A 72,089-nucleotide genomic window follows, 5' to 3' on the forward strand; every position below is an offset into this window, starting at 1 on the left:
TGCTCCTGTTTAACAGGGGCGAGCAATTAAAATGTTTGATGCAATACTTTGCAGCGGGCTCAGGGGCGTACCTAGAGCATTTGGCACCCGGGGCGGATCCTACATCTGGCACCCCCCCCCCCCAACGTTTACCTGGAAAAACACCCACAATTTTTTTCCATGTTTTCAAGAACATTTATTGCACGAATTTGTAAACTTTACAAAACTTAAAAAAAAAAAAAAACATTGGAAAATAAAGTTATTAACTTACTTAAACCTATTTCAAGTATTTACTGAACAGATAATACTGCTTTTTTTTAAACAAAACCATAGCATAGCAAACGCCTGGATTCTGCACACTGTAAATCGCACGTGTCTACATTCTGCACACTGTAAATCGCATATTCCTACATTCTGCAACCCTCCAAATCAGGTCAGCTACAGTGTTACACTATACACATGGCAGGGGGTGGCGGACACAGTAATCACCCCCCCCAAATCAGGGCCGTCTTAATAGCATCATGGGCCCCTGGGCAAAGCAATGCTCTGGGGCCCCTACAATGATGACAGTGCAGGTAAACAGACATCAAGTAGGTAGGAGGTAGGGGATATCTAGGGTGTAGAGGGATCAGAGTGCTGGAGGGATATCTGGGATGTAGAGGGGCAGCCCGGGGCCCAAGGAACAGCTGCTTTGGGGAAAGAGCAGGGGCCCCCATGCAACTGGGGCCCCTGTGTGCCCTCTCATTAAGACAGCCCTGGGGCAGCTACATACAGTGCTAGTACACATGGCAGGGGGTGGCGGACACAGAAATCACCCCCCCCAAATCAGGTCAGCTACATACAGTGCTAGTACACATGGCAGGGGGTGGCAGACACAGTAATCACCCCCCCCCCAATCAGGTCAGCTACATACAGTGTTAGTTGTGCACATGGCAGGGGGTGGCGGACACAGCAATCACCCCCCCCCAAATCAGGTCAGCTACATACAGTGCTAGTACACATGGCAGGGGGTGGCAGACACAGTAATCACCCCCCCCCCCCAATCAGGTCAGCTACATACAGTGTTAGTTGTGCACATGGCAGGGGGTGGCGGACACAGCAATCACCCCCCCCCCCCCCCAAATCAAGTCAGCTACATACAGTGCTAGTTGTGCACATGGCAGGGGGTGGTGGGCACATCACCCCCCCCCCCCCAATCAAGTCAGCTACATACAGTGCTAGTTGTACACATGGCAGGGGGTGGTGGGCACATCACCCCCCTCCCCCCCAAATCAAGTCAGCTACATACAGTGCTAGTTGTGCACATGGCAGGGGGTGGTGGACACATCAATCAACCCCCCCCTAAATCAAGTCAGCTACATACAGTGTTAGTTGTGCACATGGCAGGGGGTGGTGGACACATCACCCCCCCCCCTAAATCAAGTCAGCTACATACAGTGTTAGTTGTGCACATGGCAGGGGGGTCCCCCCCCCAAATCAGGTCAGCACACACAGGGTGGCAGAGCAGGCAGATACACTCCTCCAAGGCAGCTCTTCTTCATACAACACCCCCTCCCCTCACCACTGTTGTCCAGCCTCAGGCTCTCAGACTCATCCTCTGCTAGGGAGTAACTTGGGAGGTCCAGATGGATTCGATTCCTGATCCTGCCTCACTGCCTGTGTCTGTATGTGAAAGCAGCAGCCGAGCCGCCCCAGCGGAGAGACATGACAGACACAGGCTGAGGCCGCAGTGGTGGGTGGAGGCGGAGCTAGCAGGAGGGAATTCAGTCAATAAAACGAGTGGACGATCTGGACTAGTCCATTGCGGCCGCGGCGATAGGGGTGTTCTAAAAAACACCTAAAGGGAAATGGAGCAGCCAGACCCAGCAGGGATGCCTTGGGATGATTAGACAGTGCACCCCACATAGTGAAGTCACTCGGCCACTGACACCCCTTCAATGTGTGGTACCTGGGGCGGACCGCCCCCGCCGCCACCCTATTGGTACGCCCCTGAGCGGGCTCATTCCTGCGCTCCAACTAGAATATCTGTGAGGGGTTGCAGTGTTGTGGCACCAGCACCACCACCACCAACAAAGGCCCAATTTGTCTGCCCCTGTTCAACAGGGGCATGTAATTACAATTCTTGATCTAATATTTCACAGCGGGGCCCATTCCTGTGCCCACCAAGAGTAACTGTGAGGGCTTACAGAGTTGTGGCACCAGCACCACAACCACCACCAACAAAGGCCCAATTCTTCTGCCCCTGTTCAACAGGGGCATGTAATTACAATTCTTGATCTAATATTTCACAGCAGGGCCCATTCCTGTGCCCACCAAGAGTAACTGTGAGGGCTTACAGAGTTGTGGCACCAGCGCCAGCACCAAAGGCCCAATTTTTCTACCACTGTTCAACAATGGCATGTAATTACAATTCTTGATATAATAGTTCACACAGCAGGGCATTTCAGCGCCCACCAAGACTAACTGTGAGGGCTTACAGTGTTGTGGCAACACCAACACCTAGGGCCCAAATTTCTGCAGAGTATATACGGCAGGCCCCTACTTTCAAACATCCAACTTACAAACGACTCCTACTTGCAAACGAAAGGAGACAACAGGAAGTGAGAGGAAATCTACCACCTAGGAAGGGAAATTATCTTCTGTAAGAAGTGTCTCCTGTCCACTAATGCTTTATCACCAATCCTTGTTTCACTAAAAACACAACATTTTCAAAACATCATTTGTCATTGGGACAGAAAGTGAATTGCAATCTTCTGAACAGATGCACACAGACAGCAAAACAAATGTTTACAGGGGTGATAACCCTTCTCTATGTTTTCAGAAAAGCTTAAAAATTGATTTTATGGCTGGAGCTACACTTTAAAAAAAGTACCAGTTCAAAATTACAAACAGATTCAACTTAACAACAAACCTACAGTGCCTGTCTTGTTTGTACCACCTGTATAATGCTGTTCAAAGTATATAGGGCCAAAGGGGCTGTAATGACCTGGGGGCGGGGAAACCCATGCTATTTTTCTCAATGATTTTCATCCATATTGCAGGGACCAGACATTACATTAAAGCCGCAAGCAGTTTTAAATTACTTTTTTTCTTATAGTAATCTCATTTTGTGCAGGGACAGTTCTAAACACGTGCCACCTCACAGGCATACTATAGACACCCAGCAAGTACAATATTTAAAGGAATTTTTCTTTTTTTTTTTTTTTTTTACTTTAACCACTTCCCGACGGCCGTACGACTTTATACAGCCGCAGGGTGGTTGTGAATCTCTAACTCGCCGTGTTTTTACGGCCTCAGCTCCTCCTGGCCACTGGGGGGCGCATGAGCGCGCGTCCCCGCTGCATCACTGAGATGCCGATGCGCGTACCTGGCGGCCGCGATGTCCGCCAGGCTCCCGCGATCGGCGGTTACAGTGACAAGGACGTGGATCTGTGTGTGTAAACACACAGATCCACGTCCTGTCAGGGAGAGAGGAGACCAATCTGTGTCTCTTGTACATAGGGACACAGATCGGTCACCTCCCCCAGTCGGTCCCCTTCCCCCACAGTTAGTAACACTCACTAAGGTACACATTTAACCCCTCCCTCACCCCCTAGTGTTAACCCCTTCAATGCCAGTCACATTTATACAGTAATTAGTGCATATTTATAGCACTGATCGCAGTATAAATGTGAATGGTGCCAAAAATTTGTCAAAAGTGTCCCATGTGTCCGCCATAATGTCGCAGTCCCAATAAAAATCGCAGATCGCCACCATTACTAGTAAAAAAATAAATAATAAAAAATAATAAATCTGTCCCCTATTTTGTAGGCGCTATAATTTTTGCGCAAACCATCGCTTATTGCGATTTATTTTTATTTTTTTTACCAAAAATATGTAGAATACGTATCAGCCTAGACTGAGAAAAAAAATTGAGCTATTTATTATAGCAACAAGTAAAAAATTGTATTTATTTTTTCAAAATTGTCGCTCTATTTTTGTTTATAGCGCAAAAATTTTAAAACGCAGAGGTGATCAAATACCACCAAAAGAAAGCTCTATTTGTGGGAAAAAAAGGACGTCAATTTTGTTTGGGAGCCACGTCGCACGACCGCGCAATTGTCAGTTAAAGCGACGCAGTGCCGAATCGCAAAAATTCCTCTGGTCAGGAAGGGGGTATATGTGACCAGTAAGCGAGTGGTTAAGCATCATTAAAATCACTGCTCCAGAAAAAAACGACCGTTTTTAAAACTTTTTTTTTCATCGATACATGTTCCCTGGGGCAAGACCCGAGTTCTCAAACCCGTTTTCCGACAATAACTTGCATATTAGGCTTTAAAATGAGCACTTTTGAATTCGAACGTTTGAGTCCCATTGACGTCAATGGGGTTCTAAATGTTCGCGTGAACGTTCGGTCCGTTCGAAGGTTCTGGTGCGAACCGAATGGGGTGGGGGGGGTCGGTGTTCAGCTCATCCCTAGAACATAGTACAATACAGCTTACCACCTCGCCAGGGTGAGACTCAGATCATGCACGTCACTACGCTCCAATCTTTCCCTACATGCATATCGCCAAGTGATAGGCTTCCTCGGTAGGCCTATTTTTTATGATAATTTGTTTATTTGTTGTTATATACATACTAAATTTGATCATTTTTGTGAAACAAAAAAAAAGAAGTGCATACCCCTATTCATTTACAAAAAAAAAGTGAATAGTAAATAAAAACACACAATTGTGACCAATTCTTTAATTAAAAAATGAAAAGAAACAGATCCATGGGAATCCCCATGTTGTCATTGGCCAAACGTGGTCATGTCCAAATTTGGTCAATGACATCACCCAGAAGATCCCACCTCTTTGTCATCCTCCTGAGCTGTCATTTACGGCAAGCAGTTGTCAGGATTGGAATGTGTTGGTGATCGGTGAATAATTTTTTGGGTGGATCGATTGACATATGGTGATATGATTGACATAGTTTTGCTTCACTGGATGTGATTGATGATGGATGTACATTAAGGGACTTTTTTTTTTTTAATCTTAATGACTGGTGAAAAACGGTGTGCTTTTTTAACTGTCTACTTTTACGTATGATCTTGGACGAGTCATCCGGCCACTCAGGATTGTCACAAGAGGAGTAGAGAGCATTGCAGAGGTTCTGTAAGACTGAAAGGTTTTTAACAGGCTGACCCTACTCATAATTCTGGTGAGTGCATAGTGGTGGTAGAACCTGCACACTGTGAATGCACTTTCAGTTGCCTTTATGCACCAGGAAGCACTTTTTTAGTCGATGTCATTATGTGAACATTGCTGTGGACACTTGGAGAATTAATTGTATTAATATTTATTTTTTGGTCTGAGACTGTTTTCTGGATGTTTTTCAATTTTATTTTTTTCAAATTTTTGAACTATATTAATAATTTATCACTTTCAGATTGATTTGTATACGTTTTTTATATATATTTTTACACAGTGTCGCACAATTTTTAGTCGAGTGCTGCACTATTTGGTACTTTGTAGATACTTGGATAACAGTCTGAGATGGATTTCATGGGGGGAGCACACACCATTTTTTTGTGTGAGGTCCCAAGTTATGGTTTCATGCACCCTAGGCATTTAGCATAGTTTAGGAGAATGTCAGACTTGCACATACCTGACCAATGAGCCCAATGGAGCAGAGGAAAGGTCTCCCTTATGTGTCCGACTCGCGGCCCCTGGTAGTATAGACAGGAGGCACGGGAGTGTGGAGTGGTATGAGAGCCTGGCAAGTAGTTGCAGAAGGAGCGGCTCTGGAGTTGGATGCAGAGGGGATGAGGACCTACTTGGACAGCAGACAGGCAGACAGGTACACAGGTGGATGATTCTGAGCAGGAGCAGAGCAGATTGGTCGGGTCACAGGCAGGGTTGGCAACAGGCAGGCAATGAGGTACAGAGGAGCAGACAGGTTCAAGGTCAATGCAAGCCGCGGTCAGGTGCAGGCGGAAGACTAAGGGAAATCCAAGTAACAATCCGGGTAATCAGGAAGTCAAAGTTCAGAGCAGATAACGGGAGCGAGGGTCACAGGGAGCTGCAGATCAGACTGCACCGATCCAGAGTGCACTGGCAGTTTAAATAGACTGATTGGCGCCAAGCGCCGCGCGCATGTGCACACCATCGTGCACAGGCGCGCACCAAGGTGGCCAATACCGTGTCCAACACAGGAATTTCCCTGATAGAGAAACTGAAAACTGCTGCAGTTAAACATTCTACGGTACTAAGCTGGCCAAAAGGCTTAGTTGCAGGCGGGAGTGTCCCTGCAGGTCGGGAGGACTCGATGTCCTCCAGCGGCCCACGATTGACATGTACACAGGCAGAACAGGGAAATGTAAACAAGGCATTTCCTCGTTCTGACAAGGTGACATGACAGGAATCTACTGTTCCCAGTGGTCGGGAACAGTGATCTCTGTCATGTCCCAGTAAGTCTACGCCCCCCACCGCTAGAAACACTCATAGGGAACACAGTTAACCCCTTGATCGCCCCCTAGTGTTAACCCTTCTCTGCCAATGGCATTTATACAGTAATCAGTGGCTATTTTTTGCTCTGATCGCTGTATAAATGACACTGGTCCCAAACAAAATGTCAAAAGTGTCCGATCTGTCCGCCGTAATGTCGCAATTCCAATAAAAATCGTTGATCACCGCCATTACTAGTAAAAAAATAATAATAATAAAAAATGCCATAAATGTATTCCCTATTTTGTAGACGCTATAATTTTAGCGCAAACCGATCAATATACGCTTATTGTGATTTATTTTACCAAAAATATGTAGAAAAATATACATTGGCCTAAATTGATGAAGAAATTTGTTTTTTAAAAAATAAATGTGGGATATTTACTATAGCAAAAAGAAAAAATATAGGTTTTTTTTTTATAAAATTGTCACTCTTTTTTGTTTATAGCGCAAAAAATAAAAACCACAGAAGTGATCAAATACAACCAAAAGAAAGCTCTATTTCTGGGGAAATAAAAGATGTAAATTTTGTTTGGGTAAAATGTCACACGACCGCGCATTTTTAAGTTAAAGCAGCCCAGTGCCGAATCACAAACAAAATGCTCTGGTCATTAAGGGGGTAAAACCTTCAGGGGCTGAAGTGGTTAAGGAGTTTATTCCACATTTTCACACAGCTCTTATTGTGAAGAAGCCTTTCCGTATGTGAAGTTAAATCCCTTTTCCTCCAGACATTTACGAGTCCTTCCCTCTGTAATGACCTGAAAGCGAATACCTTTACACTGCTTTGCACTTTCTCCAGTTCCCCAATATTTTTTTTGTGAACTGGAGCCCAAAATTGAACATGCATGAGTGCAGAACAGTACCCAAACTGTCAAACTTACAGGTCTGTACATGAGGTTGTGGGACCCAATTTAAGAATGGTAAGACCAGCCTCATCAACCGGATCGGAGTTTAGCACATTGCTCTCACTTTCTTCTTCATCTAATAATGGCAATTGCTTCCCCATGTGGCTTTCTGACGCCAACACAAGTAAATCTCCATCGGTAAAGCTAATATAGTCTCCCTCAACCTGGTTCAAAATTGGACCAGTACTCACAGTTTCAACAGCATCTATTCTCCTAGGTGGTGATAAACCTCAAATAAAACCTCTGAAAAAGACAAGGTGCAAAGAAATCAGATGCGGGGATCTAAGACCTCTCCTCAGGACCAAAACCTTTCCAGTGCTGAAGACTGCCTTTACAGAACCGGGAATCCAGAATTTGACTTACCGCGTACTTCTGATTATCCTCAGAAACTGGAACCGAAGCAGGAAGAGGACGGGAGAACTTATTGAGGACTAAAGGCTTCAGGAGGTAAACGTGAAAAGAGTTTGAGATCTTGAGGCTCTTAGGGATTTGAAGTTTAAGGGCCCTTTCACACGTACGGGCCGTATGTCCGCATTTTCATCAGTCCGTTGCGGATGAAAACGGGACATACATGGGTCCCTATGTGATTACGGGTGGTAGCGGATGACATCCGCTGACACCCGTAATTGTCCGCCTCCGCAATGATCCGCATTTGCGGACGGAAGAAAATCCTATTTTTCTTCCGTCTGGCGGATCGGATCGGATGAACATGGACCGTGTTCATCCGATCCCCCATAGGGGAGAGCGGAGGAAAGACAGGGCGGTCCCTGCACAGTGTGCGGGGACCGCCCTGTCAGCTGCCAGCTCAGCAGGGATTTTACGGAGGATCCCTGCTGAGCTTTTGCGGACACACGGAGGCGGATCATTACAGATCCGCCCGTGTGAAGGGGCCCTAAAACAAAATCTAACTTAGAAATTTTAGGGTAACAAACGCTTTAAGTGGTTTGCTTCATCCATGTAAATTGATACATTCTGTTGGAGAGCTTGTGCTTTTGAAAATAGACTTGCTGGCGAATCACCAGATAAAAATAGAAGAAAGAAAGCCTAAAAAAGGAAACTAATGCAACCATCACATCTAACAAATGGTAAGCTGCAACATCATAAATGTTTGCTTTTTCTTTCAGCTTTGACCAAGTTGTTTTCTCTAACTCAGGGGTGTCCAAACTTTTTTCAAAGAGGGCCAGATTTGATGAAGTGAACATGCGTAAGGGCCGACCATTTTGCCTGACATTTTTTGAACCATTAAGATTCGGTCTAAGTGTGTTCGTTCGAGCACTAATACACGGCCCAACAAGAATTCTCTTGCCTTTGTCGCTGTGTGTGGTGAAGAGATGAGCTTGGGCGTGTTATTTGGATATACAGTATTTAGGAGGGAAGTTTCAGGGGAAATAAAAAACTGAAGCAAAATAAGGGTCATTGCCCATCAATACAGCCTAATCAGTGCCCATCTGCAGCCTTGCCATTGCCTTGAATGCAGCCTCTCCATTGCCATGAATGCAGCCTGACCGATGTCCATCTGCAGCCTCGGAGGGAGGGGGGGGAGGGTCAGGGATGAGCACCAACAGATTACATACAGGAGAATTTACACAGCAGCCTTTTTAATACAATTTCTCCAGCCTCCTATGATAGAGGAGTCGTCCAATGGCAGCCCAGGAGACGGGACTTCCTATTACAGATGTCGCTGAGTAAACAGGAGATTCTCCTGTATGTAATTTTACAGCACTCGTTCCCCCTCTCCCTGTCCCCTCTGAGGCAGCGCCAATAAATACAGTATGTATCCAAATTACCAGGGGGGCCACATTAAACTGGAACGGGGGCCGCAATTGGCCCCCGGGCCGGACTTTGGACATGCCTGCTCTAACTGAACTGATGTTTATAAAATAGCTTATAATGTCTACCAGGGATGTGGATCAGAAAACCAGATGAACAGAGCTACAAATCTTTTAAAAGTAAACACTGGTCACATGTAATTAGAAATGGCCTGGCTCGTTCGCTGTCCGCCGAACAGGCGGACATCTGCCCATATTCGCGGCGGTCCGCCATTTTACATTGAGAACAACTTTGACCCATGACACATCCATCAGGTGGTGCAGGACAGCCAATTAAAACATTTCAGCACATGGACATACCCCCCCACCTTATAAATAGACCTGATGTGGTGGCAGGGGCGGACTGACCTTACGGGTTTTCGGGCACTGCCCGAGGGCCCCATGCCACTAGGGGGCCCCATCAGGGTTGCCAGTCTCAGTAAAATCAGGGAGAGTATGTAAAAATCTGTGTTTTTTTTTAAATCCCAAGATTATAGCTGCCCCGCCTCTCCAGTACCTTTTCAGTGTGTGTATATATACTGTGTGTGTGTGTGTGTGTGTGTGTAAATATTCTGTGCCTGTGTGTGTATACTGTGTGGCCCCATAATCTATTGCCTTGGAGTCCCATAATCTCCTATTGCCGGGGGGCCCCATAATCAACTATTGCCTGGGGGGCCCCATAATCTCCTATTGCCCGGGGGCCCCATAATCTCCTATTGCCTGGGGGGGCCCATAATCTCCTATTGCCCAGGGGCCCCATGAGTTGTCGGTCCGCCCCTGTGTGGTGGCCATTTTACATTCTGCTTTTTGTCAGTGTAGGGAGAGGTTGCTGTTTGGAGCAGGGACAGGCTGTATTGAATCAAATAGCTATCTAAAAGGTCCACAAACGTCCTTTTAAGGACTGGTATAGGTGTACTACTTGCTGTGCAGTATATAGGGGTGTAATACACTCATATACTTTTTGTCAGTGTAGGGACAGGTTGCTTTGTGAAGAGCAGGGACAGACTGTAGTGACACAAATCGTTACCTAACAGGTCCACAAAAGTCCTTTCAAGGACTGGTATAGGTGTACTATTGTTTGGTGTGCACTGCAGTATATAGGGGTGTAATACACTTATAATATACTTTCGAATATAGAAAGACATTTCTGATGCGCAGCCATTCTTGGCATTTGATCAGGAAGAAGAGTGATGACAGTACCCAGATCAGCCCAAGGAGGTTGGTGCCCGCTGTTGCTGCCTACTCCGAGATCTCTATTGTTAGTGATGGGGAAGGTGACGTCGATGAAGATGTGTCTACAGACGTCAGGTGGGTGCCCACAAGAGAGGAAGAGGAGGGGAGTTCAGAGGGAGAGATGGACCAGCAGATAGGGAGGAGAAGCAGGCAGAACTTGCATTGCACAGGAGGGATAAACCAGACTCCTAATGTATCAGCAGTGAGCCATCAACCATGTACGGTCACATCTGGCGCTCCCAGGACGCCGGCCCATGACTCTGCAGTGTGGGCTTTTTTTTAACGTGTCCGCTGCAGACAATAGTGTTGCCATCTGCAGCCTTTGCAGTCAACGCATAAGTCGCGGTAAGCCCAATACTCACCTAGGGACGACCTAAGAAGGCACCTGGCCTCCCATCACCCAGCCCAGTGGGAGCAACGCCATCAGAACCCACAAAGCCACACTCCAGACTCTCACTGTCCAGCCTCTTCTCCTTCTCCTCTATGCTCACAATTGTCCTCCACTCCACCTTCCATCATGCCGTCCTCATGTTTTTCTACAAAAAGACAGGCTTCTGTGGCCCAAATGTTCGATCGTAAAAAAACGATGACGCCGGAAAACCCTCTTGCCCAATGGTTGACCGCTGGCTTGTCGGAACTGATAACCCACCAACTACTGCCATATAAACTGGTGGAGTCGGAGGCCTTTTGAAAATGTGTGGCCATTGGAACACCACAATGGAAGGTCCCAGGAAGGAATTTTTTTCCACAGAAGGGCATCCCAGAGCAATATGGCCATGTTCAGCGGCAAGTGAATGTATCTCTGGCACACAGTGTCGGTGCCAAGATACATCTGACCACAGACACGTGGTCTAGCAAACACTGGCAGGGAAGGTATATAACTTTTACTGCCCACTGGGTGAACCTTCTGACGGCCGTCAAGCATGTAACCCGTGGCACCCATGTAGATTTGGTTTTACCGCCACGGATTGCATGCAGCCCTGCCTCTTCTTCTCCTCCTCCTACTCCATCCTCCCTCTCCTCCTCGGCTGACTCCTCATTTTCCGATGCTACCGTCTCTTCCGCTGCCAGGTGAGACGTTGCCATGCTGTGCTGCGTCTGTTGTGCCTGGAAGACAAGAGCCACACTAGTCCTGCACTCCTTTCAGCTTTGCGTTCACAGGCAGATCAGTGGCTAACACCGCTCAATTTGACAGTTGGTAAAGTGGTGTGCGACAACGGTGCCAATCTGCTGAGCGCGCTGAAACAGGGCAAAATTACACAGGTGCCATGCATGGCACACGTCTTGAACTTGGTCGTGCAGCGATTCGTTGCCAAATACCCTGGGCTCCAGGACGTCTTGCGGCAGGCCAGGAAAATCTCGGCCCATTTCAGAAGATCTTACACAGCCATGGCTCGCCTTGCTGACATTCAGCGGTGACACAACCTGAATGTCAGACGTCTTATTTGTGACAGCCCGACGCGATGGAACTCAACCTTGTATGTGCTTGATAGGCTGCTCCAGCAGAAATGTGCAGTTAACGACTACCTGTACGAACTCTACGGCAGGACAGGTTCTGGGAGCTTGTTTTTTTTTTTCACCTTGCCAATGGCTGCTCATGCGCTACTCATGCAGACTTCTGTGGCCATTTGATGAGATCACCAAACTGTTCAGTCGCAGCCAGGGCGCCATCAGTGACATCGTACCTTACGCCTTCTTTCTGGAGCGTGCATTGCGTTGTGTCATTGATCAAGCCGTCGAGGAGCAGGAGCAGGAAGATGAGGAAGTTGCAATGCTGGATGAATTCCCAGGGGGGCTACTCCACCTGAGACAAGTCAACAACGGGAGTCTGAAGAGGAGTCAGAGGAGGATGGTGCCGGGGTGGAGGAGGAGGAGCAAGAAGAGCATGCTTTAAACCTTTCTGGGATCCCTGGTGTTGTTCGTGGATAGGGGGAGGAGAACGAGGATGACATTATCCTGGATGATGAGCAGGACAGTACAGCACTTCCAGTTTAATGAAAATGGGGGCCTTCATGCTCCAGTGTTTTAAGAGGGACCCCCGTATAAAAAGCATAAAGGGCAAGGACCTGTACTGGGTGGCAACGTACTTAGACCCCCAGTACAGACAAAACATGGCAGAAATGTTGCCACCATCACAGAGGGCTATCAGAATGCAGCACTTCCAGGCCTTGCTTCGAGAAATGCTGCATTCTGCTTTTGCGTGCGTTGGCAGAGGAATTCCCACTCACAGAGAAACAGTTTCGGGTACTAATCCAACAGCGCCTGCAAGAAGAGGGCGGTTTGAAGATGTCTTGGTCACTAATGATATGAGATCATTCTTTCAACCGACCCATCGACAGCTGTCCTCCGGATCCAGCATCAGGGAACGTCTAGACCGACAGGGGTCCGACTACATCCTGTTAACGGCCGATGTGGACGCACTGAAAAGTGATGAACCCCTGGACTACTGGGTGGGCAGGCTTGACCTCTGGCCAGAGCTTGCACAATTTGCAATGGAACTGTTGGCTTGCCCCTCGTCCAGTGTCCTGTCCGAAAGGACGTTCAGCAGGGGGGGTCGTGACCGATAAGGGCACTCGCCTAGCTCACAACAGTCTTGACTACCTCACATTTATAAAAATGAATCAGGCATGGATCTCGGAGGAATTCAACACATGTGACCAGTAGACCATGTTTGATTCAAATTCAGGTGAACGCCTGTGGGCTAATTTGTTGGGCCTGTACTGGCCGGCACTTACTTCCGTATCCGGTGAATGCCTAATGTACCACCAGCCACAGAATACAAAGTTGTTTGCTGTCAGGTGAACGCCTGTGGCCGTGGGCTAATTTTTGGGGCCTGTAATGGCCGACACTTACTTCCGTATCCGGTGAATGCCTAATGTACCACCATTTACAGAATACAAAGTTGTTTGCTGTCAGGTGAACGCCTGTGGCCGTGGGCTAATTTTTGGGGCCTGTAATGGCCGACACTTACTTCTGTATCCGGTGAATGCCTAATGTACCACCAGCCACAGAATACAAAGTTGTTTGCTGTCAGGTGAACGCCTGTGGGCTAATTTCTGGGGCCTGTACTGGCCGACACTTACTTCTGTATCTGGTGAATAGCTTAATGTACCTCCATCCACAGAATACAAAGTTGTTTGCTGTTAGGTGAACGCCTGTCGGCTAATTGTTGGGGCCTGTAATGGCCGGCACTTACTTATGTATCCGGTTTTTCACTTAATAGTTCTGGTAGGTGAGTGTCCATGTTGTGGGACTATTTGTGCACAGCTAGTAAGTATTTTGTGGCTGCAAATTTGACCTGCAGGTTTTTAATATTCGCCTGCCATTAATGTCAATAGGGCCAGCCGCGAACTTGCGGTTCGCGGACATTTGCGAAAGTTCGGGTTTAGCGTTCGCGAACCGTCCCGTCAGATGTTCGTCCTTCACTACATGTAAGTATTCAGTTGTGTATTGCCTAGAACAGAGCCTTAAAAGGTTTGTTAACCCACGTGTCTTACTTTATATAATCTGCTCAGTCTTCTAAGGATATGTCCCAAAAAAATGTTCTGCCGAAAAAATAATAATTTAAGTCAGCAGCTACAAATACTGCAGCTGCTGACTTTTAATATATGGACACTTACCTGTCTAGGGTGCCTGCGATGTCGGCACCCCGAAGCCTATCTTTTCCTGGCTCTCGGGTGGAGGCACGACCATCTTCGGTAAGGGAATCAGGAAGTGAAGCCTTGCGACTTCACTTTCTGGTTCCCTACTGCGCGTGTGTGATCCCACTGGCCCCTGCTGTCTTCTGGGACAAAAGCGGAAGTTAAATTTTTGCTTTAAGTCTTTGTTGTAAATAAGACCTCATCTAGTACTCACTAATTCAAAAGTCTAGTTGTCAACAAACATGATTTGAAATAATGGTTTGTTTGCCTAAGCAAAGAATAACCCTAGAAGATGCTAATCAGAATCTGGAAGACTCTTTTAAGATTAATGGGGGACCCAGATACCACCCCCATCCAACATGACCAAAGTAAAGGGTACATAGTATCCCTAATTCATCAAAATATATAAAGTAAATAAATATACCTTTGACAGGAGCTTTATTAAAAAAAAAAGTTCTACAATGTAAATTCGTCTTCAATTACATCATACAGCAATGTAGATCCATGTCAATCACTATGATTGATGCCTGCGGACCCGCCAACATATCTGCTCTCAGCCAAAACTTGTCGTGAAATTTCTAGCTGACAGATGAATGTACCGGAACTAGGTTTTACCCCTTTAATGAGAGCATTTTTTTGCGATCCGGCACAATTGCACGGTCATGCGACACAGTACCCAAACAAAATTTATGTATTTTTTTCCCCCACAAATAGAGGTTTATTTTGGTGGTATTTGATCACCTCTGTGGTTTCATTCTTGTTTGCGCTATAAACAAAAAAAAAGCGACAATGTTTTTTTTACTTTCTGCTATAATACATATCCAAAAAAAATAAATAAAAAAAACGAATGTATTCATCAGTTTAGGCCGATATATATTCTTCTACATATTTGTGGTAAAAAAAAATCGCAATAGGCGTATATTGATTGGTTTGTGCAAAAGTTATCGCGTCTACAAACGACGGGATCGATTTAGGAACTTTTGTTTTTTTTACTGGTAATCTGCAATTTTTTGCGGAACTGCAACATTGCAGCGGACAAATCTGACCCCAATTTACACTTTTTGGGGACCAGTGACATTATTACATTGATTAGTGCTATAAAAATGCACTGATAAATGTAAAAATTACACTGGCAGGGAAGGGGTTAACACTAGGGGGCAATCAAAGGGTTAAGTGTGTTCCCTTAGCATGTTCTAACTGTAGAGGGGATGGGCTACCACTAACATGACAGAGATCACTGCTCCCAATCACTGGGAACAAAAGATCCCTCTCATGTCACTGGGCAGAATGGGGAAATGCCTCGTTTACATAGGCAGTTCCCTGTTCTGCCTCTCCTTGCCACGATCGTGGGCCGCTGGCAGACATGAGCCAGTCGGCAAGTGGTTAAAGCGGAGGTTCACCCTAAAAACATTTTTCTAACATTACATTGTGCATACTTCCAACATTTACAGTATGCTGATTTTTTTTTTTTTGCTGTACATGCCATCTTATAGCTATTTTCCAGCCGGCTTTGGGGTTCATACTCCCGCGGGAGTAGGCGTTCCTATGAAGAGGCGTAGAGTCATGTGGGACTTCGCCCAGATGATTGACGTCTTGACAAAAACTTCCCCCCGGCGGATAAGGCGCGTCACGAGTTTTTGAAAGAAGCCGAACTGCGAGTCGGCTCTATACGGCGCCTGCGCAGTCAGCTCTACACGGCTCCTAGTCGGTGCGCAGGCGCCGTATAGCGAATATAGCTATAGCATATAGTGAGTGTGCTGCCTACCTACAAGAGATGGTGCCCTTTGCACCTCCTCAGTAAGGTTGGCTACTATGGGGCAAAGTGCACCATGTTGTGTCAGACAGAGCACTCAGTGATTTTTTTTACTTTTAGGGCACTTTCACACTGAGGCGGTGGGGGCAGTAGCAGTAAAGCGCTGCTGGTTTTAGCAGCGATTTACTGCTGTTTAAGCAGCGCTTTGTCACTGCTAGCGGTTCGCTTTTAACCCCCCCGAAGGGGTTAAAAAGGGGTTTGGCAGTGCTGCCCATGCATTCCAATGGGCAGGGACGGTGGAGAAAAAGGTGTATATAGAGCTTCTAACCCGCCCCAAAGATGCTGCTTGTAGGACTTTTTTTAACATCCCACAAGCGCACTACTCCAGTGTGCAAGCACTGGGGCTTTCACACTGGAGTGACAGGAGAGATGCTTTACAGGCGCTATTTTTGGAGCTAAAACGCCTGTAAAGCACCTCAGTGTGAAAGTAGCCTTACAGATAAAAAAAAGGGGGGGGGGTGCACTTCCTACCACAGGATGGTGCACTGTAATAGCCAACCTTACTGGGCAGGTACACTCACTGGGCCGGATTCAGATACGAGATACGACGGCGTATCTCCAGATACGCCGTCCAAATCTCTGAGTGCGGGCTGTCGTATCTATGCGCCTGATTCAGAGAATCAGTTACGCATAGATTTCCCTAAGATCCGACCGGCGTAAGTGTCTTACACCGTCGTATCTTAGGCTGCATATTTACGCTGGCCGCTAGGTGGCGATTCCGTATAGTTATGCGAGGAATATGCTAATTAGATATTTACGGCGATTCAGAAACGTACGTCCGGCCGGCGCATTTTTTTACGTCGTTTTACGGCTATTTCCAGCGTAAAGTTACCCCTGCTATATGAGGCGTAGCTAATGTTAAGTATGGACGTCGTTCCCGCGCCGAGTTTTGAAAATTTTACGTTGTTTGCGTAAGTCGTTTGCGAATAGGGCTTTGCGTAAGTTACATTCACATCGAAACCAATGAGGCTTTGCGCCGTAATTTCGAGCATGCGCACTGGGATTTTTTCACGAACGGCGCATGCGCCGTTCACAAAAACCGTAAAATACGTGGGGTCATGTGAAATTTAAATAAAACACGCCCACAACATCCCCATTTGAATTAGGCGGGCTTACGCCGCCACACATACGTTACGCCGCCGTAACTAAGGGTGCAAGTTCTTTCTGCATACGGAACTTGCGCCCAAATTTACGGTGGCGTAACGTATCTGAGATATGTTACGCCCGCAGAAAGATGCGCTCATCTTTCTGAATCTGGGCCACTGTGTTCACATGTGCTTAATTTTCAATTAATCACAGAATAAAAAATAAAAAAATAAAATAAAATATCAACTGAAAAATTACCAGACACTGACTTCTTTTTAGGCTAGGTTCACATCTGAGCAGGTGCGAGAAGGTGTGTAATTGCAAACCTTCCTGCGCTGGCAGAGGAAAAACACACTGCTGCTTAGGAGATATGCAGAGGTACACTAGAATGCGGGAAACCCTCAATCCATGCACATTTCATGCACCTCATTCAAATCGCACCCCCCTTGCAATCTGCAGTGGGTGTCAGTGCTATCTTAATGACACCCCAAAACAAAGGTTGCAAAACACAGTGGGCCAGTTTCATGTACAATGGTGCAGATTTGCACCGGCGTGGTGCATCATTTTTAGACTACACCGGTCCAGCGCGGAGCGGCAGTTAGGTGATTCAAGAAACTTTTTTTGTCTACGATGCCCCAGCGGGGCGGATTTTAGACGGCGTAAGGCGGGGTAAGGCCAAATGGGAGTCACCCTATGCTAATGAAGTGCCGACCGTGGTGCAGGGGTCACGCCGGGGCGCATCTTAGACCGCACATGCTCAGTGACATCCAGGGGTAAATGCCCCAATCTGCACATGCTCAGAACTGCGCCCTGGCGTGACCCCTGAGCTACGCCGGCCCACTACCAACGCCCAGTCCATAAATCAGCCCAGACTTCCGCCCTGCAGGTGCAAATGTACTGAAGCTTTTTTTTTCCAAGCTAGGTCGTTTGCATTGTGGTGGGGCAGTTATGGCTGATGAGGAATCCTCAGGTGGGCGGATGACCAATTTCAGCCCAGAGGAGAGGGCTGTAATTATTGAGGGCCTCTCCCAACATGGGGACCGCCTCTATGGGCCACAGAGTGGCTGCCCCTGGCATGTTGGCACACAGATGTGTTGTCCAGCAAGTGTTGTTGCTCAGTTCGTTTGTAACACTGCTGCTTTAGCTGCTCTCCAGCTGACCTCTGCAAGTTTGGTGCAAAGTTACCCCTGCTTTTATGAGGTGTAACTTGGCGCCGTAAATTTCAGCTCCGCGCACCACGAGTAGCCTGCGCCGGTCAAGCTTAAGTTGATGAATCGGCCCAAAAACCTCATTTGCATATTTAAAACACAAAAACCATGGCCGCGCCAGATCCGACCAGGGTAAATCTGCGCCAACGCCGCGCCGGCGTGGAAAGGTTACACCGAGGCGATGAAGTCTATTTGGAGGCGTAATCTGGTTCTCTGGGTACAGTGCAGCGATCAGCCGGCGCAAATCTGCACTTACGCCGCGCATCTACCAAAAAAACGGTGTAAGTGCTTCATGAATCTGGCCCAGTGTGTTTGCCTGCACCGGATTGCATTCACAAAACGATCATGTGAACTGGTTGCAGTGCGGTTTCTAAATTGGTGCATGCATGACTTTGGTGCGATTTTAGCCCATTCAAAATGAATGGGCCTTGATTGCACCGCAATCAACACAGTAACCCTGGTTTCACACTATAGTTTGCATGTGAATCGCACAGGAACTGCACCGCACACGCAATTCACATGCGATTCTGTGTGGTGTGATTTGAGCCCATTCATTTTGAATGGGCTGAATTAAACCAAAGTAGTGCAGGCACCTTTTTTTGACCAACCATGCAATCTGGTTCAGAAAAACACTGCACTTGCTACCTCCTTTTGGGAGTTAACTTTGATTTGACACCTGCAGCAGATCAAAACACAGTTTGCAATGCGTGTCCTGCACCACATATGTATGAACCAGGAGTAAAACAGGGCCAAGGCATGCCACTGAGGGCAACAGAATGTCCAGCCTGGCTCTGGCATTGGCACACATGTTGTGATGCCAACTGCTGAATCAGTAAGCTGGTGAGCACCACAACAAGCTTGCCAGTGCCAGGCTGGACTGTGAGTAAAAAAAGCAATAGAAAACTCATGACTAGTGTAGTCCAGATGTATCCCAATAACCTTGACCGTTGAGACCCCATATACTCCAACCCCTTACTTATCCCAATACTTAGCTCTAGAGTAACAAGACCACACCTTTGTTTTGGAGTAAAATTTGGCCACAACAGCCTATTTTATTTAAACATTATAAGATAAAACTCCAACTTAAATAAACGCACATATCCAACATATAAGTAACATACATTAACCCAACGCTGTTGGTCTTTTCTGGCAGCCCCCCAGTCTCCACCACTTATGAATATAACCAATATAAACAATACACTGCGAGCAAACATTAACCTTAGGCCTCCAGTCCGTGTAGTACGCTCGGAGACAACCCCCGCCCGCAGTGCAACCATTACAGTATTCCAACTAACCTTCCGCTGGAATACACCGAAGGGGCCCATAATACTGATGAGCCCCCCACCCCCATTTTCACACGTTTTTCTACTGCCACCATAAAAGACCAACAGAAATTACCGCCACAGCCCGCAAGGATGACACCTCCACCTTAAGGGCCCCCACACACCCTCAAAGCTCTCTGTATCCCCTCCTGGAGCCCCAATGACCAAAGAGCAATCCCAACGTCGGTCAAGTGCACCCCATCCTTCCTCAGGTACATGCCCACGTTGGACTCCAGCTCCTGGTGCCGAACCACCAAACCCCCAAGGCGAGCTACGAACTTGCCCACCACCCGATTAACCCGAATCCTGGCCCTGTTGATCCTGGTCACGGACCGTGCCCTGCGCCACTGTGTTCGGGCAACAATGTCCAACCACACAAGCACCGTCGAAGGAAAGGCCGATCGCAGCCGTTCCATGTCCGCTTTGATGTTTGTAATCAGAGCCCTGATTTTTCGGACACCAAAATCGTTGCCCCCCGCATGTATCACAAGAACATCGGGGGGCCTATCCAGTCAAGCGTACCTCTCAACTTCAGGGAGCACCCTGCCCCACATCATCCCCGGTATCCCCAGCCACCTAAATACCGCCTCCCTCCTGGAAATACCCAACTGCCTGCCGTCAGGCTTCCCATCCGCCCTCCTGGCCCCCCAGCAGACATATGAATGGCCGAAAATCCAGACGAGGCGTGTAGTCACTCCATCTGAAACGAAACAAATAGGCCACAAAGCTCACCAATGAACGAACAACACCAGCTGATCCAAACGAAAAACTCCACCTGTTCTATCCCCCCCCCCACGCCTCTAATTGACCACTAACTGCGGCCGCACATACAAACGGAACCTCCGAGATTCCCACCTCCCGATCTTCCGAACTGCCGCCTCGTTCATCCCGCACCTGGCAGCTTCAGTAGCCGCCCCGATACGAAAGGAGTGAGACGAAAACGCGGAACTGTCCAACCCCACTCTCTGCAAGCACCTGCGAAAAACCGCAATAAATTGGTACTTGGACAAGAAAGACCCATCCACATGTCTGAACAACGGCCCGCCCCCAGCCGGCCTGACCCCCAAAAATTCCCTGACACCGGACAAACCCTGGCCCCTGGTAAGGAAAAAAGAACCACGTCTAACCCTCTGCCCCGCTGGTCGGTTTTAGACTTACGCAACCGAATACAAACCTTGTCCTCAGATACCCGAACATCCTCCCCCATCAGGGAAACGCCCCATAGAACGCTAACGAAAAGGCCGCCGTGAACAGCAGGCATTCGTAACGCCCATCACACACCCCCTCTAAGACCTCACAGATATCCACTAAATTGGCAAAAGAGACCGGCCTCCTGGCATCCTGCACCTTGCGCCCCTTCTTGTAGCCCTTCACCGCCTGTTTTACCCAAAAATCCTTGGTCCAATCCACACCACCCACCAATTTGAAAAAGAATGCCAAACCCGCCAACTTCTTCTCAATGGCAGACACCGACACCCCATTTTCCATGTTCCTGGCTACAAAATAAATTACCTGTAAGCGATCATCGGGCCCCCCGCTAGCGACCCCCGCCTCGGCACCCAGCTCCAACCATTTCTTCCATACCTTGGCGTAGGCCGACCACGTGGCCTTGCTAACGGATTGCTTTATCCACGAGGCGGCTATTCCAACGCCAGCTCCCAAATCCAGCCCGGGCAAGGAACCCCGACTGCCGCCGCAGCCGGGGCCAGCTCTCTGAAGTGAACTTGTCCCACTGAAAACGAGACAAGGAGTCAGCCAGCGTGTTATCGATGCCCGGGATATGCACGGCATAAACGAAAATGTTTAGCTGCAAACACCTCAACACCAAATGCTGCAGAAGCCTAATGACCGGTTGTGAAGACGCGGACATGCGGTTCACCACTTGAACCACTCCCATGTTGTCACAATTCAGCCGAAGTTTCAGGTTGCGGCAAGCCTCCCCCAAAGCTCAATGGCCAACACCACTGGAAAAAGCTCCAGCAGCACCAAGTTCCGGAGAAAGCCTGCCTCCACCCAAGACCGCGGCCAAGGCTCTGCGCTCCACTGCCCCCGGAAAAAAGCCCCATAGCCCGTGGACCCAGCCGCATCCGTCACCAGGTCCACGTCGAAATTACTCACCGGACCGGACATCCACATTGATCTGCCGTTGTAGGACGCCAGAAACTCATACCATACCTTCAAGTCCTCCCGATGGTCTTTCGACAAGCGAATGAAATGAGTGGGGGCCTTGACCCCCGCCGTAGCCGCCGACAGCCGTCGGCAAAAAATTTTGCCCATGGGGATAATCCTACAGGCAAAATTTTACTTACCCAGCAACGACTGCAAGGTCCTCAGCTGCACCTTCCGCAAGCCCTGGAACTCCCTAACTTCCGTTTGCATAGCCTCCAGCTTGTCCCTGGGCAGACGACACTCCATCGCCTCCGAGTCGATCACTATCCCCAGGAAACTAATCTCCGTCGTGGGGCCTTCCGTCTTGTCGGCCGCCAATGGCACGCCAAAACGTCCCGTAATGTGTTGCAACGTTGACAGGAGAGTCGCACACACACCAGAGGAAGGCGGCCCCACGCAGAGGTAGTCATCCAGATAATGAATGATCGAGTCCAGGCCAGACACATCCCTGACCACCCATTCCAAAAAGGAGCTGAAGGTCTCAAACATTGCGCAGGAAATGGAGCAGCCCATGGGCAGGCACTGATCGACGTAAAATTGGCCCTGCCAGCAACATCCCAACAGCCTAAAACTGTCGGGATGCACTGGCAACAACCTAAAGGCAGATTCAATGTCCGCCTTAGCCATGAGAGCCCCACGTCCATACCGCCGAACCCACCTAACCGCCGCATCAAACGAAGTGTAAGACACCGTGCACGCGTCCGGGTCTATGAAATCATTGACCGAACCCCCTTTTGGGAAGGATAGGTGGTGAATAAGATGGAATTTGTTCGGCTCCTTCTTAGGCACCACCCCCAACGGAGACACCACCAGATCCAGCAAGGGCGGGACCGCAAATGGCCCGCCCATCTGGCCCAGTGCCACTTCCTTGTCCAACTTCTCACATACCACTCCCGGATGCAGAAGGGCCGATTTCAAGTTCCGTGCCACCGGCGGTACCACCGCCAGCGAACACGGTATCTTAAAACCGTCCCTGAACCCCGAGGCCAGCAGCTCGGCTGCCGCCCTCTCCGGATACCTACTTAGGAAAGGCCGCATCCTTTCCCCCATCACCGGAGTCGTCCCTCTTCTGAGCAGTGTCGCCGGAACGCTTTCCTTTCTTGAAACACTTAGACAAGGGGTGGGAGCCCCCACACCCTGAACACTCGTGTTTAAACTTGCACGACCCTCCTAATTTGCAGGCGTTCTCATTGAACTGCCAGCAAACCCCCCACTTCTTTCCGGCCGACGGTACTGAGGAGTTCGCACCCCCGACCCCACCTTGAAAAGACTGTGCTGGGGCCCTAGCCGCCGCCATGAGCCGCATCCAGAGGCTGATATCCTTCTGATCCCAGCGAAGAGAAGGCCTAACCGCCCGCCGCTGCTGGAACTATTCATCGTACCGCAGCCAAGCCGACCCCCCATAAACACGGTGAGCCTCCCCAATGGAATCCATGTAACCGAACAACGCCGAACAATGTTCGGGGTTCTTCTCACCTATGACACTAGCCATAATGGCAAACGCCTGAAGCCAGTTAACAAAAGTGCGCGGAATAAGCCTATACCGCCTCTTCTCCTCATCTTCCTTTTTAAAGTCGTCCGGCTTCACCCTATCGAGGTTGAATTTCTCCAACGGCAATAGTGAGAAGATCTCTACATATTCACTCTTGTAAATTTTTTCCCTGACCTCCTGTTTCAAATGAGCCCCTAGCGGACACTCGAAGCAGATATACACCTCGCCCCTCGCCGCATCCGCAATACGTACCAGATCGGAACGAGCCGCCACCTCCGGTGTCCCCCTGCCTTCGCCTTCTCAGCCCCCGCCTGCCCCACCACCGGAGCCTCCGGGGGAAGTTGGGGCGTCCCAGCCCCCCCGGCAGCCAGTACTCCCCCCCCCCAGATGCCCCGGCAGCCACCGGTGCCCACGGGGCCACCTGCGGCGAAGGACCCTGCCCCGCTGTCACCCGGCCCAACAGATCCCTGAGGCCCCCCACCAAGTCACATAACAAAGCGTCGGACCCAGAGGCGGCGGGCACACCACCCGCCCCCCCGGGGCAGACACCGCAACCGGCGGCGGGGGTCCTGACACCCCCCCCTCCCAACCCCCAACAAATCACACAATGCATCAGTCAAAGAAGATACTTGAAAAGTAGCGGACTTACCAGGCCTACCAGGAGACACCCCCGCAGCCGTCGACTGGACCTCCACCGCTGGCTCCCGCCCGGGCTCTTCTTCTCCCTCCTCATCCTCCGAAGCTCACCCTCCGACCTGTCCTCCCCGACTGGGATCGGTGTGGCCGACAGCCCCCCAGGAGAAACTGACCTGGAGGCTGTGGAGACATCCCTCCGCTCCTTCCGGCCCGTCTCTGCTCCTCTGCCCCGCATTGTTGCAGCAGGCAGACCACCCGACGTCTTCTCCGCTCCGACCACCCTCAAACCGCCGCCATCCTCATGTCCCGAGCTCCGCTGCGCCAGGCCACGCCCACCTGCGGAACCGCCGACCCCACGTGAAGAGGGCCCTGCGGCCTTGCCAGGTGGACCCTAGGCCTTCCTTGTCCCCCGCGCGGCACCCGATCCCGCAGTGGGGGGAGAAGCTGTCCCCCCCCGCTGCTAGAAGCCGAGGAAGCGGCGCCAAAACGGCCCGTGGCCCCGCCCACCGACGGAGGTCGGCGGCGTGTACTCTGCTCGGTCCCCTCCGCCTCGCTCCTTGTCACCCTCTTCGGCGGGGGGGGCGACCGCCCCCCCGGCGGGCTCCGCGCCCCCCTGACAGTCCTGGATGAGGGCCCCGGAGAGTAGCGGGCCAGAGGCCGCGACCTCCGCCCGCGTGGGGTCACCTCACCGCATTCGCCCGATCCTCCCGCCTGGTCCGCGATCCATTCGGCCGCGCGCCGCTCCAACCAGTCCGGTCCCCGATTCGCCGCCTCCGCCCGCAAACGGGCCAGCACGAGGTCCACCGACGCCATGGTGTTTGAGAGGAGCAGGAGGAAAAACTGTTTCCTCCGTGCTCACCTAGCTGCAACTGTGCCCCTTAGGCCCCGCCCAACCCTTTTAAATGGCCACTCCCCTACCCCTCACCGCTCATCCTGCTCCTCCTAAACCCCCACCCCTTCTTCTTAACTCTTTGGTGTCCCTAGACACACTGTCATGCCGGCCCTCCTCTATTATCTCTGTCTTATTGCTCCGGGCCTCCCTGGTTAGCCTCAGTCAACTGTCAGTAACACAAGCAATGCAAAATTGAACCCAGCCAGCCTCAATCACATACTTTGCCAGTTGCCACACAGAATCACAGACAGTCTCTCACTGACTCCCGATTACCTAGTATGAACAGAAGAATGCCAGCAGCAGCACAGCAGTCTGAGCAGGGGTAAGTCTGAGGACACTATCTGAGACTCTCTGATATTAGGCCAGAAGAGAAAGAGGAAAATACCTGGACAGGACAGCAGCATCAATGTGGGGGGCTGGCAGCTACACAGCATTGTACAAGCACTCTGTGCTCCAGGGCCCATGCAAAGCTCCTCTCCCAAGCCCAAAGTGGGAGCGGCACTGCAAGCCAACGGAATACAGGGTGTAGAGAGCAGTGGGCCCACTGTGCTCAGTGTGCTGCCTGGTGATAGATCTGTCAGCCTTCAGCCTGAGCCCGATAGACCGGCCTGACAGTGTACCACAACATGCGTTTGGGTATGCCTAATGATCTACTATTACACTTGCTGCAGCAGCATTATTACACTCTGTGTGCCACTGACTGCAGTGCTGCCTGTCGCTGGTGCTATGTGCGACTGCAGAGCAGGGACACCATGCATTTCATTTTGGCCCTGGGGGGGTTTGAACACCCCTGACCCCCTCCTTATCTACGCCCCTGGATCAATTCACAATCCTATGCAGGTGAAAAACACAAGGTGCAAGTAGGAGGGTTTAACCCCTTAACGCCAGCTCCCCCAGTCCTTTAAGTGGTTTCCGATTCCAGGAGGTCACATGATCACAAGTAGCGATCGGGAGCTTTCCGCTAGGCGTTGTTAACTGTACACTCTCTGTACAGGTTTGTTTACACTTTGGTACGCAAATATGCGGCCTCTCAGCATCAAGGCCCACCCACCAAAAGGCTGCATATTTGCATATTGTTGGCACTAAGAGGTTATATGGTTAAATGCCATTAAAGTTAAATTCCAGATTTGTATAAGAGGTCTATATACATACCACATACTGTATGATGTATGATTTTTATTCTAGAAAAAAAAAACGTTATTTTCAGATTGAAGAATCTGTAGAAAGGATGAGATTAATTTAGACTATTGTCAAATATTTAGACCAGGGCTCAAAATTTCAAGTCCTGAGCTACTAGCCAGGCCTCAAGGCGTACTCGCCACCAGTTGTCCCGCCCAACCCCTACCATGTCCGGCCCCCTAATCCCGCCCCTAGACACGCCCTCATAAATTATCTCATGAAATGACACTTAAATGTTTTATGCAGAATTAAGTTATAAAAATAAATATTAACAACAACTTTATCCGTGCCCAAAAATGCAGCCTGCCCATGTCTACCAATGCAGCATGTGTCCCCAGTGCAGCCACGTGTCCCCAATGCAGCAAAATGGCCCCATATTGCAGCAAAATGGCCCCATATTGCAGCCAGATGTCCCCAAATTGCAGCCAGATGTCCCCACATTGCAGCCAAATGTCCCCATATCGCAGCCTACCTGTGCTGGGCAAGAGAGAGGAGCCAGAGCCGCCGCCTGGTTGTTTAAAGTGGGAAGCAGCTTCCAAATCAATAGCTGTGTTCCCCACCGCGACCGTCATATACAGCCCCTCCCCCTTGTCCAGGGAAACTTTGATAGACAGATCACCCGTCCAATCCTGGGATGGGTGATCTGTCTATCAAAGTGCCCGGACAAGGGGGAGGGGCTGTATATGATGCTCGCGGCGGGGAACACAGCTATTGAACTGAAAGCTGTAATGTTCCCCACGCTTTGAACAACCAGGCGGCAACGAAATCAGCGGCGACGCGACTCTCCTCTCCTTGCTCGCCCCCCCTGCTCCCAGGCAGCCCACACTCGCCAGCCCTCAAAATTTACTCGCAAAATGCGAGCAGGCGAGTGTAAATTTTGAGGGCTGATTTAGACTATTGTCAACTACTGTCACAACACCAATCACACTTTTGTTTCGTTCAGTGACAACTTATTTATTTAGCAAATGTATGAGGATGACACAGATTCCAATGTAGTATGCAATGAATCAGTATCTTTTTTCCTAGATGGTTGTGTTACCATTAAAAAAAAAAAAAAACTCTGCAGTGCACTATTACTTTCAGTGTTTCTGTATTACCAGAACATGTTATTGGTAAATGTTCAATTTTTTCATATGTGATATTCTGGTCAAACATTAAAGTGAAAATAAAATCGATAAAAGTAGTTCATACTTTCATAAATGTCACAAACCACAACATAATCTTAGGACAACTTGCTCTATGCCCTTTCTCCCCAGAACACGTATGCTCAGACAATGCGTAAATAGTGATGATGTAAGAGCACCGGTGTACAGCACAGCTGTGGCCCCCTTGTGGTAAATTGGCAACATGCATTGCAACTGAAATGCCATTTGAAAATTTCCTTCAAGATCTGGTGTGCTGACAATGCGTTACCCGGGGTCAATTTGTTCACGCTACACATGAAGAGGCGTCACCAGGTGAACTGTTTTTCTCAAGTTCTATAAAAGTGAGCTGGCCAGTATAAGCAACAGTCTTTATGGATCTATCACAAAGGTGATTGCAGAGGACATTTTTAACACGTGGACTGGAAAGTTTACTTGATCTAGGTAAGAATTTGAGTAATGTTCCGATTGATGCATCTCTGTTTTTTTTTGTTTTTTTTTATAGTGTATATCAAAAAAGCATAACAGCATATTCATAGATAGGCACATATTTACTTTATATTAGTAAATCAAACAGTTAATTAAAAATTATAATTATAATTAATTAACCAGATTTACCAAAAATGAGAGGTCACTCCACCCCAAAGGGCTTCTGGACTGTACTACAAAAGGAAAATAAAATGTTTTTACTAGTGATCAAACACATTTCAATATTCGTTTCATGTTTAGTTTGATAGATACCAATATGAAAAAAGGAAATGGGGCATATTTATACAAGTAGTATAAAGCTACTATATAAAATAGCTGTAACCTATAGCAACCAATCGGGGCTAATCTTTCAATGGGTTGACTGCTGTAACCTGAATTCTTAAAGTGATTGTAAACCCTAATTTTTTATTTATTTTTTAAATAACAAACATATCATACTTACCACCACTGTACAGCTCGTTTTGCCCAGAGCGGCCCCGATCACTGTCTTCTGGGGTCCCTCAGCGGCGCTCGTGGCTCCTCCTCGTATCAGTAAACGCCCTGGTAGAAACGCTCTCCCGAGGGGGTGACTTTGCGTGCGCGCTCCCGAGTCCAGCATGTGCATTCATAGACACGAATGCCGGACTTGGCCCCACCCCCCCCTGGCGCCCGCATCATTGAATTTGTTTGACAGCAGCGGGAGCCAATGACTGAGCTGCTATCAATCTATCCAATTGGGACTCCGTGGAGAGAGGTAGAGTGGGTCTTTGCCGACTGAAATAAATATATTGAAAAAAAATACATATGTATACATGAAAAATTCCATTATCAATTATAAAAATGCATTCAACAGGCTATTCAGAACAATGCAATTAAAAATTAAAAACTTACATATTAATAACATTTTAAAAATATATTATCTAATTTTCATACTTCATACACCTGTTATCAATAAAACAATTAATATCAATGTCTACATTGAGACCTAGGAGTGGGGATGTTTTCATGCTGTAGACTCAGCGAGTCTCCATTTTTAGATCTTCCTAGTCCAATTACACCCCCTCCAATGTGGCTTTAGCTTGTCAATGGCCATGAACTTTGTTTCCGTTGGATCCCTATTATGATACTTTCTGAAATGTGCAGACAGATTATGGCTATGCAGGCTTTTTCATATATCATACACATGTTCCCCCAGCCCGTCCCTAAGCACCCTAGTGCAGGGCTGGACTGGGACAAAAATTTGGCCCTGGACTTCATCCAGACTGGCCCACTTAGACAGGTCTCTCCCATGGCAGACAGACAACTCCGGCCCCCCCAAGCCCCCTCTCCCCCTTCACTAGCCACTACTTTATTAGACCCTATCTTCATCGACACCACCAAAAATATCATCGGTACTCTGCGAGACAGCGCAGCGCCTAATGATATCATCCCCACTAAACTGTTGAAAGAATGTGACGATATTGTGGCACCGGCTATTCAATATCTATCTCCGCCCTCTCCTCGAAATCATCAGTAACCAGAAGTTACTATACCACTCCTACGCGGATGACACCCAGCTCTACTTTCGCATCAGCAACAAAAAGGATCATTATCTCGGACTAGAGAAATGCCTTTCTTTGATAGAAAATTGGATGACGGAGAGTTACCTTAAACTCAATGGCTCAAAAACAGAACTTCTTCTGTTGCACGCCAACCGAAAGAGACTTCCCACTACAACATGGGCACCCCCGTCCATTCTGGAACAAACCATTGTCCCAAGCACCAAAGTCAAAAGTCTTGGAGTCACTTTTGACTCCAACATGAAAATGGATGCACAAATAAGTTCAGTAGTCAGCGGATCCCACCATCTGCTACGTAGACTCATTCCCTTTATCCCGAAAGCAGACACTGCAGTCGTGGTGGGAACAATAATCAACTCCAGACTCGACTATGCAAACACCCTTTACATCGTACTCCCCAAGTACCAAATCGCTTGTCTACAAGTCGTTCAAAATACGGCGGCATGACTTGTGACTGGAAAAAAAACCCGGGAATCAATCTCGCCCTCCCTGAGATCCCTTCACTGGTTACCAGTAAAAGACAGAATTACGTTTAAGACACTTTGTCTGACACATAAATGTGTTCAAGGAAGTGCCCCCCAATATCTATGTGAAAAATTAAAATGCTACAACCCCAATCACATTCTCCGCTCCACAAACCAAAAACTACTCCTGATACCAGTGGCGGAACTACCGCCATAGCGACCCACGCGGGCGCTATGGGGCCCGCAGCCGAGAGGGGCCCGGTGAGGATCTGTGTTGCTAACCGTCCGTTTTTTTTTTTTTGTTAATTTTTTTTTTTTTTTTTCTACGAACAGTCCGGTACAGGGGCGGACTGATCAGTCAGGCATAAACCGATGAGCTGCTCAGTCTGCCCCTGGATGTGCCCACAGTTTATCATGCAAAATTATGAACGTTTGTGCACCGCAGAGGTAGTGAGTGATGTCATCCCTGCCTGCAGATGATGAGGCTGTATGAGAGGACTAGGTGCTGGCCAGGATTACAGAGCGATCATGGAGCCATGAGGATTATTGCAATGACAGGCGCTCTGGCCACCTATCCTCCTAGGGAATTCAGCAGAGGGGCGGGGCCACAGTATACATCCATGCCGCGGGGGAAAGCCAGTGAGAGAGCTGGAGGCTGGAGAGGGAAGACACAGTGGAGTCTTGTTGTGTGTGGCAGCAGGTCAGTGTCTGTGATCATCAGCCAGGCTAAGTGTTCCTTCTTCCCCAGTGCCCATCTACCAGGAGCTATTCCCTGACACACGGATATCTGTACACTGAGTGTCGAAGTGTACAGATATATCAGTGTTGTATACAAGGAATAGCTCTCAATATACAGATATCAGTGTCAGGGAAAACACTCAGTGTATAGATGTCAGTGTAACACATAAGGAATAGCACCAAGTGCTATTCCCTATGTATAACTGACATCTATACACTGAGTGTTTTCCCTGACACTGATATCTGTATATTGAGAGCTATTCCTTGTATACAACACTGATATATCTGTACACTTCGACAAAAAGAACCATCAGTGGGAAGAATGTCCCTTACATTAGTGGTCAGCAGAAAGAATGTTCCCTACATTGGCGGTCCCCAGAAAGAATGTTTCTTACATTGGTGGTCTGTGCGAATAATGTTCCCTACATTGGTGGTCCCCAGAAAGAATGTTCCCTACATTGGTGGTCCCCAGAAAAAATTGTCCCTTGCATTGGTGGTCTGTGCGAATAATGTTCCCTACATTGGTGGTCCCCAGAAAGAATGTTCCTTGCATTGGTGGTCACCAGAAAAAATTGTCCCTTGCATTGGTGGTCTATGCGAATAATGTTCCTTACATTGGTGGTCAGCAGAAAGAATGCTCCTTACATTGGTGGTCTGTGCGAATAATGTTCCTTACGTTGGTGGTCCCCAGAAATAATGTTCCTTGCATTGGTGGTCACCAGAAAAATTTGTCCCTTGCATTGGTGGTCTGTGCGAATAATGTTCCTTACATTGGTGGTCAGCAGAAAGAATGCTCCTTACATTGGTGGTCTGTGCGAATAATGTTCCTTACGTTGGTGGTCACCAGAAAGAATGTTCCTTGCATTGGTGGTCACCAGAAAGAATATTCCTTGCATTGGTGGTCTGTGCGAATAATGTTCCTTGCATTGGTGGTCACCAGAAGAATGTTCCTGCAGACCCTGATGTAAGTGGGAACTTTGATGTAAAGGGAATGCAGTGGACTCTGATATAAGGTGGATTCTGGTCACCAGCGCCCCTCCCCCCACATCAGAGTTCCCCCTTAGATCATGATCTGCAGCGTTCCCCTTTACATAAGAGTTCCCTTTTACTGTAAGGGGGAATCCTGCAGACTCTGATGTAAGGGGGGAACCCAGTGCTGGTAGAGTTATAGTGACCTGACCTTCATGTAAATGGAGAAATATGTTTTTTGACTTTTGTTTAAGTTAAACACATTGCTAATAGTACTAGCTACATGTTTATAGTTCAACAATTTTACTTGCACTGTTTAGCACTGAAAACAGTAATTTTAGGTAGTTTTTTGCAGTGCCAGTAAAAAATTGGTGTCGTTCGTAAATTTTGGCATCCTTGCCAGTAAATTTCACTTCAGGGGGTTGGCAACACTGGTGAGGATGAAGAATGTAAGCCGGCTATCAGCCCCGCGAACCCGGCCGTGTTCCCCGAGCAGAGGCGTCGTTAGGCCTGGGGGGCTGGAGCCCCGAATGTGCCCCCGAAAAGCCCCGAGTCTCAAAAAGGGCACCATACACTATTTAGCCCCGAACGCCGGCGACCAGGAAGCGATCTGATCTGCCGAGTCACAGGTCCCGCCTTCTGGAGCCTGCAGAACATATGATGTCCATCATACGCGTCGCCGGCTCCAGAAGGCGGGAGTTTCCAATCCCGCAGCCGCCGCCACATCACAACACTGAGATCCCCGCTCGGCGCTGAAGCGGGACTCAGGAGAGTTCAGATCAGGGCAGCGGAGGAGCGATCAGGCAAGTCTGAAATCTGCCACTGACTGCACCAATGAAGAGGAGGGGGATGGGGATGACCGGAGGAGCCCGCTGCACTGGGGTGAGTGTTGATTACCTGACCTGAGCTGTTGTTCAATGGCATTAGTTCATTTTTTTTGGAGGGGGGGCCCCATACAACATTTTGCTATGGGGCCCTGTGATTTCTAGTTACGCCCCTGCCTGATACCCAAGAACAGATACAAGTGCAAAGGAGAACGAAGATTTGCAGTCCAAGGACCTAGACTGTGGAACGCTCTACCAACCAGCATCCGAACGGAAGTAAATCACCAGGCCTTCAGGAGAAAACTCAAAACCCATCTATTCTGAAGGCTAAATACAGTAGGGAATAGATACCAAGTGCCCTGAGGCAATTCAGTTTGCATGTGTTGCGTTATATAAGTTTTTCACTCACTCACTCACTCAGGACGGCTGGTACTGGTACTCTTATAGGCAGTACCAGTGGGGAAGCTAGACATTATTTCACCCGGGGCAAAGAATCAGTTCGGTGGCCCCCCCCCATGGGACAAGATTAGACAGAAGTGAGAAACTCCCAGGCCATAGCTGTTGAGTCAGCTGTCTGTCCCCTCCCCCTTGCTCCTTCTGGTCCCCCCCCATGCTCCTCTGTTGTTGTCCCTGCTCCTCTGGTCCTCCCCCTGCTTCTCTGTTCCCCCCCAGGTGAGCGCTGCGGGGAGGGAGAGGAGGTGAGTGCTGCGGGGAGGAAGAGACAGAGGAGCGGAGGGGGGCAGTCCGTTGTCACTGAAGCCGGCCCACTGAGCCATCGGCCCACTGGGAAACTACCGGTAGTCCCAATGGCCAGTCCATCCCTGCCCTAGTGGTTCTGGGCCATATTCTGAGAGAAGTTACGATGGAGTATCTCAGGATACTCCATCGTATCTCTCTTTTTTGGCCCGTGTATCTATGCGACTGATTCTTAGAATCATTTTTGCATAGATACACTTAAGATCCGCCATGTGTAAGTCACTTACACTGTCGGATCTTAAATGTAATTACGCCGCCCGCCGCTAGATGGCATTTACGTGAAGGTCTCAAATGTTTATGCAAATGAGCCTGCTACGACGATTCCCGAACGATTTTGCGTCGCATACCCGTCGCTAACGTCGTTTGCGTAAGCGGAAACTTACTCCTGCTATATGAGGAGTAAGTTTCCGCATGTCCCACGTAGGCCATGTTACGGATAGCGTCAGGTCCGCGTCGTGTTTTTCCGTCGGCTACGTCGTTTCCCTAAGTCGTTCTTGAATACGACTTTACGTCAATGACGCACACGTCGGCGTCATTGACGTTTTCCGCCGAGAACTGGAGAATGCGCACTGGGCTTTTTTAAGCCCGGCGCATGCGCAGTTACTTAGAATCGGGGGCGCGCTTAATTTGAATAGAAGCCGCCCCCTTGAAGATACGCGTGGCTACGCCGGGCCATTTACACTCCGCCGCCCCAAACTACGGAGCAAGTGTTTGGGGAATACAGCACTTGCTCCTGTAGTTTGGGGCGGCGGAGTGTAAATGCCTTACGCGCCGCCCACGGACATTTACAGAGAATATGGGCCTCTGTCTATGTATTGCGTATTGCAGGGACACTGTAGTAAATATACTTCATATTTGGTATTGCATGTGATAAACTAGTTTACTACGCACCCTGCCTAGGATCAGCCCTGGTTGTCACTCTAGGATAGAATGTGTTATTGACAGGATTACCAGATTAAGAAAAAGAGTAAAAAGTGTGACAAAAGAAAGCTAATGCAGCTATCCCATCTAAGAGCCAGTTAGCTGCAATACTGATAACTTGTGTTCTTTGATTTAGATATACTTTAATGTCAAAAGCATTGCCTTATTTTGACACTGTGGGTGACATTTTGGGATCCTTTTCTATGCTGCCAAACATCCCTCCGGTATGATCCACAATGGCTCAAAAGCAGTGGCGGCTGGTGAAGTTTTATGATGGGGGGGCGCAATACCCCGCCCTTCCACATTTGGTCCCTCCCACTTCTCATAAGCCACACCCCTTATAGAATCCACCACTCCGTCCCCTGTATTCCACTCAATGTCAGGAGCAGTGGCGGCCCGTCCATAGGGGCGCCCGGGCGCCGCCCCCCATCCCACAGTCAGTAAAAAAAAAAAATATATATATATTTTTTTTTTAAATCTGTCCCTTGAAGAATTTTTTTTTTCCCAAAAAAGGGCCTTATTGGCTCTATGTCCGCGCGCCGGACGCCGGGAACAGTCCTGTAGGAGTAGCGCCACGTCTGTGCAATCACGGGATTGCAGACGCGGCGCTACATTGGCACAAAAAATATGCCTTTGTGGCGCTCTCCATCGCGCCATTTGCTTCCGGCGCGATGGAGTGTATAGTTATGGCCGGGCGGGTGCATACACTGTCTGTGTGCACCCGCCCGTCTCTGTGCTGAGTGTGCTCGTTCCGACGTCACTTGAAAAACAGGAAGTGACGTCGGGTCAGCTAGAGCTCAGTGCGCCCGACCGTGGACGAGGTAAGCTTGCCTGTCTCTACTTCGGCGGCCGCTTCACAGCTGCATCCAACCCCTCCCGCGATTTCGTATTCGGCGGCCGGCTTCCCCCCCCCACCCCCCCGCTTATTCAAAGTTTTTTTTTCAATTGATTATTCGGCGCAGGATTACCAGAGACTGCGGACATACTGCACATGATTACCAGAGACTGCGGACATACTGCACAAGATTACCAGAGACTGCGGACATACTGCACAAGAGTACCAGAGACTGCAGACATACTGCAGGAGATTACCAGAGACTGCGGACATACTGCAGGAGATTACCAGAGACTGCGGACATACTGCAAAAGATTACCAGAGACTGCGGACATACTGCAAAAGATTACCAGAGACTGCGGACATACAGCAGGAGATTACCAGAGACTGCGGACATACTGCAGGAGATTACCAGAGACTGCGGACATACTGCACAAGATTACCAGAGACTGCGGACATACTGCAGGAGATTACCAGAGACTGCGGACATACTGCAAAAGATTACCAGAGACTGCGGACATACTGCAAAAGATTACCAGAGACTGCGGACATACAGCAGGAGATTACCAGAGACTGCGGACATACTGCAGGAGATTACCAGAGACTGCGGACATACTGCACAAGATTACCAGAGATTGCGGACATACTGCACAAGATTACCAGAGACTGCAGACATACTGCAGGAAATTACCAGAGACTGCGGACATACTGCAGGAGATTACCAGAGACTGCGGACATACTGCAAAAGATTACCAGAGACTGCAGACATACTGCACAAGATTACCAGAGACTGCGGACATACTACACAAGATTACCAGAGACTGCGGACATACTGCACAAGATTACCAGAGACTGCGGACATACTGCAGGAGATTACCAGAGACTGCGGACATACTACACAAGATTACCAGAGACTGCGGACATACTGCACAAGATTACCAGAGACTGCAGGAATTACTTGTCCTGCGACTTGGGACTTAAATGTTGCATGACAAGTCGTACCCCATGATTTCCAATGAGAACCGTTCATATCTGTGCGACTTCAAAGTAGTCCCTGCATTACTTTGGTCCCACTTTGATGCAACTTGAGGTCCATAGACCTCCAGAATACACAGGCATTGCTTTAAGTCACATCAGAATTGCAGTAGAATTGTGCAACTTTCAGACTGCATTAGCCTGAAAGTCGCAAGATTCTGCCACAATTTTTTGGTGCGATTTTGCAGCGACTTGAAGCAATGCCTATGTATTCTGGAGGTCTATGGACCTCAAGTCACATCAAGGTGGGACAAAAGTAATGCAGGGACTACTTCAAAGTTGCACAGATATGAACAGTTCTCATTGGAAATCATCGGGTCCAACTTATCCTGCAACTTTCTAGTCCCAAGTTGCAGGACAATTTGCAAGCGGGGGGTGCGGTGGTGTTGACGGCCGATATTTTCCCTGCACATTAAGTATAAAAAAAGTTTTTGTTTTTAATAACGGGGGGGGAGGGGGGTGGGGTGGTCTGGTGGGGTAGTGTTACCGCCCGCTATTTGTGCTGTAATGAATTTTTACATAGAAAAGAAATGTTGTTAATAAGTGGGTAAATGAATTATAAAAAAAAGATTTTTTTAATAACCGTTATTGGAAAAATCTTTTTTTTATAATTCATTTACCCACTTATTAACAACATTTATTTTCTATGTAAAAATTCATTACAGCACAAGTAACACTACAGCGGGCGGTAACACTACCCCACCAGACCACCCCCCCCCCCCCCCAGTTATTAAAAAAACAACTTTTTTTATACTTAATGCTAAATTGAATCAAATATAAAAAATAAACTGTTAATAAGCTTAATATATTTAACTAATATTAAATAAAAAAAAACATTGTTTGGGGGGGGGGGGGGGGTTGTTGCCTGGCATTATTTTCGCTGAATATTAAAAAATATTTTTAAAAAATATTAAAAAATATCTAAAAAAGAAATTGGATTAAGCAGGGGGGGTGGAGGGTGGATGCCAGCCGCCGAATATTAGATAAAAAAAGACTTTGAATAAGCGTGGGGTGGGGGGGCCCGCCGAATATTGCATTAAAAAAAGAGTTTGAATAAGCGGGGGGGGGGGGGGGGGCCGACGAATATTAAATGCAAAAAAAAAGCCTTTGAATAAGCTGGGGGGGGGGGGGGTGCCGCCGAATAATCAATTGAAAAAAAAACTTTGAATAAGCGGGGGGGGGAAGCCGGCCGCCGAATACGAAATCGCGGGAGGGGTTGGATGCAGCTGTGAAGCGGCCGCCGAAGTAGAGACAGGCAAGCTTACCTCGTCCACGGTCGGGCGCACTGAGCTCTAGCTGACCCGACGTCACTTCCTGTTTCTCAAGTGACGTCGGAACGAGCACACTCAGCACAGAGACGGGCGGGTGCACACAGACAGTGTATGCACCCGCCCGGCCATAACTATACACTCCATCGCGCCGGAAGCAAATGGCGCGATGGAGAGCGCCACAAAGGCATATTTTTTGTGCCAATGTAGCGCCGCGTCTGCAATCCCGTGATTGCACAGACGTGGCGCTACTCCTACAGGACTGTTCCCGGCGTCCGGCGCGCGGACATAGAGCCAATAAGGCCCTTTTTTGGGAAAAAAAAAATCTTAAAGGGACAGATTTAAAAAAAAAATTTTTTTTTTTTTTTTTTTTTTACTGACTGTGGGATGGGGGGCGGCGCCCGGGCGCCCCTATGGACGGGCCGCCACTGCTCAAAAGTGATATGGTCCAGAAATATTTAGACAGAATAAAGGTGGATAAAGCATCTGGACCAGATGGCATCCACCCACAGATCCTAAAAGAATTGAGCTCTGTTATTTCAAAGCCATTGTTACTAGCTTTTAAGGACTTTTTATTGACTGGGATAGTACCACTGGATTGGCGTAAGGCCAATGTGGTGCCTTTATTTAAAAAAAGGATCAAAGTCTTCACCAAGTAACTATAGACCTGTTAGTTTAAAGGGGTTGTAAACCCTTGTCGTTTTTCACCGTAATGCATTCTATGCATTAAGGTGAAAAACCTCCTGTGCTGCAGCAGTGCTTGAAGACCCCCTTATACTTACCTGAGCCCTGTAATTCCCACGACTGGAACAAGCACACCAGCCAGTGTCTTCAGTCCTGATCAGATAGATTGATAGCTGTGCAGCCATTTGCTCCCGCTGCTGTCAATCAAATACAATGACGCAGTCGCCGGGGGTGGAGCCGAGTCCTGCTTTCTATGTCTACGGATGCAGCAGCAGGACACGGTAGCGCACCTGCATGGGTGTTCACGAAAGAGAGCGCTTCCCTGACAGGACACTCAAGAAGAGGAGGAGCCAGGAGCACCGCGGAGGGACCCTAGAAGAGGCAGAGCAGAGCTAAAACCCCCAAGACAATTAGTTGCAATTGTAACTGTCAGGGAAAAACTCTTCCTGACAATGACAACACAAGGCCCAGATAAGTTTCTGGGATAGAATGTTCAAATGCTTTGAAAATGCTTTCAAATCGGACCCCCATAGACGTGGACTTATTTCTGCCATATATGAACAATTACTCTCTCATGTAACCGCTTCTCCTCCAACATACACAACCAAGTGGGAAACTGATCTTCATCTTCAACCAAATGAACTAGACTGGTCTCAAATTTCGCAAACAACTAAATCAGCCACACCAAATATAGTGGCTCTCAAAACAAATTATAAGATGCTAACTAGATGGTATCTGGTCCCATCCAGAATATCCAAATTTTCCCACCAATATCCCTCTCACTGTTTGAGGCTGTACTACTCTGGGTTCCCATGGACATATATGGTGGAAATGTCCCATAGTAAGCTCCTTTTGGTCAGAAATCATCAAAATTCTTACTATGTTCAATATAACCCTTAAACCCGATCCCTCGGTAGCACTTCTGAACAGAAAACCACAAATCATAACACACCGCTAATTCAAATTACTTATTTTTATAACCATGGCAGCTAAACAAACTGTAACAAAAGTGTGGAAATCAAACTCTCTCTGCATAGAGTCAGTCAAACAAAGAGTCACACAATCTATGATACATGCTAAAACTGAATTTATACTGCTAGATAAGGTTTCTAATTTTGAATCCTTATGACGACCTTGGATCGAAAATTATTTACTCCCTGGTTTGAAATGTTCACTAATTTCTCCCTGAGAGATTATAATATTCACCCGCTACTAGGATTACCTTCACCTGATTCTCTAACCATTGGTCCCCCTGGACATTTCTTTCTCTCTCCCCTCTGTGCCCTTTCCCCTCTACTAGATTTATTCTTGTTAATTATCTGATATACCAACTGTAATAGAAGATGCTTTAAAATGGTTGGGATTTTTGACTTTCGCACCAGATAAAGCCAAGCCAAGACAAGGAACTTGGCCCTGGTTTAGCCTAGTTTATTCCCCCAGCTATTCTACAACACATTAACTTTATAACTTTATAATTCAATTATATTCTCTTCATAGATGACATGATTATATTATATTATTTCAATCAACTTAAGTTCTCAATTACTTGTCGTCAAATAGCTGCCATGAAGCTATGATTATGACACTTCACGTTACATATTCTTATCCTACAATTCGCTAGGTTATGTATTTTCATTTTAAATTTATAAGAGTTACTTTCCTGAATGATTACACCTTTTTCTACTATACTATTGTACATGTTTTGTTAATGGAATATCTATTTCTAGGGTTGTCCCGATACCACTTTTTTAAGACCGAGTACAAGTACTGATACTTTTTTCAAGTACTCACTGATGTGAAAGTGGCACATGTGTCAGTATTTATTTTTTTTTACAATATTTTTTTTTTTTTTACAATTGTTTTTCTTTTTTAGAATTACATTTTTTTTTTATTTATTTTTTTTAACAATGGGGGGGGACGGACAGTGTCAATGTGTTTTTTATTTTTTTACAATAATTGTTTTTATTATTTATTGCAATTCTTTTTTTTATTAGCCTGGTTAACAGACCCCTGACATCTCCCCTTTGAGACAGAGAAAGGGACTAGGGACAAAGATTCCCCAGTCCCTTTCTCAGCAGCCTCAGCTGCTCTGAAAATGAATGGAGAGTGGACAGCGGCTCCTCTCCATTCATAAACTGAAACATCGTAAACACAGTTTACAATGTTTCAGTTATATGAATGGACAGAGTCGGTGATCACTGACTCTGTACATTCGAAAAAGGTAGGAGCCGGATTTACCGGCTCCTACCTATGCTTTCCATCCTGACAGATCGAGGGGGTGGAGGAGAACGGAGGGGGACGGCAGCACAGAGGGGGATGGTAGCACAGAGGGGGATACAGAAGCATGGAGGGAGACACGGCAGCACGGATGGAGACACGGCAGCACGGAGGGAGATACGGCAGCACGAATGGAGACATGGCAGCACGGAGGGGGGCTGGAGGAGGATACGGGGACAGTCAGCGGTGATCTTGTGTGGGAGAGTTACAAGCACCGATCATCACTGATTTCACTAAAGTAGCTGAAAGCCGCGGGAGGAGAGAAGCAGAGAAAGGATTGTCAGACTTTGCAATCTATACAGTGGTGATCAGTGCATGCAGCTCCCCCACCACACTGATCACCCTGACGTTACAGGTATCGGGTGAAGCATCGGAGCATTTGCCCGAGTACTAGCACTCGGGCAAATGTTCAGTATTGGTACAGGGACAACCCCATCTATTTCTATTATATTATTGTATGTATATGCTCTTTTAATGGATTTTTTTTGATAATTATAAAACTCAATAAAATATCCATGGACGTCCTCCCAGAATCACGCTCCCATGGGGCGTGCACACGGGAATGTCCGTGACCGCCAGATCACGGTAAATCGCCACTGATGCCGGCGGTTTACCACGTGATCGCTCCATCCAATGATGGAGCGATCACTTGTAAACAAACCGGCGTCATGTGATGACGCCGGTTCCTCCCTCCCCTCTCTGTACCGAACGGTACAGTGTGAGAGGAGAGGGGAGAGAGCGGATGCAGCACGAGTGCTGTGGGCTGTATCTGTGACAAATGCAGTCATAGATCCAGCCATCCATCCATCCCTACATGCTCAGATATCCCTGCCCATACTGTGCAATACACAATACCCTGTGCAATACTCTGCAATACCCCACAATACTCTGCAATACCCCACAATACTCTGCAATACCCCACAATACCCTGCAACGTCGCCTATGGGGATTTTTAAGTAGCAAAGTTTGGCGCCATTCCACGAGCGTGTGCAATTTTGAAGGGTGACATGTTGGGTATCTATTTACTCGGCGTAACTTCATCTTTCACAATTTGCAAAAGAAAAAAATTGCTAAATTTTATAACAGAAACAAAGAAAAATTCATTTTTTTTACAGAATTTTCAGTCTTTTTTCTCTTATAGCGCAAAAAATAAAAAACCCAACAGTGATTAAATACCACTATAAGAAAGCTCTATTTGTGTGGAAAAAAAGGACGTAAATTTCATTTGGGTACAATGTTGTATGATTAAGTAATTGTCATTCAAATTGTAAGAGCACCGAAAGCTGAAAATTGGTCTGGTTATTAAAGCGGGAGTTCAACCATTTTTTTTTATTTTTTTTTTCCCCCTTAGCTTCCTGCTCGTTCGGTCTAGGGGAATCGGCTATTTGTATTAAAATATGATCCGTACTTACCCGTTTTCGAGATGCATCTTCTTCCGTCGCTTCCGGGTATGGGTCTTCGGGAGCGGGCGTTCCTTCTTGATTGACAGTCTTCCGAAAGGCTTCCGACGGTCGCATCCATCGCGTCACTCGTAGCCGAAAGAAGCCGAACGTCGGTGCGGCTCTATACTGCGCCTGCGCACCGACGTTCGGCTTCTTTCGGAAAATCGTGACGCGATGGATGCGACCGTCAGAAGCCTCTCGGAAGACTGTCAATCAAGAAGGAACGCCCATTCCCGCAGCCCATACCCGGAAGCGACGGAGAGGATGCATCTCGTAAACAGGTAAGTAATGCTCATATTTTAAAACAAATAGCCGATTCCCCTAGTAAAAACGAGCAGGAATCTAAGGCTAAAAAATGCCCTCTAAGGGTGAACCACCGCTTTAAGTGGGTTTACGTGCCTAGTGGTCAAGTGGTTAATGGCCCAGTGAATAAAATACATTGTAATGTGCCCATTTTTGCTGTTTCTACTAATGTAGAATCATTAACTCAATGGGTTAGAGATATATTACAGAAGAATCCGGACAAAATGGCCACATGGGTGATTAAATATCAGATGAAATGTAACGTTCCTTAATGTGAGGTCGCGCACTTAGAACGTGCTTATTGTCCCTGTGCATTAAATGGTGTACAACTAAAGAAAGAAGAACTGAAGGGGTTTGTAAGCAAAATAATCATTAGCACTTTATGCCAGTCAACATTTGCAAAAGCAAATACAATTTGGGGTGTATAGAAAGGGAGGTGAAAACATGTGATACACCATGTAAAAAATTTTTTCAAAGATGCATTTGGAAATTTAGAACAATTTTTACACAGCTGTGTGTATGTGTGAGTAGGAGTGTACATAATTAAAATATATTATACAAGTAGCATTTCCAACATCCATATCTGAACTTAAAACTGAACCCCAGGTTTACGTTTTCTTTAAATAGTTCATTAGAGCCAAACTGGCCCAAACAAACAATCAATTGATGTTACTGCTACAGAAGGCATGTCCAAAGTCCGGCTCGCGGGCCAATTTGTGATGAAATAAAACAAAGTTTTTAAAAACGTCATTTAAAATGATCGTGTGTGGGCTTCACATAGTTTTTTGCCTTTTAAATAACGACCAAAAAAAAATTCGAACATGCTTCAATTTTTTATGTCATTTTTCAAAATGTCGTTTTTTGTGTCATAAAAAATGATCGTGTGTGGGCTAAAACAACGTTTAAAACAACGTTTTTAAACCCGCGCATGCTCAGAAGCAAGTTATGATGCGAGCTTGAATGGAACAGAGTGCCGTCATTCGTGTTGTACGTAACCGCGCTTTGCAAGAGCATTTTCAGAAAACGATGGTGTGTGGGCAACGTCGTTTTTAAAAATGAAGTTTGAAAAACTTCGTTTTTTTCATGATAAAAAACAACGTTTTTTTCCAAGACAAAAAACGACCATGTGTACGCGGCATAAGACTGCATTTATGGCATATGTAAGGCTGCATTCATGGCACATGTGAGGCTGCATTGGTTGCAATGGTAAGGCTGCATTGGTTGCAATGGTAAGGCTGAATTGGTTGCAATGGTAAGACTGCATTCATGGCACATGTAAGGCTGCTTACATGGCACATGTAAGGTTGCATTCATTACACATGTAAAGGGCTGCCTTCATGGCACATGTAAGGCTGATTTCATGGCAATGGTGAGGCTGCTTTCATGGCAATGGTAAGGCTGCATTCATGGCAATGGTGAGGCTGCATTCATGGCAATGTTAAGCCTGTGCGTGTTATACGCCAATAAATACGGTATATCCAAATAACACACCCAAGCTCATCCTTAGTCCTAAGCAGCGCTCTGGGATTCATTGGAGCCACAAAAGAGATATATACAGTGTATCCAAAAAACACGCCCAAGCTCATCTCTTCACCACACACAGCTAGGGTGACCACATTTCCAAACTACCATTCAGGGACACCCTCCCTTCCCAAAAATCAGCTTGTGCTGTAACCAATTTACAGCACAGTGATTGAACGCAAGAGGTGGGATTTATGATTTCTCCAATCACAAGCAGGGGGTGGGATTGTGCTCCTCCAGGCATTCCCGGCCAGGACAAGTACTGTCAGTGAGTAAAGCGGTGATGTGGCGGCCTTTTTTGGGGGCATCAGATTGGCCCTGGGGGTGGCTGTGTCCGTTTCATTCCAGGACACTGTATTGTCCTGGAATTAATGTCCCTGGGACAGACCTGCAAAATGCGGGACTGTCCCAGGCAATCCGGGACACATGGTCACCCTACACACAGCCACAAAGGCAAGAGAATTCTTGTTGGGCAGTGTATTAGTTGCTCGGAGGAACACACTAAGACCGAATTTTAATGGTTCAAAGATTGTCGGGCAAAATGGTCGGCCCTCACGCATGTTCACTTCATCAAATCTGGCCCTCTTGGAAAAAAGTTTGGACACCCCTGTGCTACAGTATATAAAATGCATGTAGTATCAGCTTCACAGTATACTGCACTGTGTTTCAGCAGCCATATGGGATTCAGCCGGTTTGATCAGTCATTCACAGGTAGCCTTATATTTTTATAATTTCACCTGCCTCTCCACCTCAGCCAGTCAGAGGAAGCCTTATATTCTGCAGAGATAAGAGAGCTGAAATTCGCACCGCACAAGTGTGAATCCAGCCTGAAAGTGGACAGAGATGTGGACCAATTCTGAGGCAGAGCTACATTGTATGCAATGACAATGTTGCTCCAGGATAGCAAGGCAGTCATTGGCTACTATAATGTCAGTACAATTGTACATTAGTGGGTGATGAGTTTTACTTTAGTTACGGTTTTGATGCATTTTTCTCCCAGGTAATATTTCTGTATTTTGTGTTTTACATTTCAGGTTCACAAAAAAACATAAATTATTTATTAAAAATGGCAAACAAAGGTCTCGTATGCCTGCTGCTAATCTCATCACTTACAGGTAGGTGGGCATCCTCAGTTTCTTAAACACATTCATTTACATTTATTCCCAATAGCCACAAAGGATATAAATCCACTGTGTGAGCACCAAATGCCGATGCAAATTCAGTTATTACATTTTAAAGGTAGATATGACATCATCACTGTCCTGGACACAGATAGGTAGATTTACAAAGAGTTAGGCCGGTGATGTGAAATTTCCTCGGACCTGTGAAAAAATCGGACCCGCGTCACTTCCGGTGCTCGTACGTCCACGACGCATGCGCAGCGCATGCGCAGATGGTTTTTTTGAGTCTGAAAATATCCTTGACTGGGGTAGGCGGGCAGAGGCGGATTCAAGCTCAATTCAGAGACTCGGGTGGGCGGGGCGGAGGCGGTGCAAGAGTTTTAATGACATTATCGGCAGCACCGCCTCCAGCCCCGTCCCTTTACACACAGTAGCCTGCTTCTTCCCATACTATTTTGGTCCGTGAATTTCACAGACTCGGGTAGGCGGGACGGAGGCGGAGCAACAGTTTTAATGCGCAATATTAAAGTCTGTCAAGAAAATGTCTATTTAGGTGGAGAGCTTCTGAATACCTGACCAACAAACACATTTCCATTTTATTCCTCATTTCAATGGGACAGTTTAAAGTGCCAAAAAGTAAAGTTCCGCTCTTCTGTATTTTTTTAGGCTCCATGTACACGGGACCATCCTCCCAGCCGCAGGGATCAACCCCCCCCCCCCAACATCCTCCCAGCCGCAGGGATCAACCCCCCCCACCGCCATCCTCCCAGCTGTACGAATCACCCCCCCCCCCACCGCCATCCTCCCAGCTGTACGAATCACCCCCCCCCCCCACCGCCATCCTCCCAGCTGTACGAATCACCCCCCCCCCCACCACCATCCTCCCAGCTGCAGGGATCAACCCCCCCCCCAACATCCTCCCGGCTGTACGAATCACCCCCCCCCCCACCGCCATCCTCCCAGCTGTATGAATCACCCCCCCCCCCACCGCCATCCTCCCAGCTGCAGGAATCAACCCCCCCCCCCCACCACCATCCTACCAGCTGCAGGGATCAACCCCCCCCCCCACCGCCATCCTCTCGGCTGTAAGAATCACCCCCCCCCCCACCGCCATCCTCCCAGCTGTACGAATCACACCCCCCCCCACCGCCATCCTCCCAGCTGCAGGGATCAACCCCCCCCCCCCACCACCATCCTACCAGCTGCAGGGATCAACCCCCCCCCCACCGCCATCCTCCCAGCTGTACGAATCACCCCCCCACCCCCATCCTCCCAGCTGTAGGGATCACCCCCCCCCACCGCCATCCTCCCAGCTGTAGGGATCACCCCCCCCACCGCCATCCTCCCAGCTGTACGAATCACCCCCCCCCCACCGCCATCCTCCCAGCTGTACGAATCACCCCCCCCCCACCGCCATCCTCCCAGCTGTACGAATCACCCCCCCCACCACCATCCTCCCAGCTGCAGGGATCAACCCCCCCCCCAACATCCTCCCGGCTGTACGAATCACCCCCCCCCCCACCGCCATCCTCCCAGCTGTATGAATCACCCCCCCCACCGCCATCCTCCCAGCTGCAGGAATCAACCCCCCCCCCCCACCACCATCCTACCGGCTGCAGGGATCAAACCCCCCCCCCCCACCGCCATCCTCCCGGCTGTACGAATCACCCCCCCCCCCACCGCCATCCTCCCAGCTGTACGAATCACCCCCCCCCACCGCCATCCTCCCAGCTGCAGGGATCAACCCCCCCCCCACCACCATCCTACCAGCTGCAGGGATCAACCCCCCCCCACCGCCATCCTTCCAGCTGTACGAATCACCCCCCCACCGCCATCCTCCCAGCTGTAGGGATCACCCCCCCACCGCCATCCTCCCAGCTGTAGGGATCACCCCCCACCGCCATCCTCCCAGCTGTAGGGATCAACCCCCCCCACCCAAATCCTCCCAGCTGTACGAATCACCCCCCCCCCACCACCATCCTCCCAGCTGTACGAATCACCCCCCCCCCCCCCACCACCATCCTCCAAGCTGTAGGGATCACCCCCCCCCCCCCCACCGCCATCCTCCAAGCTGTAGGGATCACCCCCCCCCATCCTCCCAGCTGTACTAACCCCCCCACCCCACCGCCATCCTCCCAGCTGTACGAATCACCCCCCCCCCACCCCCATCCTCCCAGATGTACGAATCACATCCCTCCCCCCCCACCACCATCCTCGGACCTGTGAAAAAATCTGACCGCGTCACTTCCGGTGCTCGTACGTCAGGAGCACAGCTGATCGCTGGTCCAAGGCGCATGCGCAGATGCTTTTTTTTTGGTCCGTGAATATCCTAGACTGGGGTAGGTCACTTGTGCCCGTCATACGCAGCCAGTGTGCCCACTATTTGCAGCCACTTGTGCCCGTCATGCGCAGCAGTTGTGCCCTCCATATGCAGTCACTTGTACCCGTCATACGCGGCACTTCCTTCTTCTTCTTCTGTAGCGGCAGCTGTGGCTCCTGTGTCCGCTTGGCTCCTCAGGCTTCCTCTGTCATGTCTCCTTTTCCGCCAAAGCGTTAGGCATCCAATAGGATCGCCTAAAGCTTTGGCCAATCGGGAGACAGGTTGTACTGACCTGCCTGCTGATTGGCAAGGAGGAACTTTGGTGTGAAAATAGCTTCTGGCTCTTATCACGTGCTTAATGATACACACCCCGCCTATTCCCGCCATAGTATTTCATGTGTCCGGCATCCTGAAAGGGGCCAGGCACATGAATAGGGAGGGCGGCAGAGGTGACGGGGGCGGTGCCCATGCATTGTGGGCCCACCATGCAGGGGCCACCACTGGTCTTTGATCTCTGTCAAGTGCTGGGGTCTGGATCGCCTCCGCTGCTTTTCCTCCAATCGGGCCAAAGAAGCTGAGTGCGAGTTTACCTATAGCCCTCACACTGGAGACTTGCACACCATCATCATGGCATCCCAGGACGGTGGGTATCAGGTCACGGGAGCGCAGAGCGCATGTGTGTCCCGCTTTGGGGTCACTGGTGGCTTAGGGAGAAGGAGATGGCACCTGGGTGTTTGGAGGAGGAGAGGGCCCCTGGGTATCCGTGGGATAAGGAGAGGGCACCTGGGTGTTTGGAGGAGGAGAGGGCCCCTTGGTGGCCATTTAGTGAAGAAGAGGGCCCCTGGGTGGCCGGGGGAGAAGGAGAGAGAACCTGGGTGGTTGGCAGAGAAGGAGTGGGCCCCTGGCTGTTTGAAGGAGAAGGAGATGGGCCACAGTGTGGGCCAAATTGGAAGAGCTGATCCTTGGGTGGTTGGAGGAGGAGAGGGTGCCACCCTTCTCCCCTTAGGACGGGGACAGACACCCTTCTCTCCCGAGAGGTAGGGGACACCATTCTCTCCCCTGGAGGACAGGGACACCATTCTCTCCCCCGGATGATGGAGACACCATTCTCTCCCACGAGGACACCATTCTCTCCCCCGGAGGACGAGGACACCATTCTCTCCCTCGGAGGACGGGGACACCATTCTCTCCCCCAGAGGACGGGGACACCATTCTCTCCCCCAGAGGACTGGGACACCATTCTCTCCCCCGAGGACACCATTCTCTCCCCGGAGGACGAGGACACCCTTCTCTCCCCAGATGTAGGGGACACCATTCTCTCCCCTGGAGGACGAGGACACCATTCTCTCCCCTGGAGGACGAGGACACCATTCTCTCCCCCGGAGGACGAGGACACCAGGGCTGGACAGGGAGAGGAGGTGAGCGCTGTGGGGAACCAGAGCATCATGAGGGACAGGGGATAGAGGCACATGGGGGACCAGAGCATCATGGGGGGGGGTATAGAGGAGTAGGAGAGGAACAGAGAAGCATGTGTGGGAACAGAGAAGCATGTGTGGGAACAGAGAAGCAGGGGGGGGGGTATCAGTGGAGCACAGGGGGGACCAGAGAAGCATGAGGGTAAGAGGAGCATGGGGGGGGGGGAATAGAGAAGCATGTGGGGGAACAGAGAAGCAGGGGGAGAACCAGAGGAGCAGAGAGGGGGACAGAGGCGCATGGGGGCCGGCCGCCATGGGAGAGACTTGTCAAAGTGTATGAAGTCCAGGGCAATATTTTTGTCCCAGTCCAGCCCTGGTGTCCCTGTCCTCCGGGGGAGAGAAGGGTGTCCCCGTCCTCCGGGGGAGAGAAGGGTGTCCCCGTCCTCCGGGGGAGAGAAGGGTGTCCCCGTCCTCCGGGGGAGAGAAGGGTGTCCCTGTCCTCCGGGGGAGAGAAGGGTGTCCCCGTCCTCCGGGGGAGAGAAGGGTGTCCCCGTCCTCCGGGGGAGAGAATGGTGTCCCCGTCCTCCGGGGGAGAGAATGGTGTACTCGTCCTCCGGGAGAGAGAATGGTGTCCCTGTCCTCCGGGGGAGAGAATGGTGTCCCTGTCCTCCAGGGGAGAGAATGGTGTCCTAGTCCTCCGGGGGAGAGAATGGTGTTCCCTACCTCTGGGGAGAGAATGGTGTACTCGTCCTCTGGGGGAGAGAATGGTGTACTCGTCCTCCGGGAGAGAGAAGGGTGTCCCCGTCCTCCGGGGGAGAGAAGGGTGTCCCCGTCCTCCGGGGGAGAGAAGGGTGTCCCCGTCCTCCGGGGGAGAGAATGGTGTCCCCGTCCTCCGGGGGAGAGAATGGTGTACTCGTCCTCCGGGAGAGAGAATGGTGTCCCTGTCCTCCGGGGGAGAGAATGGTGTCCCTGTCCTCCAGGGGAGAGAATGGTGTCCTAGTCCTCCGGGGGAGAGAATGGTGTTCCCTACCTCTGGGGAGAGAATGGTGTACTCGTCCTCTGGGGGAGAGAATGGTGTACTCGTCCTCCGGGAGAGAGAATGGTGTCCCCGTCCTCTGGGGGAGAGAATGGTGTCCCTGTCCTCCGGGGGAGAGAATGGTGTCCTCGTCCTCTGGGGGAGAGAATGGTGTCCTCGTCCTCCGGGGTAGAGAATGGTGTTCCCTACCTCTGGGGAGAGAAGGGTGTACTCGTCCTCGGGGGAGAGAATGGTGTCCTCGTCCTCCGGGGGAGAGAATGGTGTTCCCTACCTCTGGGGAGAGAAGGGTGTACTCGTCCTCGGGGGAGAGAATGGTGTCCTCGTCCTCCAGGGGGAGAGAATGGTGTCCCCGTCCTCCAGGGGGAGAGAATGGTGTCCCCGTCCTCTGGGGGAGAGAATGGTGTCCCTGTCCTCCAGGGGAGAGAATGGTGTCCTCGTCCTCCGGGGGAGAGAATGGTGTCCCCGTCCTCTGGGGGAGAGAATGGTGTCCCTGTCCTCCAGGGGAGAGAATGGTGTCCTAGTCCTCCGGGGGAGAGAATGGTGTTCCCTACCTCTGGGGAGAGAAGGGTGTACTCGTCCTCGGGGGAGAGAATGGTGTCCTCGTCCTCCGGGGGAGAGAATGGTGTCCCCGTCCTCCGGGGGAGAGAATGGTGTACTCGTCCTCCGGGAGAGAGAATGGTGTCCCCATCCTCTGGGGGAGAGAATGGTGTCCCCGTCCTCCAGGGGAGAGAATGGTGTCCTCGTCCTCCGGGGGAGAGAATGGTGTCCCCGTCCTCTGGGGGAGAGAATGGTGTCCCTGTCCTCCAGGGGAGAGAATGGTGTCCTCGTCCTCCGGGGGAGAGAATGGTGTTCCCTACCTCTGGTGAGAGAAGGGTGTACTCGTCCTCGGGGGAGAGAATGGTGTCCTCGTCCTCCGGGGGAGAGAATGGTGTTCCCTACCTCTGGGGAGAGAAGGGTGTACTCGTCCTCGGGGGAGAGAATGGTGTCCTCGTCCTCCAGGGGGAGAGAATGGTGTCCCTGTCCTCCAGGGGGAGAGAATGGTGTCCCCGTCCTCTGGGGGAGAGAATGGTGTCCCTGTCCTCCAGGGGAGAGAATGGTGTCCCTGTCCTCCAGGGGAGAGAATGGTGTCCTCGTCCTCCGGGGGAGAGGATGGTGTCCCCGTCCTCTGGGGGAGAGAATGGTGTCCCTGTCCTCCAGGGGAGAGAATGGTGTCCTAGTCCTCCGGGGGAGAGAATGGTGTTCCCTACCTCTGGGGAGAGAAGGGTGTACTCGTCCTCGGGGGAGAGAATGGTGTCCTCGTCCTCCGGGGGAGAGAATGGTGTCCCCGTCCTCTGGGGGAGAGAATGGTGTCCCCGTCCTCTGGGGGAGAGAATGGTGTCCCTGTCCTCTGGGGGAGAGAATGGTGTCCTTGTCCTCTGGGGGAGAGAATGGTGTCCCCGCATGGGCACCGCCCCCGTCACCTCTGCCGCCCTCCCTATTCATGTGCGTGGCCCCTTTCAGGAATACTATGGCGGGAATAGGCGGGGTGTGTATCATTAAGCACGTGATAAGAGCCAGAAGCTATTTTCACACCAAAGTTCCTCCTTGCCAATCAGCAGGCAGGTCAGTAAAACCTGTCTCCCGATTGGCCAAAGCTTTAGGCGATCCTATTGGATGCCTAACGCTTTGGCGGAAAAGGAGACATGACAGAGGAAGCCTGAGGAGCCAAGCGGACACAGGAGCCACAGCCGCCGCTACAGAAGAAGAAGAAGAAGGAAGTGCCGCGTATGACGGGTACAAGTGACTGCATATGGAGGGCACAACTGCTGCGTATGAGGGGCACAAGTGGCTGCAAATAGTGGGCACACTGGCTGCGTATGACGGGCACAAGTGACCTACCCCAGTCTAGGATATTCACGGACCAAAAAAAAGCATCTGCGCATGCGCCTTGGACCAGCGATAAGCTGTGCTCCTGACGTACGAGCACCGGAAGTGACGCGGTCCGATTTTTTCACAGGTCCGAGGATGATGGTGGGGGGGGGGGGTGATTCGTACAGCTGGGAGGATGGCGGTGGGGGGGATGGTGATTCGTACAGCTGGGAGGATGGCGGTGGGGGGGGGGTGATTCGTACAGCTGGGAGGATGGGGGGGGTGATCCCTACAGCTTGGAGGATGGCGGTGGGGGGGGGGTGATCCCTACAGCTGGGAGGATGGGGGTGGGGGGGGGGGTTGATCCCTGCAGCTGGGAGGATAGCGGTGGGGGGGGGGGTTGATCCCTGCAGCTGGGAGGATGTTGGGGGGGGGGGTTGATCCCTGCAGCTGGGAGGATGTTGGGGGGGGGGGTTGATCCCTGCAGCTGGGAGGATGTTGGGGGGGGGGTTGATCCCTGCAGCTGGGAGGATGGCGGTGGGGGGAGGGGGTGATACGTACAGCCGGGAGGATGTTGGGGGGGGGGTGATCCCTGCGGCTGGGAGGATGGCGGTGGGGGGGGGTTGATCCCTGCAGCTGGGAGGATGTTGGGGGGGGGTTGATCCCTGCAGCTGGGAGGATGGCGGTGGGGGGGGTTGATCCCTGCAGCTGGGAGGATGTTGGGGGGGGGGTTGATCCCTGCGGCTGGGAGGATGTTGGGGGGGGGGGTTGATCCCTGCGGCTGGGAGGATGTTGGGGGGGGGTTGATCCCTGCGGCTGGGAGGATGTTGGGGGGGGGGGTTGATCCCTGCAGCTGGGAGGATGTTGGGGGGGGGGTTGATCCCTGCAGCTGGGAGGATGGCGGTGGGGGGGGGGGGTTGATCCCTGCAGCTGGGAGGATAGCGGTGGGGGGGGTGATTCGTACAGCTGGGAGGATGGGGGTGGGGGTTGATCCCTGCAGCTGGGAGGATGGCGGTGGGGGGGGGGGTTGATCCCTGCAGCTGGGAGGATGTTGGGGGGGGGGTTGATCCCTGCAGCTGGGAGGATGTTGGGGGGGGGTTGATCCCTGCAGCTGGGAGGATGGCGGTGGGGGGAGGGGGTGATTCGTACAGCCGGGAGGATGTTGGGGGGGGGGTGATCCCTGCGGCTGGGAGGATGGCGGTGGGGGGGGGGTTGATCCCTGCAGCTGGGAGGATGTTGGGGGGGGGGTTGATCCCTGCAGCTGGGATGATGGCGGTGGGGGGGGGTTGATCCCTGCAGCTGGGAGGATGTTGGGGGGGGGGGGTTGATCCCTGCGGCTGGGAGGATGGCGGTGGGGGGGTTGATCCCTGCGGCTGGGAGGATGTTGGGGGGGGTTGATCCCTGCGGCTAGGAGGATGTTGGGGGGGGGGTTGATCCCTGCAGCTGGGAGGATGTTGGGGGGGGGTTGATCCCTGCAGCTGGGAGGATGGCGGTGGGGGGGGGGGTTGATCCCTGCAGCTGGGAGGATGGCGGTGGGGGGGTGATTCGTACAGCTGGGCGGATGGGGGGGGTGATCCCTACAGCTTGGAGGATGGCGGTGGGGGGGGGGTGATTCGTACAGCTGGGAGGATGGGGGTGGGGGTTGATCCCTGCAGCTGGGAGGATGGCGGTGGGGGGGGGGGGTTGATCCCTGCAGCTGGGAGGATGTTGGGGGGGGGGGTTGATCCCTGCAGCTGGGAGGATGTTGGGGGGGGGGAGGGGGTGATTCGTACAGCCGGGAGGATGTTGGGGGTGGGGTGATCCCTGCGGCTGGGAGGATGGCGGTGGGGGGGGGGGGTGATCCCTGCAGCTGGGAGGATGTTGGGGGGGGGTTGATCCCTGCAGCTGGGATGATGGCGGTGGGGGGGGGGTTGATCCCTGCAGCTGGGAGGATGTTGGGGGGGGGGGTTGATCCCTGCGGCTGGGAGGATGGCGGTGGGGGGGTTGATCCCTGCGGCTGGGAGGATGTTGGGGGGGGGTTGATCCCTGCGGCTGGGAGGATGTTGGGGGGGGGGGTTGATCCCTGCAGCTGGGAGGATGTTGGGGGGGGGTTGATCCCTGCAGCTGGGAGGATGGCGGTGGGGGGGGGGGTTGATCCCTGCAGCTGGGAGGATGGCGGTGGGGGGGTGATTCGTACAGCTGGGAGGATGGGGGGGGGGGGTGATCCCTACAGCTTGGAGGATGGCGGTGGGGGGGGTGATCCCTACAGCTGGGAGGATGGGGGTGGGGGGGGGGTTGATCCCTGCAGCTGGGAGGATGGCGGTGGGGGGGGGGTTGATCCCTGCAGCTGGGAGGATGTTGGGGGGGGGGGTTGATCCCTGCAGCTGGGAGGATGTTGGGGGGGGGGGGGGGTTGATCCCTGCAGCTGGGAGGATGGCGGTGGGGGGAGGGGGTGATTCGTACAGCCGGGAGGATGTTGGGGGGGGGGCGGGTGATCCCTGCGGCTGGGAGGATGGCGGTGGGGGGGGGGGTTGATCCCTGCAGCTGGGAGGATGGCGGTGAGGGGGGGGTGATTCGTACAGCTGGGAGGATGGCGGTGGGGGGGTTGATCCCTGCAGCTGGGAGGATGGCGGTGGGGGGGGGGGGTGATTCATACAGCTGGGAGGATGGTGGTGGGGGGGGGGTGATTCATACAGCTGGGAGGATGGCGGTGGGGGGGGTGATTCATACAGCTGGGAGGATGGCGGTGGGGGGGGGGGTGATTCATACAGCTGGGAGGATGGCGGTGGGGGGGGTGATTCATACAGCTGGGAGGATGGCGGTGGGGGGGGTGATTCGTACAGCTGGGAGGATGGCGGTGGGGGGGGGGGGTGATTCATACAGCTGGGAGGATGGCGGTGGGGGGGGGTGATCCATACAGCTGGGAGGATGGCGGTGGGGGGGGGGTGATTCGTACAGCTGGGAGGATGGCGGTGGGGGGGGTGATTCGTAAAGCTGGGAGGATGGCGGTTGGGGGGGGGGGATTCGTACAGCTAGGAGGATGGCTGTGGGGGGGGGGTGATTCATACAGCTGGGAGGATGGCGGTGGGGGGGGTGATCCATACAGCCGGGAGGATGGCGGTGGGGGGGGTGATCCATACAGCTGGGAGGATGGCGGTGGGGGGGGGTGATTCGTACAGCTGGGAGGATGGCGGTGGGGGGGGTGATTCGTAAAGCTGGGAGGATGGCGGTTGGGGGGGGGGTGATTCGTACAGCTGGGAGGATGGTGGTGGGGGGGGGGTGATTCAGACAGCTGGGAGGATGGCGGTGGGGGGGGGGTTGATCCCTGCGGCTGGGAGGATGTTGGGGGGGGGGGGGGTTGATCCCTGCGGCTGGGAGGATGGTCCCGTGTACATGGAGCCTAAAAAAATACTGAAGAGCGGAACTTTACTTTTTGGCACTTTAAACTGTCCCATTGAAATGAGGAATAAAATGGAAATGTGTTTGTTGGTCAGGTATTCAGAAGCTCTCCACCTAAATAGACATTTTCTTGACAGACTTTAATATTGCGCATTAAAACTGTTGCTCCGCCTCCGTCCCGCCTACCCGAGTCTGTGAAATTCACGGACCAAAATAGTATGGGAAGAAGCAGGCTACTGTGTGTAAAGGGACGGGGCTGGAGGCGGTGCTGCCGATAATGTCATTAAAACTCTTGCACCGCCTCCGCCCCGCCCACCCGAGTCTCTGAATTGAGCTTGAATCCGCCTCTGCCCGCCTACCCCAGTCAAGGATATTTTCAGACTCAAAAAACCCATCTGCGCATGCGCTGCGCATGCGTCGTGGACGTACGAGCACCGGAAGTGACGCGGGTCCGATTTTTTCACAGGTCCGAGGAAATTTCACATCACCGGCTTATCTACAGATAAGCCGACCTAACTCTGAATCTAAGCCGACCTATGTTTAAGTGTATTCTCTAACAGAGATACACTTAAACATATCTGACATAGGACGGCTTGCGCCGTCCTATCTTAGATTGCAATGTTTTGGCTTACCGCTAAATGGCGCTTCCATTGCGGCCGGCGTAGATTATGTAAATGAGCATTTACGACGATTCCCGAACTAACGCGAGCCCGCCGCAGTCGATTAACGTTGTTTCCGTAAGCGATAGGCCGCCTAAAGTTATTCCACCTATGAGGTGGAATAACAATGTTAAGTATGGCCGCCGTTCCCGCCGCGAGGTTCGAATTTTTTACGTCGTTTGCGCAAGTCGTACGCGAATCGGGATTTACGTCGTTTACGTACACGCCGAAATCAATAGGCCCGTACGGCCTACTTAGCCGCAATGCGCAGTGTCAAAAAACAACAAAAAACATGAGGTCAAGACTCATTTCCATACAACACGCCCATCTCCAAGTCATTAGAATTAGGCGCGCTTACGCCCGCTCGTTTTAGGCTACGCCGCCGAAAATTAGCAGGTAAGTGGTTTGAGAATCACTAATAGCCTAACTAATTTACGGCGGTGTAGCCTAAAAAGACTAGGCTAGGCCGTCCTAAAGTTAGGCGCCCCTACGTGAATCTACCTAAGAGAGAGCAGAGCTGTGGAAGAGGGAAACAAATCATTTTCTTTCATTTAAGCTGCTGGTTGAACGAAAGAAACTGAATCATGTACTGTATGGCCTGCTTTGGTTAAATTATGTGGCATTTTTTTATTTAGCAATTTTTTGGAAAAAAAAAGTCTTGCTCTTTGCATCTTTTTTTCACTATATGCATAAATATATTCATATTAGTTGTTGGTGGCTTAGTAGTTTGGGTTAGTTGTAAATTATGCACAGAACATGATTCTAAGTCTCACTTGTTTCTTTGGACAGTCTGCCAATCGGATCAATCTAACAGCAGATTCTGGGATTATTTTAGCCATTTTATGAATGGAAAGATTGGATGGAATCTCCAAGAAAACTCAGTCAGAGAGGACAGGTAAGTGATAGTATGAAACTCTTGAACCAGGGATATTGAATTAAAAGTCACAAAGGTTCAGTCATTAAAATTGTGTTGTAGCAGAGGTCTAGATCTCACATTTGTGTGATGACCTTCATATCACAGCTCCCCATTCCCCTATATATTGCAGTCCCCTTATTACATCATAGCCCTCCTTCACATCTCAATCCCACTTTTCATCATGGCCCCCTTGAAATCACAGTTCCCCTTTACACCGACAGCCCCCCATAAATAAAAGTCCCCTCTTCTCATCACAGCCCCCTTTACATTACTGTCCCCCTTCACATCAAAACCGTCCTCTTTACATTAAAGCCCCCCTTTACATTACAGTTCCTAGCAACCAATCACCAGTTCGCTAATATGAAAAGTCAACACGGCAGCTCCTGTGTCCCGCCCAGTGCTGCTGTGCCATCAGTTTAGGATTGTCCCGCCTCTTGCTCTCCGCTCTGTGAAAGGTCGGAGAGTGAAGGGAGGAAAATATATGGAACTGTGAAGGATGGGAAGCAGGGGAATGGGGGCAGTGCTGTGTGGCGGGGTCGTGTAAAGGGGCAATACTGTGTGGGGGGGTAATGTAAAGGGGGAAATACTGGGGGGATATGTAAAGGGGCAATACTGTGTGTGGGGTTATATGTAAAGGGCGAAATACTGTGTGTGGGGTGATAATTAAATTTGTATTGTTTTAAGTATATTCTTGTTTTGAAACGACATTGATTCTTTCTTAAAACGGGGGGGGGGGGGGGTGCAGTTTGCCATCTTCGCCCTGGGCACCAAATGGCCTTGTCCCAGCACTGGGTCCAGCCACCCGGTCTGAGTCAATGCAAATGCAGCCGCTGGGAAACATAGTGTGGCATAGTGTGAACTTAGGTTATAATTAAAAGAGAGGTCTGGAGCTACGTGTTTGCCTGTAAACCTCTCTCCTGGAGTTTACTGAGCTAAATACATCCTTTCAAGCTTTTACCACACAATGTTTTTTTAACTAAAACTGAAGACTGCAAAATCAGATGCAGCTCTGCACCAAAACCAATCAGCTCCAGCCGCTGTCTCGGGTCCTCATTAGATAGATTGATAGCAGCACAGCCATTGGCTCCCACTGCTGTCAATCAAATCCAGTGACAAGGAAGCCTGGGGCGGAGCCGAGTCCTGCTGTCTGTGTTAATGGACGAAGAAGCAGGATTCGGGAGCGCGCCTACATGAGTGTCCCCTTGGAAAGTGGGTCTCCAAGGGGGCACTCGATGCAGAGGAGGAGCCAGTATAGCCGCTGGGGACCCCAGAAGAGGAGGCCGCTCTGTGCAAAACCCTTGCACAGAGGAGGTAAGTATAACATGTTTGATATTTAAAAAAAAAGCAAACACGAACCTTTACAACCCCTTTAAATCACCCCAATAAGTCAAAAATTATGCCAAAAGCCTCGTACACACGACTGCTTTTCCCATGCCATGAGTGTGCTCACCGCACACCGGCCATGTGTGTGCTCCATCGCAGTTTTTCCGACAGGAAAACTGCCAGAAAAAAAAAAAAAAAAGCTCTCTTTTTTCCTGCTGGGATTCCCGGCGGTTTTAACCCGGCAGTTTTGGGTGTGGAGCATACACACGGCCAGGGCCGGATTTGCTCTCCCTGCCGCCCCAAGGCCAGGTTCCGCAATGCACCCCCTCCCCGCCAACCAAACTACCCCCACCCCCCAAATCAACAGAGAATGGCAACCGGATGGCAGGGGTGGCACGGTTAGTTCAAATATTTTTTGTTTCTTTTTTTTTTTTACTTTTTAATCACTTTTTTATTTTTATTTATTTGTAGCTTGTCATTTACTCTTTCTTATTATTGTATAATTTTCTTATTATTTTTAATATTATTTTTCTTATTCTTTACTTTTTAATTACTTTTTTATTTTATTAATTTAATTATTATTTCTTAGTATTTCCCCCACACTACATTTAGTCCTGCTAGAAAGCAACTTACCGCCATTAACTGTATGTTCCGGGTGACTCCATGCTGCTGCCGCCCCTTGGCACCCTGCCGCCCCGAGGCCTGGCCTTGGTGGCCTTGTGGGAAATCCGTGCCTGCACACGGCCGGGATTCCCGACCAAAAGCTCTCATGGCAGGTTTTTTTTGTATGGGGAAAAGTTACCGAGCAGGTTCTCGGTTATCCCCTCGGGTTTCCCGGCGGTAAAAAGTCAGCCGGGAAACCTGTACGTGTGTACGAGGCTTTGGAGTTTAAATACTCCTCAACCACCCAGGGTTAAGGAGGTGCTACATATCATTTGATATTTGCAAATCTAATAATATATATTTTTTTTACTTTTAAATTTACTATAACATATCAAAGCTTATATAAGATTTTAGTAATTGGCTTTACATACACCTTAATATATCATTTAATTATTTATTTATACAGCGGGATTAAAAGCAGCCTTCATAATGGGGTCAGCTACGTGGGTAAGTTATTTGGGCCTCTGCAGACAAATTTCCAGAAGCAAGTGTACGAGGATTCTGATGGACTACGTAGACTTATACGCAGGGAGCTTCAGGAGGTCCAAAGGAAAATCTATCCCTATATGGATGAAGCCCACCAAAAGATAAGCAAGAATCTTGAAAAGTTACAAAACCGCTTGTCACCTTACAGTGAGGAACTCAAATATCAGGTGAGGAAGGGAGCACAACAGCTCAAAACGCAGCTTGGCCTGTACAAAGATGACTTTAGTAAAGGGGCGACACAGAACGTTGCAGAAAACATTAAAGACCAAATCTTTCTACACACAATGAAAGTGAGACAAACTTTGCATCCCCTGAGAGAGAAACTTTTGGCAGAGATTCATTATGCAGCTGAGGAGCTTCATGGGAACCTGTCGCCCCATGCCCTGACTTCTCAGGAAAAATTGACCCTGCATGTACAAGAATTATCGAATAAACTATCACAAAATGCAAAAGAGCTACATAAGAAAATCCACAAAAATCTAGATGACTTAAAGGACCACCTGGTGTCCTATCCCCAGAAAATAAGAGAACGGTTTCCTGAGACTCAAGCAGCTGAGCCTGTAGGCCCTTATGTGGAAGAAGTGGCAGCTCAGGTGCAGAGAGAAGTGGAGGAATTCAACAGGAATACTCAGATGCAGATTGAACATTTTACCTGGACTATTAATATGGAAATGGAGGAGTTGAACTATAGACTATCTCCTGCTTCTTCCAATTTACAGGACACTGTCTCTTCAATACAAGAAGTACAAGAGAAATTGGAATCTTTATGGAAGGATATATCCCAAAACCTGTAATAGAGGTCATTTTGCATTAGGTGGGACGGACTGCAATAAGTTAATTATACGGTGGATTTATACTGTTAAAGTGGAACCCCAGCTAAACAACTAAATACACTGCTAGAAAACTTTACGTGCCAAATGAATTGTATTTCAGTATATAACTCTTCTGATTTATAAACCAATAGCACACACCGGGGTTGATTTATTAAAGGCAAAGAGGCAGTTCACTTTGCAAGGGAGCTTTTTTTTTCCTTGCACGTGGTTAGATTTTATTTTTTTTGCAAATGAGTTTTCACCACAGTCACTAGGCTAAGGAAAAATTCTGCTGAAGAAATTTTTTTTTGCAAAGCGAATAGCCTATTTGCCTTTACTAAATAAACCCGTATGTGTCTAAGCAGGTGACACAATATTTCCTGCAGCTTACGTATCACCACTGAATTTGTTTCTAACTAGTGTTGATTTACTGTCCAGCAAGCAGGTATCTAAAACAGGAAAAAGGAAATAAAGGGTGTCACTTGCCTTTGGTATGCAATATGACAGTGATGTGCAAATCATAAGACTGGCTGCACAGAATTACATCATTACATCGTTGGAAAGGTTAAATAAAGACATCAGTCCATTCAGTCCTACCTGTGTGGGTGTGGGTTAGTATGTGTGCTTGAGTGAATACCATTTCCCATATCCCTGTATATTACTTATCCTTTGGCAAGCAAAACAGTCAATCTGCTTTTTGCCTGGAGTTCCCCATTAAATAAAAGCACTTACAGTAATTAAAGCTGAACTCTGGACAGAAAAACATGTTTTTAAATATATTCTTCAATAGGCTTAAAAGATATAGGTCCACATTGTGTGCATCAAATGCCTTTACAAATTCAAATATTACCTTGTAAAAGTAACAGGGACATCATTACTGAGCTTTACATCAGATCCCACCCACTACAGGCTAGACATGTGCACAACAAAACATTTTGTATTTTTTTGTTTCGTTTAGTTTAGTAGATTCGTAATTTCGTAAGACTCAGGTTTTCCTATTCGGACCCGTTCGTATTTCGTAAGACACAAGTTTTCCTATTCGGACCCGTTCGTATTTTGTAAGACGCAAGTTTTCCTATTCGGACCCATTCGTATTTTTGTAACAGTTTTATTTTAGTTTATACTGAATGATTCGTAATTCTGTCTAATTTATTTTCGTTGATTCAAAATTCGTAATTTTGTTAGATAATAATTTTCGTTTAATGGATTGGTTATTTGGTACTTTAGTAAATACATAGCAACACGCGGCTAATCCATATTAAGATATACTTCCTCTTAAGCCCCGTACACACAGTCGGACTTTTTGCCAACAAACTTCAAAATGAGCATTTTCCAAAAAATCCGACCGTGTGTACGCTCTATCGGACAAACTTTTTCGGTTTCAAAAGTCTGGCCAACTCCCTATAGACAAAAATCCACGGAAAAGTTTGTTTGAAGTCCGATCGTGTGTACGAGGCTTTACACTGTACAATGTGACTCAGCACAAAAGGGATAAGCTGATTGGCTAAGATATTAAGTAAGATACATCGCTCACTAACTACACTGCCCAGTGCCCATTCGAAAGAACGATACATATAAGTACACAAATTTTCAAACAGACAAAGAAACGGATTTACAAAACACACAAATGAAAATACGAACATACGAATGAAAATACGAACAGACAAAGGATTTAAAATACGGAATGCAAATCGTTTGTTATAGATGTCATTTTCGTTCTTTTGCTTTTTCGGTGTTTCGTATTTTAGTAAGATTGTCCAATCATACGTTCGTATTTTCGCTTGTTCGTTATTTTGCTTATTCGTAATTCCGTAATTTTCGTATTTTGGTTCTTTCAGCTTTTAGGATGTTCGAATTGATCCGAATGTACGAATACTAACAAATTCGTACGAAAATCCATTTGTTACGAACGGGAACGCACATGTCTACTACAGGCTTCCTAGAGAAAACTACAGGGAGGCGGAGACAGGACCAGTCACGCTGCACAAGAAACAAGAGCAGCAATGGCCAGTCTTTAATACAGGGAGCTCCAGCACAGAGACTAACTTAGTGTTACATTGGATTACTGCACAGACCAGGAAGAAACACACAAAATACACCAAGATTCAAGTAAAAATAGACATGGCTCTTGTGTTTAGACAATATTTGCTTATCCTGGAGTTCAGCATTAAAAACATCTAGATTGAATGTAGAATCAACAGATTTTTGTTTTATATTTTTGTCTTCAGGTTTAGGATTGTTAATTGCTTATACAACCACGGGTTCATATACAGTAAGTTTGTAATGATGAACTGTAGGCAAGTTTCCACATTATAAACTTGGAATTAAAGAGGATTTAAAAACAATAAAAACCAATAACATCTATAAACGATTTTTAAGAAGCACTGTGTGAGCATTTAAAGAAAATAAAAAGAGTGAAGCAGCTACTTTGAAAGAAATCAAACTGTGAAAAACATATTCTAAAACCCAAAACATGTGTGTAATAAAATATAAGTAGCGCTGTAAACAATGTAAGATGAAATATCCGTTTTCACAGGTATTTAAAAATAATGCTAATGTCCATAAACATCACCATGTGACAAAAGTGAATATGTGCACAAATTTCAAAAATCCCATGACTAAGTCTTTTATGACGAAACATGTCAGGACGTGGCTGTGCGGCAACCATCTGAAGTGAACGTGTGACGTATCAAGGCCGATCAAGGAAGCAGAGATCCAGGAAGGAACAGAGGGGAGGTGGTGAGCGATCAGTTGACACCTTGGGTCTGCTGTGATCAATATACTCAGTTTTTGGTTCATCTCTGAACGAGTGTTTGCTGTGCAGTGTATTGCTCTATTTTTTTAGATTTATGTGAGTGCTATATTTGAAGATTTAAGTGTGGTATTAAACTGATTTTACGGTATCACGCTATTTTGAGCACTTCTTTTATTTACATGCAGAGCTTTCTGGCAGTGAATTGGTTGGAACTGGGATTATCCGCTATACCTACCAGTGAGGTCTTTTTGTACACGTTTACACGCCGACCACGAGAGTGTAAGGCAATTTGAGTTGGTGAGTTTTGCATCTGAAGGGAGAGGATTCACTGACACCGGGTGTGGTGGAAGATTGGAAGCTATTATCATTATTTTTTCACAAACCTACTTGATGTATTATATGGACTTATATTTTTATTTTTTTTTGCAAAATCTTTTTTATTGAGATTTATATTGACATACAAAATTAGCCCACGCAGGGGCCGAACAGTTGCCCACGCAGGGGCAGTACCCCGGTCGCGACAACATGCCGCAACAGGGCACAACACACATCTTAAACATCCTAACGTAACTTATACTATATCCCCAATGTGGGGAGAGGGTAACTTCAGGATAATTTGTGCTCAAATCGGTATTGACAGAAGAGTGCAGCATGAAAATAGTTGGGTCAAGAGCTAACAAACTGCAGGCACATTATCTATCTAGGCATTTGCTACTGGATCATTTACCGTGGCGTTGTCGTCTAGCCAACAGTTCCATACCTTCTCAAATTTCTGTGGGCATCCCCTGCCCGAGTAGGTGGCCCTATACAAGGGCAAACTAGCATTTACTAGGCTTTTCCAGAATCTGACAGAAGGGGGAGACGATTGTTTCCAGGTCATCGTAATGGCCTTACGAGCATAATATAGTAACAGGGATATGAGTATCTTCCTGGCTCTAATCACTGACATTTGTTCCACCAGCCCCAACAGACAGTATTTAGGATCATAAGGAACACCCGTCCCAGCGACTCTATTGATCACCTGGAGAACTTCCTTCCAATAATGTTCGATTGCCGGGCAGGCCCAAAAAATGTGGAAAAAGTCACCCTGTCGGCAGGAACAATGCCAGCACTCCGGAGAGTGTGCCCGCGACATCTGGTGCAACCTGTGGGGTGTGTAGTGAGCCCTATGCACAATTTTGTAATGTACTAATTTATCCCTTGCTGAGACCAGAGGGGAGAAGGGGAAGTCCCAAATCTCCCCCCAATCTTCCTCATCCAGCCCCGGTATATCCCCCACCCATTGCCTGCGGAGGGAGGACAGCTCGGGATATGGACTTATATTTAATTAATATTTAAAGACATTTATATATTTTTTGAAATGTGTGCACATACTGTATTCACTTTTGTCACATGGTGATGTTTATGGACATTAGCATTATTTTTGAATACCTGTGAAAACGGATATTTCATCTTACATTGTTTACAGCGCTACTTATATTTTATTACACTAACTTTTTGGGTTTTAGAATATGTTTTTCACAATATTGTTATGTTGACCCTGTCATGTTGAATACAGGGTATTATGTTTACATTGTCATAGTTACCAGAACATAATCAAATCTCACTTTGTGATAAGTGAAGATCTCATTGTTAGATCAGTGTGGGCCACTGATGTTATGGTCATAGCTTTATGGCCATCACAGTTTCACCATCATGTTACAGGACACTCTATTGTTATCCTTCCTTTTCTATTGGTAAGTCTCTGACTTGCATCAAGCCTATACTTACAGTATCATATGAAGCAAGCTGGGATCTAGCAACACCAGCACTATGGTGGCACTAGCTGTCACGGAAAGTCGTACACTCTGCTTGAGTGCTTCCTTCATATACCACTTCCTATCAGTCTGGATATAGATAACAGAAATTCCAGCTGCTCACAAGCACACAACGAGATGAGACTTGTTTGTCTGCTGAACGGAGTCTTTAATAGAACCAAGAATACAACCTTATATACAGTCAGAGGAGGTAACCAGAACATAAATTAACATGAGCTAATTAACTAATCATTTACCCAGACTAGGCGACTCATAGATATGACCTTTTCATGGAAGACCTCACGTCTCCTTGCTCACCTGCTATACAATACACATTATCATAAGTGTAAACACAGGACATCTTCACACAATAGCAGGGTCAATTAGCACAGAGAACAGACAGATGGCTGGAGGTGAGGACATTAGCATCTAACAGTATGTGTCCCAACATTATGAATGAGTCACTCTTACAATTAACCCGTTGAGTTCAGAATCAACAAACAGTAAATAGTTCTTTACAGATATCCTGGAATATATTGTGGATAATAATTACATAATAATTCCATTTTAGGTAGTCCAATATATAATTTCTCAGTCATCCTATGCCCCTAGTGGACATAGGATGATTTTAGACATAAGAGGGTCCGGGGATGTCCCGGGTGAGTCTGTCACACCAGCTAACTGGCAGATTCTTCAGCAGAGATTTCAGTGGAATTCTCCACATTGTCACATATGATGTCATCATGACTGAGGTAGCTGCCATCCTTGTTTTTACATACTAATGGTTCATCTGCTGGTTGTTTCTAGTGCGCTCCCTGGTAACCTTCCTGGTAACTGACATCCCATCTACCTAGAGCAAGGTTTCTCAACTAGGGTTCTATGGCCCCAGGGTCTCTCCATAAGTTCCTACTGGTTCCTTAAGCAATGAGTAATTTCTGCCTCTCAGATACCCACTGACACCAATGATTTTTTTAGTTATCTATAAATAGGTAATTCTTCCTAATGACAAGTGTAAGCAGTAGGGATGGTCCTGATGTTCAAATCGAACGTAAGTTCAATTTGAACATCGGGTGTAAGTTTGTCCGCAAACGAACCGAACATACCGGGCGTTCGTGGCAAATTTCGAGTGCCGTGGAGCACCCCATAATGCACTGCGAGATCACAGTGTATTGACGGCTGCTGATTGGCCAAAGCATGCACCTGACCTGCATGCTTTGGCCAATCAAAGCGTGATCTGCTGGGAGAGCCATGATTGGCCAAAGGCAAGTCCACGCCCCACACTATATAAGGCTGCTTACACGGAGGCTGTATGTAGTGTGATAACGTGGAGATTGCAAGAATTTGAGCTATATTAGGGAGGTTATATATTATATACACATACATATACACACACAGATTAGTCAGTGCAGGCAATGTATTAATATATATATATATACACCATGTAGTATATATACAGTGTATTCAGTTTAGACTATATATACAATGGCCAGTATTCACAAAGCACTTACGCCGACGTATAACAAGTTACGCCGACGTAAGTGCAAATGTGCGCCGTCGTATCTGTGCGCCAGACCCATAAACTAAGATACGCCTAAAAACAGGCTTCATCCCGCCAACGTAACTTGCCTATGCCAGCGTAGGATGGGCGCACATTTAGGCTGGATGCTTGGTGGCGATCCCATTGATTAGCTATTCAAATATGCAAATGAGGCAAATACGGCGATTCACGAACGTACTTGCGCCCGGCGCAGGCTACGTGAGGTGCGCGTAAGTTGTACGTCCGACGTAAAGTTATGCCCCATAAAGGAAGTGCAACCCAGCAGCAGACATGCAAAGGTCTGCACCAGGGAACACAAGCCGGCGTATTTTACGTTGGACGTGTGTCTGGCTGGGCGTAGGTTACGTTCACGCCATACGCAGTGATCCGGCGTAGTTTAGGCAGTTGTTCCGACGTGGTTGTGAGCAGGCGCAGGGGGATGCATCCACGTCACGGCGCATGCGCAGTTCGTGATACGTATGTGTCTGGCGCATCATTTGCATGGAGTCACGCCTCATTTGCATGGGTCACGCCCACTTCCACCTACGCCGGCTTACGCCTTAGAAACCCACGCCACGCTGGCGCAGAGTTGGGAGCACTGGCTTGCTGAATTCCATGCTTGCCTCTCTGCGTTGCGTTGGCGTAGCGTACAGTGGTTATTCTACAGCGGCGTAATGTGCGCCCACACTCTGTGAATCTGGGCCAATGTATTCAGCATAGACTATAGATATAGTGCAGGCAGTCTTGTATGTGTATACATATATATATATACATATATATATAATAGTGCAGTCAGTGCAGAGTATATAATACAGTGCATTGAAGTGGTTAAGGGGAACCCTATGACAGAATTTAAAAAAAAAACGTCATGAGGTCCCCCCCAAAATTCATACCAGAACCTTATCTGAGCAAACAGCCTGGCAGACCAGGCAAACGGAGGGGACAAGCGAATGCCCCCCTCCTCCTGAACCATACCAGGCAGCTTGCCCCACAAAGAAAAACATATATTTAAACTTGCTTGCAGTTGTAATGTATTGCCGACTCCCGGCAATATAGATTCAAAATCAAGGAAAATATTGGCATGGGTTCCCCCCTCAGACCATACCAGGCCCTTCGGTCTGGTATGGGTTTTAAGGGGAACTCCACACCAATAATTTAAAAAGAAAATGGTTGTGGGTCCCCCCCCCCAAAATCCATACCAGACCCTTATCCGAGCATGCAGCCTGGAGGACAGGATGGGGGGGGCGAGCGAGTGCCCCCACTTTTGAACCATTGCAGGCCACATGCCATCAACATGGACCTCTTCCCGACAATTCCTGGCTATTGCTTTACGAGGTCTGCGGGTGGGGGCTTATCGGAATCTGTAAACCCCCTTTAACAAGGAGACCCCCAGATCCTGTACCCCTCCCCCATGTGAATGGGTATCGGGTACATTGGACCCCTATCCACTCACCAAAAAAAGTGTCAAAAAGTAAAAACCACTAGACAGTTTCTTTTTTTCCAAATACCGTATTTATCGCGGTATAATTTGCTCCCGTGTATACCGCGCACCCCTAAAGTGACCCTGAATCCTGTGGAAAAAAAGTTTTTTTTGTACTTACTGTTTTGGTGTCTTGCGCGGCGTCCATCGGCGGCCTCGTCGGGTCCAGCGTCCTTCTGCGGCTTCGGGTGTCCTCTTCGGCGGGTCCGGCGTCCTTCTGCGGCTTCGGGTGTCCTTCTGCGGCTTCGGGTGTCCTTCTGCGGCGGGTCCGGTGTCGTCTTCGGCGGGTCCGGTGTCCTCTTCGGCGGGTCCGGTGTCCTTCTGCGGCGTCCTCGCTCGTTTCCCGCGCCGAGTTTTGAACACTGCGCCGACCTATACCGAGCACAGTACACTCGGGTATAGTCGGGCAGTCTCGGCAACTTCCGCGCTCACGTCCTGGACGTACAGGACGTCAGCGCGGGTAGCCGAGCATTGCCGACAATACACGAGTGTCAGAGTGCTCCTGGGGTGGTTATGGGTGCAGGAATCACAGCTGTTCTCACACCTGCAAAAACTTAGCGAGTCTTTAGGTGCAGGAACCACTGCGATTTCCTGGCCACTGCAGTTCAAAAATGGTGCAGGAACCTTTTTCCTGCATGAAACGCAGGCACGGTAGCCCATTTAAATGAATGGGCTGACGTGTCCGAGCAAATGCGGCCCAAGACAATACCTCTTCTTCCAATGTGGCCCAGGAAGGTCAAAAGGTACCCCTGGTGTAAACTAGGGTTGTCCCGATCGATACCACTTTTTTAAGACCGAGTACAAGTACCATAGTAGGCAAGGTTAAAAAAAGACACAAGTCCAACCTATGTGTGTGATTATATGTCAGTATTACATTGTTTATCCCTGTATGTTGTGGTCGTTCAGGTACTTATCTAATCGTTTTTTTAAACTATCGATGCTCCCCGCCGAGACCACCGCCTGTGGAAGAAAATTCCACATCCTTGCCACTCTTACAGTAAAGAACCCGATACTTTTTTTCAAGTACTCGCCGATACCGATTACCGTTACTTTTTTTTAATCTCATGTGACAGTGGCACTAATATGCAGCACCGATGACGCGTGGGCAGTGTCAGTAGTTTATATTTTACAATTTATTTATTTTTAATTATTTAAAAAAATATATATATATTTTTTACAATGCTTTTTTTTTTTTTACATCTCCCCTTTGAGACAGGGAAAGGGACTGAGGACACAGATTTACCAGTCCCTTTCTCTGTAGCTTCAGCTGCACTGGGAATTAATGGACAGGAGATAGAGGCTCCTCTACATTCATAAACTGAAGCATCATGAACACAGTTTATGATGCTCAGTTATGAATGGACAGTCAGTGATCACTGACTCTGTTCATTCGGAAAAGGAAGGAGCCGGTAAATGACAAATTTACTGGCTTCTTCCTCCGTTCTCTGTCCTCACAGATCAGGCGCCCGGTGACGGCACTTGGCGCCAAAACAGCCTGTTTAAAGAAGCCAGGTCCCTCACTGTCTTGCTGTCCAAGTCTACAGCGTGTTCCTGAAGATTCCTGTACCTGTATACTCCGTTTGCTTCTGGTTACCTGATCCGGCTTCCCCTGACCACTCCTGCTTACTGCCTGCCCCTGATCCCGGCTACGTCTGACCATCGCTCCTGCTCTCCCTCTTGCTCTGATCTCTGCCCGCCTGTTGTACCGACCCGGCCTGGACTTTGACTACCCTTTGGATTCTGCCTTTGTTCCTGATCCGTCTGCCTGTGTTTGACCCTGTCTGCTTCACCCTGCTTGTCTCCTGCTCCACAAGTGCCGCACTACTGTCTTCAGTCCCAGGCCTGCTGTCTGCATCCTGCTAGGATTCCGGTGCACCTTCCAGCTACCAGCCAGGCGCTTGTGTCCCTCTGAACTCTTGACCCCTGTCTACTCTACCAGGGGCTCCTTAGTCAGAGGCTTACAAGAGGCCGCTCTCTGCACGTTGGGCTCCACTACCAGGTACGTGACACACAGAGGGGGAGGCGGAGCACGGAGGGGGGAGCCCTGAGCACGGAGGGGGAGCCTTGAGCACGGAGGGGGGAGCCCTGAGCACGGAGGGGGGAGCCCTGAGCACGGAGGGGGAGCCCTGAGCACGGAGGGGGAGCCCTGAGCACGAAGGAGCATGAAGAAGGACACAGAGGGGGACTGGAGGAGGGTACAGGGACAGTGAGGGGTGATTGGTGTGGCCGTGTGGGGAGTTACAAACACTGATCCCCCTGTAAAGATTTCAATAAAGCAGCTGAAAGCCATGGGGAGGGGGGAGAGTGACGGTTGTCAGCTGCTATTTTGAAATCTATACAGGGTGGGGAATCGGTGCTTGTAACTCCCCCCACCACTGCACCGATCACCCCTGACTGCCCAAGTATCGGTTCAAGCATCAGAGCATTTGCTAGAGTACAAGTACTCGATACAGATTACCGATACTAGCATCGATATCGGGACAACCCGTGTAAACAGAAACCAGGTTCATTATATAAAAGAAGCCACAGCTCCTGGAGAGAACGTTTACTAGAAAGTTCAAATGAAAGGAAATATAGGCAAATATGCTCTAAAAAGGCAATATTGTTACAATCTCCTTGATGGATCAAAGAAGAAAAAGCTACAAGCAAGATAGGTACATAAGAACTACTGTAAGAACAAAGACAGTACCCCTAAGCAGGGCCGGATTAGCAAGGGGGCTGATGGAGCTGCAGCTCCAGGCCCCTTTCTCAAGATAGGCCCATTTGCCCAAAGAAAAAAAAAAATCGACTTCGGGGATTGTAGCTCGACGACCAGAGGTCACAGAAACCCCACATTGGGGGTAGGCAGTTGAATATCTACCCCACAACTGGTGAAAATATGGGACGGCTATCATTTATGGTTCCGGAGATACGGGCCTGCTTGCACAGCCTGTCAGAAGCTACATTCAGAGCGGCCAATATAAATAGAAGCTGACACACTGCAGCAAACTGATAGGATCACAGGGCTTAATATAATAATAATAATTATTTGTATATTACTCATGGTAATTAACCCCTTACCACCCAGGCCAATTCTGACACTTCTCTACTACATGTAAAAATCATAATTAGTTTTTTGCTAGAAAATTACTCTATGGTGGTCTTTGCACTTTTTATGTTGCACGGTATAGAGCTGCACGATTCTGGCTAAAATGAGAATTGCAATTTTTTTGCTTAGAAGATAGATCACGATTCTCTCACGATTCTTGCGGCGTAACATCATCTTTCACATTAAAACAAACAAACAAAAAATGGGCTAACTTCACTGTTTTGTTTTTATGGTTTTCATTATTCATTGAAGAGGGCAAATGCAGTGTGACATAAAATATTTCAGCAATTGCCATTGTATTCCCTAGAGTCTCTGCTAAAATATATATAATGTTTGGCGGTTCCAAGTAATTTTCTAGCAAATAATATTGCTTTTTAACTTAAGAAACAAGTGTTGGACTTTAAGTGGTTAAATTTCCCGCATTTACACACAGAAGTTTGATCTAAGAAGGAAGTTGGTTACAATGTTTCATTTTGTTTACAAACTTGGCAGACTGCCCAGATTTTTTCTTTACACACAGAAGTTTATCCCTTTGATCTAAGAAGGAAGGTTAGTTACCATGTTTCCTGTTGAAAACTTGGCAGACTGCCCAGATATTTTCTTTTGATAGCTGAAAGTCTTTCCACTTGTTATATGAAAGAATCGGCAAACTCTGCATTGGAGATCGTCAGGGGGGTTGAATCAAGATCACGATTTTTTTAACGATTAATTGTGCAGCTCTAGCACGGTATTTGCGCAGCAATTTTTCAAACATGTTTTTTTTTTAAAAAAAGAACTGTTTCATTCATTAAAAAAAAAACACTAGTTAGTTAAGTTAGCACAATTTTTTTGGTATCCTAAGCGATGCTTTAAATTTTTCTTAGGTTACAAGTTTAGAGTTACAGAGGAGGTCTAGTCTTAGAATTATTGTTCTCGCTCTAACGATCGTGGCGTATTTAACCTGTGTGTATCTGGCTCTGATACTACCAGTGCCTACCCAGCCACTGACTAGTATCTCTCCCCAGCCTGTCCCCACACACCCTCTCACCTGCTGACCTGTGGATGGGGGTGTTATTGTGTTCTGCCAGTGAGTACAATGATCAGTGTTGCTAACTATAGCTGGCAGCACTGATTGTTTTGGGAAAAACCTAACAGGCTGGTTGTACTCAAGTCGATTAATAGATTGACTTGTGTAAAACCAGCTAGCCCATACATAGATCGACTATGGCTGGTCTCTGCATAATTGGCGTAATTTCAATCCATGCATGACCTGCTTAACCACTACGCAGTCCCTAAATATCCTTCCACACCTGTACATAGTGCTCACTGTCATACTCTCCACACTCCTCTCCTGTACATAGTGCCCACTGTCATACTCTCCACACTTCTCTCCTATACATAGTGCCCACTGTCATACCCTACACACTCCTCTCCTGTACATAGTGCCCACTGTCATACCCTCCACACTCCTCTCCTATACAGAGCGCCCACTGTCATACCCTTCACACTCCTCTCCTGTACATAGTGCCTGCTGTCATACACTTCTCTCCTGTACATAGTGCCCAATGTCGCATCCTCCACACTCCTCTCCTGTACATACTGCTCACTGTCATACCCTCCACACTCCTCTCCTATACATAGTGCCCACTGTCAGGCCCCGTACACACGAGAGGATCTATCCGCTGGTATTTATCCGCGGATCAGTTCCAGCGGATAGATCCTGTGGTGTGTACGGCCCAGCGGATATTTTTCGGGCCGATGGATTTCCAGCGGATAAAAATTTCTTAGCATGCTAAGAAATCTATCCGCTGGAATCCTGTCCAGCGGATTGATCCGGTGGTCTGTACAGACTCACCGGATCAATCCGTCCGATCCCCTCCCTCGCATGCGTCATAATGATTCGACGCATGCGTGGGAAGTCTTTACCTTCCAGCGTCGCGCACGTCGCCGCGTCATCATCGCGGCGACGGCGCAACACGTCACCGCGGATGGATTCCGCGCGGATTTCGATCTGATGGTTAGTACAACCATCAGATCAAAATCCGCCAGAGGATCTATCCGCGGGAACGGTCCGGAGGACCGTTTCCAGCGGATAATCCTCTCGTGTGTACAGGGCCTCATACCCTCCACACTCCTCTCCTATACATAGCGTTCACTGTCATACACTCCACTCCTATAAATAGCGTTCACTGTCATACCCTCCACACTCCTCTCCTATACATAGTGCCCACTATCATACCGTCCACATTCCTCTCCTGTACATACTACCCACTGTCATACCCTCCACACTCCTCTCCTGTACATACTGCCCCATCATACCCTCCACACTTCTCTCTGGTATGTACTGCCCTCTGTCATACCCCCACAATCTTCCTGTACATACTGCCCATTATCATACCCTTCACACTCCTCTCCTGTACATATTGCCTTTTGCCGTACCC

The 72,089-nt window shown here is 48.9% G+C and overlaps 1 protein-coding gene across 1 annotated transcript; it reads left to right on the forward strand.

Moving 5' to 3' along the window:
- The first annotated feature begins 27,100 nt into the window (after positions 1-27,100).
- Positions 27,101-59,745, forward strand: APOA5 (apolipoprotein A5). Its single transcript, XM_040325365.1, has 4 exons — positions 27,101-27,416; positions 44,071-44,151; positions 55,603-55,708; positions 58,122-59,745. Exons 2-4 carry the CDS (start codon positions 44,103-44,105, stop codon positions 58,993-58,995), a joined length of 1,029 nt encoding a protein of 342 aa, XP_040181299.1. The 5' UTR covers positions 27,101-27,416; positions 44,071-44,102; the 3' UTR covers positions 58,996-59,745.
- The last annotated feature ends 12,344 nt before the right edge of the window (positions 59,746-72,089 follow it).

The sequence above is a fragment of the Rana temporaria genome, chromosome 10, assembly GCF_905171775.1.
Source record: "Rana temporaria chromosome 10, aRanTem1.1, whole genome shotgun sequence".
Taxonomy (NCBI): domain Eukaryota; kingdom Metazoa; phylum Chordata; class Amphibia; order Anura; family Ranidae; genus Rana; species Rana temporaria.

Excerpts from the sequence above, each read along its gene's own strand:
- APOA5 (XM_040325365.1), top strand. The coding sequence starts at position 44,103 with ATGGCAAACAAAGGTCTCGTATGCCTGCTGCTAATCTCATCACTTACA. Across the intron at positions 44,152-55,602 it reads GCTAATCTCATCACTTACAG|TCTGCCAATCGGATCAATCT; the intron begins GTAGGTGGGCAT and ends TTCTTTGGACAG. Across the intron at positions 55,709-58,121 it reads AACTCAGTCAGAGAGGACAG|CGGGATTAAAAGCAGCCTTC; the intron begins GTAAGTGATAGT and ends TTATTTATACAG.